The 72089-nt window shown below is 35.2% G+C and overlaps 2 protein-coding genes across 2 annotated transcripts; both read right to left on the reverse strand.

Annotated features, from left to right (window-relative positions):
- Window positions 1-20795: 20795 nt before the first annotated feature.
- LOC123661333 lies at window positions 20796-22057 on the reverse strand. The gene has a single exon (XM_045596295.1). The coding sequence runs from the start codon at window positions 22022-22024 to the stop codon at window positions 21035-21037; it is 990 nt and encodes a 329-aa protein (XP_045452251.1). The 5' UTR covers window positions 22025-22057; the 3' UTR covers window positions 20796-21034.
- A 311-nt stretch (window positions 22058-22368) lies between these two features.
- On the reverse strand, window positions 22369-25015 carry LOC123661764. The gene is made up of 2 exons (XM_045596704.1): window positions 22589-25015; window positions 22369-22392 (listed from the first exon to the last, which is right to left on the reverse strand). Exons 1-2 carry the CDS (start codon window positions 25013-25015, stop codon window positions 22369-22371), a joined length of 2451 nt encoding a protein of 816 aa, XP_045452660.1.
- Window positions 25016-72089: the final 47074 nt, after the last annotated feature.

Genomic DNA, 72089 nt, shown 5'->3' on the forward strand with positions numbered 1-72089 from the left:
ATGACCTAGAAAGGACGTAGACGACAAAACGTTGTGTAGCTTATTATAAAATGTTCAGCTTGAAACCTCTTGTATAAATTTGGGATACTATCCGATAGATATCTTTTCTGTTTTTAATCCCTTTTCTGGTTAGGCATTCTCGTTTTCCTGCGCCAAGTCTGCTGTTGTCATCATTTTCATAGAAGGTTCGTACAGTGTTTATGCAATCAGATGAAATTTTGTCTTTACGAGTCCGAAGCTTGGGTACTAAAACTGATTGACGCGCTGATTTCTGAATTGTTTTATAAGATATACAACTATCTTTGCTTCGCCATAACTTGTACACAAGACCTCGGAAGAAGAAGAACCCTCGGATTCAGGCGTATTTAATCGTACAAAATTGTTTGTAATTTCTTTCAAAGCTTTCTTTTGCACGATAGATAGCACAGTGCTTTCTCCGTTCTTTAGTCACAGCTTTGTGTTCACGTCGACTCATATCCTTAATTGGTTTTCTTGTACCTTTTCCCTTCTTTCTTTGGTACTTTCGTCGTTCTTTTTCTTTCAATTGCTCTCTTTTTACAGGGTAATTTTTTAGCCGTTGATATCTTAATCTTTCTGCAATTTTGTTGTGCCCTTTTATTTCTTCTAGTTTTAGGTTTCTTCTTTGGGGGCATTGCGGCAATACTAAAACAATCAAACATACTTTCAATATTAAAAAAAAAGTAAGGGTTTAAAAACAGGTAGTTACTAGGTACGTATTATTATTCCAAAATCCATAATAATAGAAAACAAAATACCTGAATTACCGTAACAGGCTACTGTAAGAAAGAAAGAGGCTATCGGCAAGCAGTAGGTTAGTTTAGACTATAAAGAATATTCATAAAATACACGGACATCAAATAAAACAGTCCTCTGTCACATTGAACATTCCTCTGTGTTATAAATTTCCAGAGGACTGTTGCACAGAGGACTGTTATTTTTACGTAAAAAATGTCATACCACGTATCAGTTTAAATATTACTTCATAATACAGAGACAGCTATAAATTATCACACTCAGCAATTTTTTAGTTAAATAAATATAATTATAGCACATAAAACACCGTAAAATAGACTTACCAGAGGAATGTTTACTCAACATTGCAGAGACGTGGCTCTCACATAGACGCGGAGTTGTCACTGCGCAAAATGGCGGCGACTTCTTTAGCATGTCGACCGAGCAAACTTCACACTGTTATCGTTCTGTTTCACGCGAAATGTAACCACAATAGTGTTTAATATTTTTGTGGCGCGATATTCAAATTGTGACAGAGGACTGTTCAAAAATGTTTGGGACAAAATTCGAACACTAGTTTTTAGTACTAAAAAATTCTCTAAAATTATAATTGTTTTTTGTTCACATGCATTTAATATTCTTTATGTTTATAGAGTTATAAGATTTTACATTTTTAAATACAACTAATAAAAACCGAACCGAATCATACTCGATCCGGAATTAGGACATAACAGAGGACTGTTTTTAGTGGCATTTAGAGCGAATTTATGAAATAATTATGATTATAAACTAAAGATTAAGCTTGGCTCCATAAATAACAGGTTGTATATTATGTGTTTTCATAAATAAAGCTATGCATTAATATAGTCAAAGAAAAAAGAAGTGCTTGGACAATGATTTTCCTGTTAGTAGAGAAAGGCCCATTTATTGGTTTTATTACGATATATATTATAATATAACATTTTAGCAGAATTATTTTCATCTTTTCGCCACACATTATACAATTGGTCCCGCTTATAACACATATATTTTAATCGCTGGTTAACCCACTTGCACGAGTTCCGCCTATTATTTAAACTAATATTTTTTGATGTTGTACACATGTTATATGCACTTTTAAATTTATTTTCTATTGAAGAAATGATTTCATTTGGATTCTGAGTATTTAAACATTCACGCCAATCAATATTACGAAGTTCATTTTTCAATTTATTGTTGTCTAATACATTTATAAATGCGCGAGCGCTCGATCGGCTGCGGCCGTGCTCGGGCGCGTCGACGGATGACGTCATCGGCCACGCACAGGCGGTAATGCAGTGATCAGCTGGTGCGATATTTACTACCGCGCTATACACATTTATGTTACTGCAATAACTACGGATGAATAGATGGTCAATACACGATCTGCATAATATATTGCCGTGTTTTTCTATACGCGTATATTGATTTATAGCACACTCAAAGCCCAAATTACTCAAAGAATTAAGATATAAGGTCGTCACAGGGTTACTCTGCTTCAAGTCAATGTTCATATCACCAATTACAAGGTAATTATTTTTATGTGTGTAGTTCTTAATTATATTTGTTAATTCTCCTATAAATCGAGATTTACATGTGTGAGGTGGTCTATACACGGCGCATATGCCCATACAACTCATTTTATTTATAGTTAATTCACCCGTTATGTATTCCATTTCTTTCGAAGGATTATTATTGAACCTTGTAAAAGTAAGGGATTGATGTACATACAAAATCACTCCACCACCCCTTTTATTAGATCGTAACTCGGAGTATAAGTAATAGTTAGGTAATTGAAATAATTGGGTCAACTGAGTTTTAATATTCGCTTCGGTGAAAATAACCAAATGTATTATCGACTTAGAATTATTTATAACATATTCTACTTGATCAAAATTTTTAATCATAGACCTAATATTGACATGAAGTATTAATAAAGGGTTTTGGTGCATAGGCACATTGTAAACGAAATCATTCCATGTATCAAAGTTACATTCAATTAAGGTATTATTTACATCATCCATAATAAAAAACGGATTTTTATGTATACTTAATTTTTGTTATACATAGTAATAAAGCGTAACTTAGAACATATGAAAAATTATAAACAGCCAATAAAGGTGTTGAAAAGTTCAATTAAGAAGGGAAAATAATAAAAAGGATATTAGTGAGTACCTGATATAAGCTGGTTTTTCATCTTTTCTATGTCCTGTTGATTTTTAACCGTTATTATTTTACCTGTATCATTTTTACGCACTAGGATAGAACCATTTTTGCACCAAATATATTTGAAGGAATCCCTTAGCTCTTCTTTAGTCTTCCATAATAAGAATGCGGTTGAGGGGGTTAATGATTCCCGTAAGTAAATTTTTCTACTGCCTGCCATTCCGATGTCTGCAGGAGTTATATTTATTTTTCTTGCGGCTTCTATCCACAGATTTCGGGTTCCGTCCTTCAGAATAACATTAATCACTGGTGTATCCCTCTTCTTTGTGCCACTATTGCCAGTATTACGTGACTTCTTTCTATATGCTTGTATGACATCATCTGGATTCCGATGTATATTTGTTGCGATTAATTGTATTATATTTTTTATATTTTCATCATCTTTTTCTTCTATTCCACACAGATCCAGTTGATTTGCTAATTGATTTTGTTGGATTTGATTTAATTTATTTTCCATAACTTCATATTTTAGGTTAATATTTTTTAAATTATTGCGTAGTTCCGTACAATGATTCTCTAATGTTTTCATATTCTTTTCGTATGCAATCATCTTACATTCGTATTCATCGATCTTATCAGAATAGAACTCCAAGGTTCGTTGAAGCTCATCTTTGATCACTTCTTTAACTTCCATCCTAATGATTCGTAAGGCTTCCTGTGTTTGGTTAAATGCCGAGTTTTCCCCCACGTAATCATTGTCGTCATCAGGAATGATTCCAGATATCCGCCTAGGCTTGGTACCGCTACAAACCTTACACTTCCAATCAACTGATTCCGTCATGATCAGAACGTTTAGCTGTTCATTTGAGAGATCGGCACATGAACCGTGTATCCATTTACTACACGCCCCACATTGAATGCCAGGCACTTTTTTGTTAATAATTTTGTTGCATTTATAACATTTAACCATTTGCTCTTGTATATATTATAATGTCCAGCCAGTACTGCGGTCACCAACCCGCCTGCCCAGCGTGGTGACTATGGGCAAAACACATGAGTTCACGTTATTTTTAGCGTAAACTTGTGGAGGCCTATGTCCAGCAGTGGACTGTATAGGCTGTAATGATGATATTATAATAACTGACACTAACGTTACCTTATTATTCCTCCCTTTTTTTCTTCTTAATGTGAATTTTACTAATACTCAATTTCGCACTTCTTCTTGCACGTCTTAAGGTTGGTAGAGAATGCTTTTAGCATTAAGCCCGCCTTTTGTACAATTCTTTAATGTATTGTCCAATAAAGTATTAATAAATAAATAAATAAATAAATAACTTAAAGTTTGAGGAACTTCTCCATCGTTATTTACCGATTTCAAAAAAAGGAGAAGGATCTCACTTCATCTGTATTCTTATGTGTGTGTAACACCCAAAAATAACCGACTTTTTACTGGGTGTACCGATTTTGATGATTCGTTTTTTTAATCGAAAGCTGATGCTTATCAAATGGCCCCATTTAAATTAAGCGAAATGTGGGCGAGTTGTGACTTACCCCTAATAATGCATGTTTAATTTGCTTTGATTACGTCGCAAATGTTCTCATTTTGTTTCAAGTCTATGTTAATTGAAGTCAGTTCTTTTTGAAAAACACAACTATAAACATAACAATTGCAATACACTTTAATGTACCGCACACGAGATGATGACAAAATGAAGAGAGGCCTCACGTCGAGGAACAAAGCGCAGTCGTCACTTGAGCGGCAGCCGGCGGAGAGCGGCGCTCGACAGCACTTGTTGAGGATACACGATTAACTCTTTGATTTTATTTTCAATTTATGAATTTCATTTGTTATTTCGTTAAGCATTACAGTATTTTATACTGATGCGTTCTTTTTTTTATGTCACTAGGTCGGCAAACAAGCGCACGGCTCACCTGATGGTAAGCGATTACCAGAGCTTATAGACACCTGCAAAACCAGAAGCATCGCAAGCGCGTTGCCGACCCAATCCCCGATCCCCCTAGGAGCTCTGGTCACCTTACTCACCAACAGGAACACAATACTGCTTGAAAACATTATTATTTTGCTGTGATCTTCTGTAAGATCGAGGTACTACCCCAGTCGGGCTGCTCCATATTTTGAGCAGGAAATTCCTGCTGTGCCCTACCTCAGTTAGTTCTAGTCGGATGTTGGTCCCAGTTTTAATCTAAATATCGTTACGCTTATGTACCATCTTTACAACTTTACCGATTTTTTTACTAAATAAATTTCATAAACTCTATCTGGGTTGTGATGTCATTATAGTAATTTAAAACTTGTATCTACGGAACCTACTATATAGGTATTTAGTATTATAAATTAAATTTAAATCTGTAAAATGACGATTCGATGGTGCCTTTGAAACCTATTTGAATAAATATATTTTTGATTTTGATTTTGATTTCTAGTTAATGTAGTGTGCCTAATATTAGGAAAGTAAAGCTGCAACTCCACATACTTTCTAAAAATGATACTTCATACAATATGTGACGTGTGAGATATTTACTGCAGCATCAGAAATCAAGACCGTACTGAGTAATTGATTAGACGAATGGAGAGGAGAGCGCTGTGATAGCGCGCCGCTATCGCTCAGACAAATCCAATGAAACGGAACGAACGGCCGCGGCCGTGTTAAAATATGCTACGGGTCGCTCCGGCGGTAATGGCCGCCATTAATTGTGTTATTAAAGAAAGGGTCAGCGATGTGACTCAGTGCGGTGGCGATGAGAGATAACGGGGGGACGCTAAGGCCGAGCTATGACTTACTGCACTTTTAATTTAATTTTGGGACAAAAGATGAGGCTCTAAGTCATGCGTGTGTATACAAGCGAGGCATAATTTTTTAGTATATTCTAAACACACCTTGAATGGGAAGTATGTAAAAGAAAGTAGCTGATGAAACCCTCAATTATGTCATCTTTGACAACCATGACCGTTGTGCCAAGAGTGTTCGGCTAAGACGAAGAACCGCGCATATTTTACAGTCTACGGTTATTTTGGTAACTTTGAAAATCATGCAAGAATAAGTTAATTCCACTCACTACTTACAGACATTTAAAAAATTTATTATCGGAATCTCCAATTTCAAAGTCAGAGCTAAATAGAATCACATTATGATATTTGTAAAATTTATAATAATAAAGAACGTTGTAAAATAAAAATTTATCAGTAAAGTAATGTAAATTGTTTCTTTATATTGTGGGAGTATTTTTCCTCATTACCGCGTGGCACCTCCCCCCGGCATTGCACGGAAATAGTCCGAAAGGAATCGGCAATACAAATTGCGGGCATTTCCTGCCCTGCCCTGCGAGGTAATGTTCTGTCGTAATGAACTATGAAATCAGGGAAACCGCGGTAAATTGAGATTAGCTCATCGCATTAAGGCAAATGTACATTAATTTATATTATTTCTATGTTGATACGGGCTATTTTTTGTTACAAGCATTCACGGTTCAGCCTGTAAGATCGCACTGCTGATCGTAGGCCACTTTCTCGGTGTAGGAGAAGGATCCGAGCTCAATCTACCTCGCTGCTCCAATACGAAATGGCGAATATATTCACTAATATGAGTAACGATTGAGTGATGAGTGATCAATAGCCTAACGTGCTGTCCGAAGCACCGAGACCCAAAAATACAAACATCAAACCTGAAAAAATGCTTGTACAGATACAAATATCCATTACGAGTATATCAGGTTCTATCTTTAACACTGGCCCAGTGTTCCACTGAGCTGCTTTCGAAATGCAAAAATTTATCTTGAAATGAGAAAAACAATCGTTTCAAATAAAAATCTAGTTCGAAATTAAAACTTCATCCTTTACATTGATTGAAATGAAAGACTGCAAGTTGCCGTTCAATCTCCGTCTCGATGTTAATATACGTATTAAAATACAAAGAAATAATATCCACGTCGATACACAAACAACTGCCTCATCTTTCCTTCGGGGTTGATAAGTGGAGCGCGCTCGTGATGGAGGTGTTAGTGCCCTCGATAGCGCTGAAGTAGGTGAACGAACACTGGGAGCGGACTTGTATAAACTACTCCGAGATACATTTTATACAATTTATTGTTTTATGGAAGAGCATTACGTGTAGCTGATCTGTATTGTTTTTAGTGAGCATTCATTGAATTCGCTGAAAGAAAAAATATATTTTCAATGATTAGAAAGATATTCCATGATTCGGTTCGCTTGTTATTTATAACTAGGATTTCTAATATCGAAGAACATTTAGGAATAATTTTGTAATATATGTATTTAGAACCTGTTTTTTTGACTGAGAATAAACGGTCAAACAAGTGCGTATATGTGTTTCCTTTGCCCCAGTTAATTAATATAATACGGCTAAATATGTCTCAAATTTTATAAATAAATATATTAGAATTGAACTAAAAATACATTATTGTATCAGTTTACGAAACGTAGAATAATTATAATTATTACGATATTGGTGAACGTCAAAATCAAAACAACATTGTTTTGATTTAAAGTTACGCCTGTAGACGTAAGACTTGTTTAAGTAATTTATTTGGAATTAATTTACGAAAATTAATTGCGAGAACTGTCAAAGTACTCTAAATTGTCTTTGTCGTCGCTTATAACATTATTTGTAAATTATTTTAGTCCTCGTTGTTGATGATATTTTTGATTTGTTAATAAAATTAATTATATAAAAGTAATAAATTACTTTTAAAATACACAAACTTTATAAGTATTAACCAATTGTGAAATAATAAACAAAAAATAAATGCTACAAAAACTGTGTGCTTTAGATTGAAATCCTAATTCAATATAGAAACAAGCCCTACATAGATTCAAAAGCACATAGCGTGGTATAAACACCTCTTAATCTCCTCCCCAGGAGCTCTGGCCACCTTACTAACCACAGAACACAGAACTAACATAATTATATGTAGTTGAGAACAATATTGATCAACTGTGATCTTCTTTAAGGTCGAGATACTTCCCTATACAGGATACTTCAAATTTTGAGTTGGATATATGCTGTGCCCTATTTTAAAGAGATTTATATATATCAGTCGATATTTTAGATGCGCATCAAGATAGTGTATACTTTGTATATCAACTATTCATGCCTTTCTGATGAGTAGATGTTGGCTAATCTCTTAAATTGGTATTAGTGATATATCTCTAGTGATTCCAATCTAAAGTCTTTGAATTTTTTTTTTTGCATGTAATGTCAAGCTACTGAGGATAATTTGCAGAGAATGGAGGAATAGTTGATGATGGTAATGCGAGTGTTTGATTCGCAGCAGCTCGCACCACCGAGGCAATACGATCAAATAATTCCACCGCTAATGATCTTTCGTAAATGCGTGATATAATCCCCATCGTCTAATTTGTGGCTGCATAAAACATGGAATATTTTGCGTAACGGTGACAACTCGGTTCTCCGGAACAAATGACAACCGCAAAACATAACAACCATTAATGTGAAACGGGACCGCTCACACATGTCTAATGAATTATTTATTTGAATTTACATTTGATAAACATGTCGAAAATTGCGACGCATTTGGATATTTTCCGCGGACAGCTGGTATTAAGCGTGCGTTTACTGTATCGACGTGGCCGATACGCTGTCTCTGTTTAGTTATGAAAATTGAAATCTGCATGTTCCAATATCTCTGTGTATTTTTTAGAAGCTTCGATTTAACTTGCAATGTAGGGATACATGTGTGTATGTATGTATATACGTATGTTTGTTAGGGTAGGATCTTGCAATTTAATTTTGAAGCCTTTTGAATCTTTAACCGATTAAGCTGAAATTTTGTACACTTGTCAATGCATGTGTCATTCTAAATCCAACATGACGTCTACACCCAAAATGAAGGATTAGTTGTTTTCAATGTACTCCTACAATATGACAAGAAACGTCACTCTAAATCCAATATGGAGCATTTTTAAAGATAGCAGGCTTTTTTAATTAAGTTAATTTATTGAGAGCTGGATTCGAGTCCTTCGCTCTATACTGTACACAAAGATGGCAGGCTAGTCATGGTTAATGTACTCCTACATTATGGCTACTATATGAAAGATCTGATCTTATTTTCTCGAAATAAACACATATTGTTAAGATTTTCACAGCTTTTTAATACACAAACGTTCGGTACAAATGTCAAAAATAGACAAAATAATCACATTGTTACATTCCTTTTTAAAAATCAGAAACATTCATTTGTTCGTTCCTGTGTTGCTGTATGTAAATAATTCATTTAATGTGTTACTAACAAACTGAAATTTACTAAATCTAATATTAATGTAAGTTGTGATAATAAATGTATATTACATAGTGTTTAATATCTAATAATTACATCTTAATATAGTATCTTGTCTAATTAACCTTACATATATAAAAGGACTTACTGAGAGTAACTCGAAAAAAAAAAGTTAGAAAATAAATAAAAAATAAATAACATTTTAATAAACAAGCTTTTATTTAAATGCGCTAAAAATAATAAAATAAACCTTTATATCATATAAATTGTGTAATGACGTTATACATATGTTGATGGTAACATTTTTAAAGGAAAATTATATTTTATTCTCTTCTGCGCATTTAAATAAAACGCCTTTTTAAGTGTTTTATTTTTAATTTATTTTTTGTGACGGTCTGAATATTTTTTTTCAAGCGTGAATATGAACGGAAAAAAATCGCAGAGGAATGTTTCTATTACAAAACTCGAATAGATCCAATTCTTCGAGTGATAGTATATTGTACAGTCGTACTGCGATAACATTTTGAGAGCAGAAGGTCAGACACAGTTGAGCATATTAAGCAGAGAGTTAATAAAACAGGTTTCTTCAAACAAGAAGAGCGATTAATCTTCAAAATTACACACTCGTGCAAAATTAATTTTTGTCGCCGGCGTGTGTTCGTAATACGAGGATAAGACAAATTAACGATAATGAATATAAGTTGTGAGTGGTTTTGTCCGGAGGTGATATTACACGCGGGGATCGCGCGACACGTTGCAATCCGTGCGCAATGGCACCGTACCGAGCAGTAGCGCGCCGCAGTCTTAGGAGTGACGGCACACTGGGTGCGGTGTTGTGTTACTCAGAGGAATGCGGAACAGCGTAGTGTTGAGACGTACAGTAGGGTGATCGCAGTAATAACTCTCCTGATTAGTCGTGGATAAATAAATGGCTATAGCTAAAAGATGCTTTGCGTTTCCTAAAGTGCCTTGTGTGCTTTTTGGTCCCAAGAATATTGTAAATGACAGCAAAACAGGGTTCTATAACAAACTCATATGCTATGAAAGTCTAAAATATCAATCTCTATGTAACTAATGATTTAAGTACATATAGCTAATTGGTTAGAAAACAGTACAAATTCTTCTACTAAACAGTCATTGGAAACGTGTTAAGTAGTTGTTCCAAACCGCAGCTTATCATGACGTGCCTCGCTTTCAGCCTTCAGTGTGAAGAGCGCCGCATGGCAGCAGTAAATCTCGTTAAGAGCCGCCGCCGGTCATGCATACGCGATGAGTCTCTCCAAGCAGCCGATACCTGCCTGCCCGCACTTGGCCGGGTATCCGGGTAGCGGTCGATATATCAAAATTGCCTTGTTGGGAATTTACATTTTGATAGTGTTTGTGGAGATATTAGCTCGAGTCTTTGTCGAGAGCTGTTTGATCATTCATTGGTTATTCCAGAACAATATTTCTTTTGTTCAATCGTGGTTTTAAAATTAGTTCAAGCGTCTCGTGATAATCTCCAAAACGTTTATAAACATCTCTCATAATACAGTAATTTTTGTTTGCACTGCCTTTTATTGTTTTACACAAGTAAATATTTTTTATTAATAAATAAAGGACCGGTGAGAGTTTTGCTATTAAAAGTAATATTATGTGATTTTATGGATTTTCAGCAATTAAGTTTAATTACAATCGGCTCGCGGTAGTTCTAGCGTGAAAGGATAACCGCCGGCTATTAATCGCAAACTTTCGAATTTATAATATTTGTAGGATTCAAATGACTTCACTGTAATAAAATAAGTGGGATTTTATATAAATGTTAGTGAGGTGTTGTCATTTATGTCATGAGTCTTTGTTTTTTATCTTTACCTTAGTTGTTTTATTGTGATAATTTTTTGTCATAATATTCACCAACCCGCCTGCTCAGCATGGTGACTATGTGTAACACACATGAGTTCACGCCATTTTGGCGCGAACTAGTGGAGGCCTATGTCCAGCAGTGGACTGTATTAGGCTGAAGTGATGATGATGAATGTTTATATGACGCTTGTGAGGCGGATGCAGTAGCTGCGAATCAAACGTTGTTTTATTTTATACAGATAATAACAAATACCTAAATAATATTACAATATCATAACTGGATCATTATTTGTTTCCATAAATACGCATTCTGTCTGCAACATCCTACTGATGGGCATAGGCCTCTTTCTCCGTGTAGGACAAGGATTGTAGCTTAGAATTATATATTAGACCTTGAAGCTCCACTGCGGGTCGGCGGATATGTTCACTCCTATGGGTAACGATCGCTATCAGATATTTATGATAACAACTGGGACCGACGGCTTGACGTGCTCTCCGAGGCACGGTGGGGAGACACATAAGGACAAACTTCCAAACCGGACAGAAATATTTGTACAAATATCCATCCCGAGCGGGAATCGAACCCACGAACCGTCGGTGTTGTAGGCGACTAATCGCACCACTGCACCAGAGCGGTTGTTCATAACTAATATAACATAAAATTAACGCACTGTGCCCATTTCGGGGGACAAAGAGCTGTAAAAAAAATAATTATTTCGGAAACGTCAAGAGCAATTAATTTTTCACTTTGCTTAGAAAAATGAAAAATCAAACGTTCGTAACAAAATGACGGCCATTTGTAATTACAAAGTGGAATGAAATCTCTACAAAGGAGCGATTGTCTTTGTTTTAAGGATAATCCACTGGAAGACGGTCTCTTATAATTAATATCACTCGGACGGTGAAATTTTTAGATTATTTTTCAATCTTTATAAATTTATAACACATTTATACTGCACTTCAGCCTATCGCAGTCCACTGCTGGACATAGGCCTCCCCAAGTTCGCGCCACACATTCCGGTCTTCCGCAATCCTCATCCAGCCTACAGCGGCAATCTTACGTAGATCGTCGGTCCAACGGGCCGGTCTTCCGGTTCGGGTCCCACACTGCGTTTGCCAAGACGCGGTCTCCACTCTAGGACCCGTCTACTCCAACGGCCATCGGTCCTGCGACACAGATGACCAGCCCACTGCCACTTCAACTTGCTAATTTTGTGGGCTATGTCGGTTACTTTTGTTCTCTCGCGGATAGTCTCATTTCTAATCCTGTCTTTGAGAGAGACCCCAAGCATAGCCCGTTCCATTGCACGTTGAGCGAAACTTGTGGACCAGTCCCTTCATCAGTGTCCACGTCTCGGCTCCGTATGTTAACACAGGCAGGACGCATTGTTCGAAAACTTTTGTCTGCAAGCATTGTGGAATATAACACATTTATAAATAAATACAAACATCAGACTCAGACGGGGATCGAACCCACAACCTCCGGAGTCTAACCTTAGGAACAGATGACCATGTGTATGTTATAACAGAACTATTTTTATTATATAAAAACGCATTACGTAAAGCCAGTTCAACACAATATTAAATTATACTCGCAGACAATTGTTTTGTTGGAACTGTCGTTTAAATAAGTTATATTATTTTGTGTGCTGCTGTGTTTTATGTACTAATGTTTATTTTACGTTTTTACGTATTAAACCTCCTGTATAGTTACCGAAGTGAAGAAAAATGAATTTTTATAATGATAATTCGCTTGATACTTGCATACATTCAACTTTGTAATTTTTTGTTGATAACATTAAATATTGTCAACGTTAAAGGTTTCTGCATATCTAGTGCTTTAGTAGAATCGAAAGCATTCCGCCTTGTAAATACATCGTATGAAACGACTACAGCGCCATCTATTGGCTCCAATAGTGAATCTAAAGTAACCAAAAACTTACATAAATACATTTAAAAAATATTCAAAATCATATCATGGGGAGTTTAATAGCATAATCAAAATAAAAATTAATTTTATTGAAATAAGCTTGAAAAGCACCTTTGAATCGCCGGTTTACAAATTAAATTATTAATTATAGTTAAAAGTGAAGCAACAGTCGACTCGGAATGTAGTTTCTGCAGAGAAGCATCAGGAAGAAACTCCGTAGTTAATCTCTTAAAAAATGTAATCTTTATTAAAATAAAGTTTCTTTTTATAATTTATTTTATAACAATTTGATACCATATATTTTACAGAGAGCAGCTAAACGAGAATAATTTAATATGAAATCAAATAGTGTCACATGGCCGGGCCGATAACGAAGTTTCAGCTCGCTAACAAAGCGCGAATTAAAACTGTTTAACATATCAATGCGAACCGTGATCCGCGAACGATTTATATGAGAATCTACAACGTAACGTATTGGCGACGTAAATCACCCGTCTGGTGAACGTAGAGCTCGACCGGCGAGTCTCAATATCAGAACAATGTTATTAAATGTTCAAAGCAGGGCTAATCTTTTATTCAAGAGGCGAGCGAGTAGACATTGCACCGTTTCTGTTTCATTAAGTGAGAATTTTAATTATTTTCCATTTATTGAAAATGCATCAGCTTGTAAGCGCTCCACAGCTGGGCGATTGCAACGCCAAATATTGTTACTTGTGTACTGTTTTTATTCTTATTAAGGAGATACATGACTTAGAGTTTTTATTATTTTGTTACGGGAGGATTAATTTCTTCCCATAGAAACCCTAAAACCTACCAACTGACGCCGTTATGTCCCAGGATTTACAAGCATGTGCAAATGCAGTTGAAATAAAGCGTCGTGTTTCAAAAACTCATTTCCTATTTACATATGAAACTGCGCCAGACACATTTCCGTCCGCTAAGATTTCCGCGCTCCATATTTCGGACACAAGCTCGTGTTTGTGAAGTTTTAACGCCTTTCAGAACCATCCACAGCGCAATTGTTGGGCCGAGGAAACGCTCGGCTGAGGCGCGGCAGCGGCGTAGTTATGCTAATGCAAGCAATAAGGTGACAAGGATGCTCTGATATAAGGGAATGCAATGAAATAATGGACTATAAAATAATTCCATCATTTAAAAATTTGTTTATAAGAAAGCTGTTTTATATATTAATATTTCAAAATATTATACATTTAGATGATATATAGTAAGTTATAAAGCTTACTTATTCATTATTAAATGAAATTAAATTTTATATGCTTATAGCAAGTAAGTTCGAAGTAAATTATTCTGTAAAAAGTTTTAATTATAGACATTTATGAGCGGACTTAGAAGGTACACGTTGAATTTTAAGTGGTTTCTTAATTACACGTGTACGTGTTATTTGTTTTCAAAAGCTTAATTATTACGTTTTGAGCTGTTGTTTATTAGGAGAGTTTATATTTAAAATCGGCGGTCAGTTTTCTCGACAAAACATCTTTTAAAGGGTTACTTGGCTGAAGTACATTTGGATTTTTAATTGCAAAGCTCTCGAAGCATATATTCAACGTATATACGTGAAAACTAGCGGAACTCGTAAGTTCTTGATGTTTGCCAGCTAAGATGAGCTGTGCGTTCAAAGATATCTGCACGTTTCAGGAATCAAGTTATTTCGGAACTAATGCCAAGAGTTATGACATCAGTAATTTCTAAATTCACGAAGACTCAGCCTGTAACATCCCACTGTTGGGCATATGCCTCCACAACTCAAGACTCACAAGGACAGACATCCAAACCGGAAAGGAATATTTAGTGATACAAATATCCTAAATATTGATATAAATCCTTAATATTATAACAACTCTAAAATGGAAATACTTATAGACGAAAAATAAATGTCATGAATCAAATTGGTGTGAAAAAAAATCAACGTCTCTGCACAAAGTATAACAAATAATAAGAATTTTTCTGTGTAATAATTTCAAAAAATACAACGATTCACTCAAATTGAACGCTTGCAGTAGTTTGAATCGTCCAGACATTCAATTTGAGCGCTAGGTGAAGTTTGTTTCACCCGGGAGGGTTGCGAGTCTTACCTGAGTCGACTCAGATAAGTAAGTCGTAAGGCGGACCGCGGGGACTGTCTGAGTGGTATCTTATCTTCTATCTATTCAGTCACTTGAAATGCTTATCAAACTGAGTAACTTTTTAAAAGGCACAATTTAGTATAATTTAATGGTTATTTTTATAAAACCTGTCTATACATCATATTTTTAGTTTTGTTTTCAGGCTGTATATGTTTCATACAAACTATCAACCCCAATTAAACCCCCTTAGCGGTGGAATATCGTAAAATCCGTTCTTAGCGGACGTCTGCTAACTATAATCTACCTTCCCGCCAAATTTTGTCTTTGTCCAACCTGGATGGATAGACCATCTAGCGGTTTTTGAGTTCTCGTTATGAGTGAGTTAGTGACCTTTCTCTTTTATATATATAGATTACGATGCATTATTTGGACACCTCCTCACGATCTATAGAGCATATATTTTAAATTTCAAGTCTCTTACTTCAAAAAGATAAGACTTTCATACAAACTTCCGACCCCGTTTTATCCCCTAAGGGGTCGAGTTTCGTAAAATCAGTTCTTAGCGGATGTCTACGCCCTATAAGGAACCTACCTGCCAAATTTCAAGTTTGTAGCTGTTATAGTTTCGGAGGTTTCGTGATGAGTGTGTCAACCTACCATCCCCCGTTTTAACTCCAAAAGAGAGTTGGTTTCTAAAGATACATTATTTGGTCACCTTTTTACCATCTATAGAGTATACATTTTAAATTTCAAGTCTCATACTTCAAAAACATAGGACTTTCATACAAACTTCCAACCCCCGTTATCCCTTTAACGGTCGAGTTTCATAAAATCAGCTCTTAGCGGATGTTTACGCCCTATAAGGAACCTACTTGCCAAATTTCAAGTTTGTAGCTGTTATAGTTTCGGAGATTTCGTAATGAGGGAGTCAACCTACCATTCCCCGTTTTGACCCCAAAAAGGAGTTGATTTCTAAAGATACATTATTTGGACACCTTCTCACTATCTAAAGAGCGTACATTTCAAATTTCAAGTCTCTTACTTCAAAAACATAGGACTTTCACACAAACTTCCAACCCCCGTTTTACCCACTAAGGGGTCGAATTTCATAAAACCCATTCTTAGCGAATGTTTACGCCCTAAAAGGAGCCTATCTGCCAAATTTCAAGTTTGTAGCTGTTATAGTTTCGGAGATTTCGTAATGAGGGAGTCAACCTACCATCCCCGTTTTAATCCCAAAAGGGATTTGATTTCTAAAGTCACATTATTTGGACACCTTCTCACCATCTATAGAGCATACATTTTAAATTTCAAGTCTCTTACTTCAAAAATATAGGACTTTCATACAAAATTCCAACCCCCGTTTTACCCCCTTAGGGGTCGAGTTTCGTAAAATCCGTTCTTACCGAATGTTTATGTTCTATAAAGAGCCTACCTGCCAAATTTCAAGTTTGTAGCTATTATAGTTTCGGAGATTTCGCGATGAGTGAGTCAGCCTACCATCCCCCGTTTTAACCCCAAAAGGGAGTTAATTTTTAAAGATACATTATTTGAACACCTTTTCACCATCTATAGAGCTTACATTTTAAATTTCAAGTCTCTTACTTCAAAAACATAGGACTTTCATACAAACTTCCAACCCCCGTTTTACCCCCTTAGGGGTCGAGTTTCGTAAAATCCGTTCTTAGCGGATGCCTACGTCTTATAAGGAACCTACCTGCCAAATTTCAAGTTTGTAGGTGTTATAGTTTCGGAGATTTCGTGATGAGTGAGTGACCTTTCGCTTTTATATAGATTATTATATAGATAATTACATACCTATTTTGTGTTTACATATTTTTGTACGTAATATGGCTGCATGTTAAGCAAATAACATTCAAATATTTTCAACAATCATATACACTAATATGCTAAGGTTAAGATGTTTGCCTCCCTTTTTAGAAAAAACCTCACAATTACTCCACATAAATTATATATCATTTTATAGATAATTACTTGCTCTACTGGCATCAACAACTTAAAAAAGTTATCATTGCTTTTGTTTTGTAAATTAATTAATTATTAAATTTATATACCTACATAGATACACATTGAAACACAATACAGCAATGCTGCCATCTAACGGCTTTAATTTTGAATCAAAGACAACATGATTGACGGTCGATAAGCTTTTTGTTCAATTTCAAATCAATTTTTATAATTTTGTAAAGGGATAATTATCATACATAATTAGTGCGAATATTCACACGGTTAGCTAGTCAAATCCTAATCATATATTCAATATCAAATTTAATGTCACTAAATCCTAATCCTGTGCTGTGTGGCTACGGCACTAAAGAATTTAGCCACCCCCTCTTTTCCCGTGGGTGTCGTAAGAGGCGACTAAGGGATAACAAGTTCCCACAACCACCTTGGAACTTAAGAAGCCGACCGATGGCGGGATAACCATCAAACTGCTGGCTTTGAAATACACAGGCCGAAGACGGGCAGCAGCGTCTTCGGTGCGACAAAGCCAGTACTGCGTTCACCAACCCGCTTGCCCAGCGTGGTGACTATGGGCAAAACACATGAGTTCCCGTTATTTTTGGCGTAAACTTGTGGAGGCCTATGTCCAGCAGTAGACTGTATAGGCTGTAATGATGAAATCCTAATCCTTACCAACGTCAGTTTATTCAATATTAGACCGCGAGTAAACGTGTGCGTGTCAGAATTAAAACATAATTAAATTCTTGCGTGTTATAAATTAATAATTGCAATTAAATTATAAATTAATTTGTGTGGTAAATAAAATAATAATCACTTCATTTTATAATGTAAATGTGTCTGGAATAGAAATCTATCTATTTCTATATATGCATAGTCTTGCCTTGTATCGAAACTCGTGTCAATCTCATCTTACAAGATTTTAAATGGACAAAAGCAAAACACATAGTCTCTCTCTCTCTTTCTCTCTCTTCCTCTCTCTTCAGTCCATCGCAGTCCACTCCTGGACATAGGCCACCACAAGTTTGCGCCAAAAATGACGAGAACTCGTGTGTATTGCTCATACTCACCACGCTTGAAACACAAAGTATAAATTGACATTTAATTTCATGAACTTCGTTGACTGTTTTGTAAACCGGTTTCCATTTTATGTTTTTTGTCTGAAATAACGTTTATTTTTACTATTATTACAAGCAAGCAGAAATCGCGGTTTTCAGCTAGTCTTAAATAACATGTAATGACTCGTATATGAGAATATACTTTCGCGATCTCCGCGTAGAAGTGACTTTCATTGGATGTCAGTCACCTGTCGCCGACATGTTGAGTTACGTTCATATTCCGATGGAGTTTGGATATCAGATTGAGATATTACCTATCGATTATCTAGATTGACTGTCTAGCTAAGTTTGCATCGAACTCAATTTAAAAGAATACCCTCTCGGAATTTAAATATTGATTGCACTTAAAACGCTGAAAAATATGTTTTTTGTTTCAATTTCCTGCTCCGATTTGTAACAATTTAAGCTTTAGTTTCTCACTTTAAGCGGCTACAGTTATAAATCATATGTAATAGAATTGAAGTGTCTACTTATTGCAGTTCAAGTTACAGCTCTCTAACAAACAAACTGTGTTTCTAATATTAATTATACACAATTTTCTTTTTAAAACGTTTTTTTAGTACCTTAATACGGACAAGTGAATTATTATCAACGCATAGAAGAAAAAGATGGAGAGGTAAGGACTAAGAGAGATAGAGAAAAACAGACAGAAAGTGAAACCAAGCGTGAGAGACACACGCCGTTAAATGAAATAAAGATCAGTCAATGAATTAAAACTCGGTGCATTATAATTCTTAATTCTACGTATCATTGTCGAAATCATCGGGCTACTTTGGCACTAACAAAATATATTAATTAAAATAAAAACGCAGTAGTTTCGCTTATAATTTGCTTCGCTTCGACATCTAATTTGTACGATTTTATTTTTGTGTTACCCACACATTAGGAAATTCTAAACATTTTTTAATAACATATCAAAAATCGACCGTTCCAGTGGGGATCGAACCTGCATCTCCGATTGACCGTGTCGGTGCTCTAGCCAATTAAGCTATGGAACGATGTACCCGCTAGATCAAAATTTTTGATATGATGATTTTATATTCGGTTCTAAGCGACCGTGGCGCCGTCTATAGTGAGTTCTTTAGAAACGCGTAAATATTCAAAGTTTCATACTCGTACAATGAAAATCTTTGACAGGAGACGACAGCATGCTATTATTAATTTGTACGATTTTCGCTTTCGCTTCGCCATTTCAATAAACCTGAAGCCTTTACTAAACAGAATTAAAATATTAATTACGTTAGCATTAACGCAAATACAATTTCATTAAAATTAATATATCGTTCTATTTGTTGATGAAAATCGAGTGGAGTGTATTCAAATTTACATTATCAGGGGATTTGGTGCAGAGGTCGCAGCATCTGTTGCGGGCCGCGAGTTCTGTTCCCGTTAATGATAAATGTTGTTGTGGTTTTGATGTTTGTGTCGTATGTAAATTTTATCACAGGCTTTTGAATGTGTGACGTGTATTTTACTTTTTTTAATATTAATTAAATTTTGATTAAGAACAGATTATAAGTTTATATATTTGTTTTGTCTGAGGTAATAAATGTAAAAACTTTTTATTTAGCCAGTAAGAGATGCATACACCAAATGTACTTTTTATATTTATATATATACTAGCTGTGCCCGCGGCTTCGCCCGCGTTTAAATCAGTTAGTCACAAAGTTTTCCCGGCAAACTTCCAGTGAAACTATCATCAAAATCGGCTTAGCCGTTCCGTAAACCTTCCTCTTGAAGCCCTCTCTCCATTGGTAAAACCGCATGAAAAGCCGTTCAGTAAATTTTGAGGGAATCGATCACATACACTTTTGGGGACTTATTGTTATAATACACTAACTGTTGCCCGCGACTACGTTCGCGTGTTTATGAAGATATGCATTACTATCAAGATGTTTAAGCAAATTATTTTTTTATTTCAGTCACTTGAAATGCTTATTACATTGAGTAACTTTTTAAAAGGTGCAATTTAGTATAATTTAATAGTTCTGTTTTATAACACCTCTCTATACACCACATTTTTAGTTTTATTTTCAGGCTGCAGTATAAATAACCTATCAGGCTGCTTTATATGTTTCATACAAACTATCAACCCCAATCAAACGCCCTTAGCAGTGGAATATCAAAAAATCCATTCTTAGCGGACGTTTACTAACTATTATCTACCTCCCTGCTAGATTTCATCTTTGTCCATCCTGGATGGATGGACCATCCAGCGGTTTTTGAGTTCTCGTGATGAGTGAGTCAGTGACCTTTCTCTTTTATATATATAGATTACGATGCATTATTTGGACTCCTTTTCACCATCTATAGAGCATACATTTTAAATTTCGTCTCTTACTTTAAAAACATAGGCCTTTCATACAAACTTCCGTTTTATCTTTTACGTCCTATACAAAACCTACTTGCCAAATTTCAAGTTTGTAGGTGTTATAGTTTTGGAGATTTCGTGATGAGTGAGTGACCTTTCGCTTTTATATATATTATAGATATATATATATATATATTTCAATTAGATCTTCGTATATTTATAAATCATTGTTTCTTGCATTGCTTTGCTGCTTGTATTTACTAGTTTATTGTTCGTTGAAATGGTTGAAAAATGAAAGATATGAGAAGTTAATTATTCTGTATTGCAAATTACAAGATTACGCAAACACTTCGCACGACGAGAAGAAGTAAGGGAAAGAGGGTTTACATGTCAAATCACTGTCTTATATACCCAACGTTCTGTCACATCACTGATTGTCTATTGCACTCACAGTTTATATAGATACTTCACACCGATAACCGATAAATTAAGCATGGATCACACGATGTGAATCGTTATAGAGTTGCACCGCAATGAAAATGTGAGACGTTCCTTAACATACTCCCCCCGTTGAAGAATCCAGATTCTTCAACTCTGTGTCTTCATCGTCGAGTAACGGGCAGAGGCGAACCAGAGGACGGCGATAACAACCCACCGTGGTCTGAACATCAGCAACACGAGGAATCCCATCTGGCCCTGGATATAGCCTGGTTACTCGTCCGGTGCTCCAGCATAACGGCGGCAGGGAATCTTCACTTATGAGCACCAAGTCTCCAACCTTTAGTTTAGCCTTGTTTGTTTTCCATTTTGTACGTATTTGTAGTTCGCAGATGTACTCCTTTTGCCACCTCAGCCAGAAATGTTGCCTGATTTGCTCGAGTCGTGCGTAGCGTTTCAATTGCGGTTCCTTTTCATTCTCCAAGGCGCGAGCCGGCAGAGCATTTAGTGGTCTTCCGATCAAGAAGTGCCCTGGGGAAAGGAAAAGGAAATCGTCAGGGGAAGTGGATAATGGGCACAAGGGACGACTATTCAAAATAGCCTCCACTTGTGCAAACAAAGTTAGAATTTCTTCAAAAGTTAAATGAGAATTCCCCATGACTCGTTTGATATGATACTTTGCCGATTTCACACCGGCCTCCCATATGCCGCCGAAGTGAGGAGAGTAAGATGGAGTGAAGTTAAATTTGATGTTTTGCTGAGCTGTAAATTCAGTTAACGCGATGTTTTGTATATCGGTGAATTTACTGAGCTCCCTTGCCGCTCCTACAAAATTGCGTCCGTTATCAGAATAGATCTCAGCTGGTTTACCGCGGCGCGAAACAAATCTATGCAAAGTCATGATGAAGGCATCTTTAGAGAGGTCACTAACGGCCTCTAAGTGTAAACATTTAAAACGAAGGCAAATAAATAAACAAAGATAGCATTTCATCAACCTGGCCCCGCGGCCTTTACGATTTACAATATAGAATGGTCCGGCCATGTCAGTTCCAACGGACTTGAAAGGGAAGTCAGGAGTAATGCGTTGTGAAGGCAATTTCCCCATTTTTGGCAACAATGTATTACCCTGCACTCGTCGACAACGCACACAATTACGAACGGTAAAACGTGCTAATAATCTACCCCTAATTGGCCAAACTGTTTGCCTAATTGTAGCCAGCAGCAGTTGAGGACCGGCATGCATATTACGAATATGTTCATATCTAAATAATAATTTACACAAATGATGTGATGAATCTAAAAGTATTGGATGAATTTTATCATAGGAATAGTTAGAAGTATCTAGACGTCCGCCAACTCGCAATAACTTATCCTCGTCAATATAAGGTGATAAATTTAAAATTTTAGATTTAGAATTTAATTGTTTATTATTACGTAAGATTTTGTATTCTACAGAAAAACTTTGTTGCTGAGCTATTAAACATAATGATTTAAAAGCTTCATTTAGTTCATCGACAGTTAATATACCAGAGAGCCTATTCTTGCGATTTTTTAAATTGTTTATAAACCGAATGACGTATGCCATTGTTCTTTGTAATCTGTTGAAGTTAGAAAACCGCTCAAAATCAATAATAGGCTCTGAGATCACTACTGTGGCTGTGAATTTTACATCGGGTAAATTGATGTTGTCACAAGATTTTAATACGGGCCACTCATTCTGATCTTCTGTCAAGAATGCTGGTCCGTGCCACCACAAATCTGAATTCTGCAACTGAATCAAAGTAGTAGCTCGTGAGATTAAATCAGCAGGATTCTGATCGGTTGGTACATAGCGCCATGAAGATAATTTGGTATTTTCCTGAATTTCCCCTACTCTATTAGCCACAAAGGTTTTTAGCCTAGTTGAGTCACTACTGAGCCATCCCAGAACAACACTAGAATCAGACCAATAAGTGACAGAATTAGGAGTGAATCTAACAGAATTTAGAACAGCCTTGCCTAAACGACTTGAAAGTAAAGCGGCGCATAGTTCCAATCGAGGAATTGAAACAGGCTTTAAGGGGGCTACCTTTGATTTTGAACACAGAAGCTTCACTTCAATGCGATTATTTGAAGACGTAACCCTAGTATAGACACAAGCACCATAGCCAACCAATGAAGCATCACTAAAACAATGAATATCAATAATTTGTGGTGACTCAATAAGAACAAATCTAGGAATTTGAAAATTAGAAATTGATAGCAAATCTTTAGAAAAATCTCTCCAAGCGTTTTCAATGTCTATTGGTACTGGTTGATCCCAATCGGATTTAAGCTTCCATAATTTTTGTAACATAAGTTTTGGCTGCATGATGTATGGGCTTAATAAACCAAGTGGGTCAAAAATTTTAAATGCATCCGACATGATGCTTCTCTTTGTAATGGTATTTCTTGAAGGAGGAATATTGATTGGAAAATTTAACATGTCATTATTTGGATTCCAACCTAAGCCTAGAGTACTTGAAGCCTCACTTAACATAAAATTTTCTTGCAAATTTAGATTACAATTCTCAAAAATAGAACACAGATTACTTTTGTATTTACGTAATTTAAAACAACCCTTATTTAATTCTTGTGCAATTGAATTTTGAATATAATTTAGCTCTTCGATATCATTAGAACCAGTTATGAGGTCATCGACATAAAAATCCTTTTGTATAATGTTTTTGATAAGACTATCGTCGCATTCATCTCCTATCTGCCATAGACATCGCGTGCTTAAATAGCTGGCACTTGCGGTACCGTAAGTGACAGTATTTAGCTGCATTGTTTTGATTGGTAAAGACTCGTCCTCTCTCCATAAAATCAGCTGTAAATTTCTGTCGTCTGGATTGACCTCTATTTGGCGATACATCTTCTCGATATCTCCGGTCAACAGGTATTTGTATGTTCTAGCTCGAATTAGTATAGAGAAAAGAGAATCCTGTATGTTAGGTCCAATCATTAGCAAATCATTAATTGAGAAACCAGAAGAAGAAGAAGCGGAACCATCAAATACGACCCTAAGTTTAGTAGATTCGCTGGATGTTTTAAAGACAGCATGATGGCATAAAAAATAAGAGGGATCTGGTAAAGCAACTGTAGCTTCCGACAGATGGCCTAAACTTTGGTATTCTTTCATGAATTGTATGTATTGAGTTTTCAATGAAATATTTTTTCTAAAACGTTTTTCTAGATTAAACAATCGGCTTTTTGCCAAATTATATGTGTCACCTAGACAATCAGGTGAATCGCGTAGTGGAAGCCTGACACTAAACCTGCCAGAAGGAAGCCGTGAAGTGTGAGACCGAAAATGGTTCTCACAGGCTAATTCTGCTTCACTTAAAATTGTTTTTTGGGGAAGCTCCTCTAGCTCCCAAAATTTTGTTAGTAAATTGTCGACCTTGCTTTCGTTTGAGAGGTTGTCATTGATAACTGAATGATTGCACATTACTTGTTTAGCTTGATAAGAAATAGGACCACCAATCAACCAACCGAAACTGGAATATTGTAGTATAGGCTTGTTTGCACCTAAAGAAATACGGTCGTTTTTCATGAGTCGCCAGAAGAGATCGGCTCCTATGAGAATATCAATAGGAGCTGGCTGATTGAAATCGGGGTCAGCTAAACGCAAATGCGATGGTATGTTTAATTGTTGTATGTTTATAGGTGCCTTAGGCAGATTCCCAGTCAGCCTACTAAGCACAAGACAATTTAATTTAGTCTTATAATTATTGTAAATGGATTTTAATTGGATCACACAGCTTTCTTTGATTTGGTTATCTGAGTGACCGATACCAATGACGTTAATAGAAATTGGATTTGAATTGATTGAAAGTTTTTGTTGAAGAGATTTTGTAATGAAGGACGACTGACTGCCTGAATCCAACAAGGCCCGTACTTTAAGAGGCTCTTTAGTGATTGGATTCAAAATGTATACTTGGGCAGTAGACAATAAAACTTGATTTGAATTTTTGTTTGAAAAGTTTACTACAGTTTCAGAGACCTCGCCAGAGGCACTGTTGACCTTTGGTGCGTCAACTGGATGCAATAGAGTATTGTGTCGTTTCTTACACATTTTGCATGGCCCTAATCGACATTCGACTAAAGAGTGACCCTGCCTTAAACAATTAATACATAATTTGTACTTCGAAACATCGTTTAGTTTGTCCTTTCTGGACTTTGATTTGAATAATTGGCAATCATAAATCCTATGATTTTGATTGCAGACAACACACTTAGACAAAGTGCTATTGTCGTTTTGATTAGTAGTAATAAGTGAATTTGAAATTGGTCGATCACGCTTAATATGATGATTATAATGATAATTGACAGGCCTTGAATGTTGCATTTTACTATTATTATTTGTTGAAATGTTATTATGAAAACTAGAACCTTGATCATTCCTATTGTGACGCGTACATTCAAGAACATAAGCCCTATCAATCAAAAACTTATTGAATTCGGATAAACTAGGGATTTCACCTAAACTATTGCGTAGCTCTTCCCATTTGACAAGTGTTTGCGTATCGAGTTTAGATGAAACCAAATATATAATTAACGTGTCCCAGTGATCAGTAGGCTGACCTAGGTTAGCTAGAGCACGTAAATTTTTTGAAACATGATCGACTAAAGAGCGTAATGAAGTGTCCGATTCGCGGTTTATTTTTTCAATATTGAATAATGATTTAATATGATAATTTACAAGTAATCTTTTATTATTGTAACGTTCATAAAGTAACTGATAAGCGCTATTATAGTTGGCTGCGGAAACCTCAATGTTTGAAATTACCCGAGCCGCATCGCCTTCCAAATAAGAAATTAAATAATGAAATTTTTGAATCAATGAAATGCGACTATTGTTGTGAACTAAATTATTAAAAGTATCTCGAAATTCTAACCAACGGAAGAACGAACCATCAAACTTTGCAATTTGTATTTGCGGCAAGGTTATACAATTTTCATTATTATGATCGCGACCACATTGAGCATCTTGGAATAAGGACTCACGGCGTCTCTTATCCTGTTCTAAATTCTTTAATTCATTTTGTTCTTCAATGATATTTTTTGCCATCGCGGTACATAATATGAAATCTTGCTCAATGCGTTCACGCTCATCGAGCTCTTCGTCTAAATTGTCAGCATTTATTAGTTCAATTTGAGTTTGCAGCTCATCATATTTAGCGGACAGATTCTCAAAGCGACTGAGCTTCAGTGAAAGCTCAGCGACTTCGATACCCGTCAGTTGAGATTGCCTTGTAATCTTGTCTAAATAGTTTTTGAATTTAGTAATTTGTCCCTTTATGGAACTGCGCTTTACAATTAAAACCTTTATCCCGGATTCTTTGTTCATAGTTGATACTGAAGGTTCGGACATTGTGAAAAATATAGATAGAAAATATTTTAGAAAAAATGTAATTATTGAAAATAGAAAACTGTATGAACTAGAATAATACTAAAATTATTTGTATATGAATAATATTAAAATTATTTGTATTTGTATATGAATATGAACTGGATTAATACTAAAGTTGTTTGAATATGAACTGGATTAATACTAAAGTTATTTGAATTTGAATATGACTATGAACTAGAATAATATAAACTACTATTGAATTTAAGTTAATTAATTACAAGACACCTCAAAAAGAAAGAAAATAAAATGAAATGATGCAAATGTCTTAGCTGAAGCTCCTCAATCGACGACACATAGAAGACCGGCGCGGAGCGGCAAGACAAGATGGCCGAAGCCCCAACCACGTGGTGCGCCTCACGTACCGCAACGCTGAAATAGTCGGCCGAATCGTCTAAGCATCGCACAATAAATAGGATTGAGGCTCAATATTGCCTTTAGAATTGAATTAATTTTGAAATGAATTGAATTATGTTGTTAAGTTAATGTTATTAAAAAAAATAAAAAATTTGATGCTGTTGACTCGAAATCTAATATAATAAAATATTAAGTTTAATTTGTACTAAGTAATGGAATTTAGAAAAGTTAAATGTAATTGAATTGAATGAAGTATTGAATAAACATTTGTAATAATGTATGGAAAACATTTGTATTAGGTGTGACACACCTTGAAATAAAAATAAAAATCTGAAGCGGTTAAACTAGTAATATAAAACATTAAATTTAATTTAAAGTAAATTTGGAAAATAATATGCAAGTAAATTAAAAACTACTGTTATAAAATATTAAATTTAATGTCTTAATGAAAGAAATTTGGAATAAAAAGTTATTGTGAAATATTAATTTTAATGCATTGATGAAAGAAATTTAGAGGTTAAGTTGAAAAATATTATTGTAAATTTGTATTAAATGAAGAAATTCGAACAAGAAAATTGAATATAAGAACACATGTTTGTTGAATGTAGTACGGCAATTAAGAAATTAAACCAAAAATAATTGTAAATTTGCAATAGCAGAATGCTAATTTTGAAATATAAATGGAAATATGAAAAAAGGAAATATAAATTTAGGAGATTAGGATGGATTAGGATTTAGGATCGGTAATCATGATTGTTAAAAATAAGGAAAAATAATTTGGAAAAAGGTTAGGATCGATTAGGATTGATTAGGATTGGGGATCATGGTTTGGGCACTTATCTTATCATGGTTGCGAGGTGAGGCTTGAACCGCGTCACTGCTCGGCACAAGATGTCGGCCATGTGTTCCGGTGATCCTGGGTTGATTTTGAAGTCTTTTGTTCGGGCGCCAAATGTTTCTTGCATTGCTTTGCTGCTTGTATTTACTAGTTTATTGTTCGTTGAAATGGTTGAAAAATGAAAGATATGAGAAGTTAATTATTCTGTATTGCAAATTACAAGATTACGCAAACACTTCGCACGACGAGAAGAAGTAAGGGAAAGAGGGTTTACATGTCAAATCACTGTCTTATATACCCAACGTTCTGTCACATCACTGATTGTCTATTGCACTCACAGTTTATATAGATACTTCACACCGATAACCGATAAATTAAGCATGGATCACACGATGTGAATCGTTATAGAGTTGCACCGCAATGAAAATGTGAGACGTTCCTTAACAATCATATTTTCATATAAATGTACGACTTTTGTAGTAAATTTTCACCTTTCACAAATGACAATCAAAATTCTGCTTCAATGAATCAGCGAGAAAAAGTAATATATAATGAATGTAGTATTAATGATTCTTTTGGTTACTTAATTACTCTTAGTCTTTTGGGCCCTGTTTTATCTGTTGATACCTATATCTTTATTGTATTGCAATAGATTTTCAGCCTAAAATTATTCATTTCCATTTAATCAATAAAGTAGTTCTACTCTAAACGTATTCATGCAAAATATTCTCTACCAGTAGCGAGGAAACAGACCAAGGATCTGACTCCTTCTGCTGAGATAACTCGTGTGTGAGATATGCCTTACCAGTGGAGAAACAGTCTTCAATAGACGAAACTTGTCACTTTTGGTTTATTCAACGCAATTTATACATATAATAAAATGTTGAGGTTGAATTTCTGTACAATGAAAAAAAAATTGCTAAAAACCGAATCAGGTGGGTGTAAGAAGTGAAATAGAACTAATTTAGATTTTTTTTAAATTTTTTGTTTTTCTTTTTGTTTGTACGGGCTAATCTCCGAAAAGACTACACCGATTGAAATGAAATTTTGTATGGTGGTAGCTTATATCCCTGATCAACATACAGGATACTTTTGATCACGAAAAATTAAATAGTTCCCGTGGGGTAGTTAACCTGAAGGAATAATAAATACCACGTGGACTAAGTCGCGGGCATCAGCTAGTCTTACAATATTTGAAACAAATTTTCAAGTAACTTTTTTTAAAAACGACGATATCGGCAATAAGCTTGCAGTTCACTTGATGATAAGCAGTTACTGTAGTCACCTGCAACACCAGGAGCTTAGCAAGCGCGTTGCTGACCCTAACCCCAATACCTCCGAGAAGCTCTGCTCACCTTACTCACCACAGAACACATAACCACTCCAGAGCAATGTTATTAAGATTTGATCATCTGCAACGTCAAGGTACTTCTCCAGTCGGGGTGCTCCTCATTGAATGTTTAACACACATCTTATAATGTATACAATAAGCTTTGTGGTGACTGCACACACCACTAAAGCAGAACGAAAGGAAAGACTTACTATTAAAATATATTTAAGTGGACATTAGAGCGACATCGCGTCGTACGAGAGATGGTTGTGGCGATAGTGCGAACGAGGACGAATTATCTAGATGACATAAATCAATCATTTTAACAAGGTCGCGCATCCATCAAACCTTAGCGTCGACCGAGACGTAAATATAAAGGTGAGTGAGTAAAGTTTCTTTTGATGTTTTTATTCGAAATATTAGGTGATCAAGATGCTTTATATACTTTTTTATAAATAGTAGAAAAAAATAATTGTGTTTGCTCGCAAACGAAAAAAAAAACCGACTTCAATTACATCGAAGAGTAATACAACGTAGATCGACGAAAAAATAGTAATACTTTGTTCGTATTCCATATAACGCGACATTATAAAATTGTAGAATTATATAATGTTCTACTGTTATTTCTAACATTTTGTTAGCGATTGTAGGCAGAAATTTCATAAAAGGCCCGTCGTCGATTCGCGCGAAGCGCTGACATCGCTTATTACGGCGGGTTTTTTAGTTGAAGCGGATTTATATTGAATTACGGTTTATGTCTTTTTTATTAAAAATATGTAATGTTCATGTTTTCACACAGCTCCGATGCACGACTGGAGTTTACCCCTTCAGATCAACTGTCTAAATACTAAATAGGCACAAAAAGGCTTACTAGTCTAAGAAATATATTATTACTATATCAAATTGTAAATAAATGAATCAATAACGCCATCTATCGGAACCTAATTGCGTTATTAGAAAACGTCTGAACGCCATCTCTAACAAGGTCATTCGTTCAGTAGATTTTACTGTTCAATTTTTTCATTCCGGGGCCTTAAATGAAAATCGATTCTTAAGAAGAAAACTCCAAAAACAGTCAAGTAAATACGCCATATCAGATATAGCTCAAAAAATTCGAGTCAAATCTCAATTATATTTAAATGGGACCACATGAGAAGCACCACCTATCGATTAAAAAAAGAATCATCGATATCGGTCCACCCAGTAAAATAGTAATGAGATTAATATAACGTTGGTCGACGTAAAATAGCCAAGTAAATACCCAGTATTAGCGAAAACTCAAAAATTAAAAGCTCAAATATATTTATAACGAATAAACTGCTACTCTCTACTCTAGTGGAATATTGTAATTTGATCGATAGTGAACGAAGTAATTTCATTAAATTTTGATAGATGGCGTTGTGGCAAAGTATTGAACATGACCACAGTCGTCTTAACATCGTCATGTAAATACGTGTCATCAAAGATTACTCAAAAATTGCTCATTATATCTCAATCATATTTAAAACGGACGACATGACAAGTATTAGCTTTTGATTTATACAAAAAAGATCAAAATCAGTGCACCCAGTAAAAAGATATAACGTATAATACAACGTAGGGTGACGAAAAAACCGTCAAGTAAATACGCAATATTAGATATAACTTACAAATTACGAATCAAATCTCAATTAAATTTAAATGGGACCACGTGACGAATAGTAGCTTTTAATTTATATAAGAAACGTCAAAATCGGTGCACCCAGTAAAAAGTTATGAGGTATAATACAACGTAAGGTGACGAAAATAATGTCAAGTAAATACGCGTTATCAAAGATTAATCAAAAAGTTGTTATCAGATCTCGATAAAATTTATATGTGACCACATGATAAACATCAGCTTTCGATTAAAGTAAGAATTATCAAAATCGATACACCCAGTAAAAAGTTATTGCGGATTTTCAAGAGTTTCCCTCGATTTCTCTGGGATCCCATCATCAGATCCTGGTTTCCTTATCATGGTACCAAACTAGGGATATCTTCTTTCCAACAAAAAAAGAATTATCAAAATCGGTACACCCAGTAGAAAGTTATGTGGTATAATACATCGTAGGTCGACGAAAAAGCGTCAAGTAAAAACGCATTATTAGACATAATTCGAAAAGTAGTTGTTAGATCTCAAATAAATTTAAATGGGACCAATCGGCACAAACCACCTTTCGATTAAAACAAAATTTGTCGAAATCGGTCTACCTGGTCAAAAGTTCTGATGTAACATACATAAAAAAAAAAATACAGTCGAATTGAGAACCTCCTCCTTTTTTGGAAGTCGGTTAAAAACGATTTCAATTACATCGACGAGTAATAGAACGTAAGTAAATTAAAAAACAGTCAAGTAAATACGCGTTATCAAATATTACTCTAAAAGTTCTCATCAGATCTCTATTAAATTTAAATGGGGCTTACTCGAATCTGCTTTCGATAAAAAAAAAACCAAAACCGGTCCTCCACCCAGTCAAAAAATCTAAAGTAACATACATAAAAAAACAATCGATTTGAAAAACTCCTCCATTTTGGTCGTCGCGACGACTAACCGACGCATCGGCTAAAATTTTTAAATACAAGGAATAAATTCCACATAATCATAGATGTAACAATTGAGTAATATAACATAATAAATATGACAGTTAAATATTACAATATTTTGAGCTGCCGAGACTGCGGAGATTCTTGCTTGTTCTTCTCTGGAGAATATTCACTCTGAATCTGTCGTAGCTTCACCTTTAACTGTAATTTTAACAAACGAATTATGAAAAGTATTGCTATAATTTTCAGAATGGCGATTCAAAATGGTTTTGAAGCCTACTAGAACGAAGTAATTTTTAGATTTGGATTGTGATTCGTACGAATTACGGCCCTCCTGATGTTAGCGGTCGTCGTAGCCAATGGATATAAAATATTTACTGCAATGCAAGATCTCATTAAGCAATTCTAAAGAATGTTATAATTTTTTTTTATGAAAGTTACTCAAATAACTTAAATACGAGTATAATTGACGCCGCATTGGCGCAACGGTTACAGCCATGGACGACACTGGCGGCTGCGGGTTCGATCCCCACACAACAAACATTTGTATTGGCCATACAGGTGTTTGCCGTGGTCTGGGTGTTTGTGCAGTCCTTATGGGTCTCCCCACCGTGCCTCGGAGTGCACGTGAAGCCATCGGTCCCGGTTGTTATTATGTACATCTCATCATCATATCTGATCTCATTATCATACCTAATAGCGATCGTTACTCATAGTAGGGAATATATCCGCCAACCCGCATTGGAGCAGCGTGGTGGATTAAGCTTTGATCCTTCTCCTACATGGGGGAAGAGGCCTATGCCCAGTAGTGGGATATTACAGGCTGAAGCGTTCGAGTATAATGTATGACTGTAAATCCGATGTAGGTTTCCTACATAATTGTTAAGCTTGATAAAGGTAGAAGTACAAGTATTAATAAATTTACTGTGTTTTTGTTTTTTCTTTTATACAAATGGTCGGCAAACAAGCGTGCGGCTCACCTGACGGTAAGCGATTACCGTAGCTTATGGACGCTTGCAATACTGCAATTATCACAACACGTTGCCGACCCTATTCTCAATTCCCCCCAGTAGCTCTGGTCCCTTACCCACAGGAACACAACACTGCTTGAAAGCAGTATTATTTAGCTGTGATCTTCTGTAACGTCGAGGTACTTCCCCAGTAGGACTGCTCCAGATTTTGGTTATATCCTGCTGTGCCCTACCGTTACAGTTCAAACATTTATTTCCAAAGTGTAAGTGCCTATTATTGCCTATATATTGTACTGTGTGGCTACGGTACTAAAGAATTTAGCCACCCCCTCTCTTCCCGTGGGTGTCGTAAGAGGCGACTAAGGGATAACACAGTTCCGCTACCACCTTGGAACTTATAAAGCCGACCGATGGCGGGATAACCATCCAACTGCTGGCTTTGCAATACACAGGTCGAAGATGGGCAGCAGCGTCTTCGGTGCGACAAAGCCAGCCCTGCGGTCACCAACCCGCCTGCCCAGCGTGGTGACTATGGGCAAAACACATGAGTTCACGCTATTTTTGGCGTAAACTTGTGGAGGCCTATGTCCAGCTGTGGACTGTGATAGGCTGTAATGAAGTGCCTATTGCCTTGAAAATTGTTTTTATTGCTTTTCGTATTTAAACTACCGATAACAGAAATTTAAATACGAAAGGGCTTTTGAACCTTAAGAACATTGTACACTTCCTATCCGTCACTACTATATCATGTCCTGTGCCCAAAGGTTATCTGGAAGAAATCGCTCTTCAGCGATAAGATCGCCTTTGTACATCTTTTTCTTGTAATAACTGCTGTTTGTTTATATTTTGGTGTACAATAAAGGATATATTATTATTATTATTAACCTTGAAATGTCTAAATCTGTTTAATAAAGTATTACTTTTTAAATTTCTACCTGTTTTTGCTTTATTACTAAACACAAAAAAGGTTGCGAAATTAACGTGTCAAACTTTGTAGTCATATGATAGGATAAGTAATTGTCCAGCAGTGGACTGCGGTAGGCTGAGCTGACTGACTGTCTCACTGGTAGAAATAAATAGTTTATTTGTCTATCTGTTTGCCTGTTCTATCGTTAAAAGTATAACAACTAACAACACATACCCGCTTATTGACGTATATTATGATTAAAAAAATCCGTTATAAAGTCGAAAAATCATCACGAGTGTAAGTGGAACAGCGTGGATTTTATAGTCTTAACCGGTTTACAATAAATGCTTATCGTATCTAGAAGTTTCTTAACAGATAAGGCAAACCTATAATAATGGACACAAAATTCGTGTTAAAGTTTTTGTTTGCACGAATTTACTTTGTTTTTTCGAAAATTAAGTTTAAACGGATAGGCAATCACCAGACGTTAATCACCGCGCCCGTGACGGAGATATTCTGTTGTTGAACGACGATAATTGCTATCAGCTTATTGTTATAAATAAATGAGTTCTCTTCAATGTGCTCCGATTTAATCCTTACTAGTTTGAATCCCTTTTTGTTATCCATTTGTATTTATTGAACAAAATTTCGAAAATTTACAATTCAATTATATAGGGATAGAACTTTGTTTAGTAAATCAGAATAAAACAATACAATATGTAACAGTTTTTAACCGACTTCCAAAAAAGGAGGAGGTTCTCAATTCGACTGTTTTTTTTTTTATGTATGTTACATCAGAACTTTTGACCGGTTAGACCGATTTCGACAAATTTTGTTTTAATTGAAAGGTGGTGTGTGCCAATTGGTCCCATTTAAATTTATTTGAGATCTAACAACTACTTTTCGAGTTATATCTAATAATGCGTTTTTACTTGACGCTTTTTTCGTCGACTTACGTTGTATTATACCGCATAACTTTCTACTGGATGTACCGATTTTAATAATTCTTTTTTTGTTAGAAAGGGGATATTCCTCGTTCTGTACCATGATAAGGAAACCAGGATCTGATGATGGGATCCCAGATAAATCGAGGGAAACTCTCAAAAATCCGTAATAACTTTTTACTGGGTGTACCGATTTTGATAATTTTTAATTTAATCAAAAGCTGATGTTTATCATGTGGTAACAAATAAATTTCATCGAGATCTGATTACTACTTTTTGAGTAATCTTTGATAACGCGTAGTTGCTTGACTATTTTTTCGTCGATCTACGTTGTATTACTCGTCGATGTAATTGAAGTCAGTTTTTTTTTCGTTTGCGAGCAAACACAATTATTAGATTTTTTATTATATTAAGAATGAGGTTTTGCAATTATAATTAAAAAATAATATCTGATAAGGTGTCGGCTACGACGGATACTGTTACAGATGTCAATTCTTTATGAAAGTTTTAAATCATTTTTAACCGACTTAATAAAAGGAGGAGGTTACTCAATTCGACCGAAACCGGGATCTGATTATGGGATCCCAGAGAAGTCGAGGGAAAATCGTAGTGACGATTAGTGCGTTTGTCAATTTTTTTTCGTCTACTTACGTTGTATTACTTGTCGATGTAATTGAAGTTGTTTTTTTTTCGTTTGCTAGCAAACATAATTATTGAAAAAATGGTGGATCTATTTTTTTAATCGATTTCTTTTGCTATTTGTATAATTTTTGGTTTAATGCCTTAATGTTATCCACTTTACTTAAGCCGCAAAACGGTTGTCGATTATACAAAAAAAAATTGAATACGGTTTTTTAAGTCTTAAAGTTCTTGTTTCTTGCATTTAAGATGATTGATGTTATCTGACATCTTAATTGTTGTGAGTAATATTTAACCGCGATGTCTGGCGCGAACTTGGAAGGCCGCCGCCGTTGTCCAGCCGTGGACTGCAATAAGCTGAAGCGAAGTGTGAGTAATATTTGTCATTTTAATATACTAGTAATGTTTTATAGTTATGAATCTCTTAAAGTATATAATTATGGTTTTATTATGGTATAGTTAAAGTATTTCGTAGCATGTTCCTGGTACTTTACCTTTATGAATATGAAACCGTATAATTATAATACTGTACTGTGTGGCTACGGCACTAAAGAATATAGCCACCCCCTCTCTTCCCGTGGGTGTCGTAAGAGACGACTAAGGGATAACATAGTTCCGCTACCACCTTGGAACTTGAAAAGCCGACCGGTGGCGGGATAACCATCCAACTGCTGGCTTTGAAATATACAGGCCGAAGACGGGCAGCAGTGTCTTCGGTGCGACAAAGACAGCCCCGCGGTCACCAACCCGCCTGCCCAGCGTGGTGACTATGGGCAAAACACATGAGTTCACGCTATTATTGGCGTAAGCTTGTGGAGGCCTATGTCCAGTAGTGGACTGTAAAGGCTGTAATGATAATTATAATATATTTAAACCTCAGTTTGAAATAAGAGTTCCTTCGAGCTCTTTCTTTTCTGGGCATTATTCACAGAAATTATACTGAAATAAAATTAACATAACATATTCATAAATTTAAGATTTACAGCAATAAAAGACATGTTCTTACATTGAAACATATTTTTAAGAAAAACTAAAATCCATTATGTCAAAAGCTTCAACAAAAGCTCGTTCCAACACACGAACATTTAATTACACGTTCGCTAACATTCTCTAAAACTTCGCTCGCGTTAGTGTTACATTTACAAGAATATAAAGAACTCATACAAGCAACTCCGCAGCTCATTAAAATATATACTCCCTCGAAGTTTTTTGAGAAGCGTGGCAAATTAGGCTTCGACCGTTAAATAATATTGGAGTAAAGACCTTTGCCCAATAATGAAACTTGCTATATTTTATTCTAATTAATAATAATTGAGCAAGATCAGTACTGTGTGGCTACGGTGCTAAAGAATATAGCCACCCTCTCTCTTCCCGTGGGTGTCGTAAGAGGCGACAAAGGGATAACACAGTTCCGCTACCACCTTGGAACTTAAAAAGCCGACCGGTGGCGGGATAACCATCCAACTGCTGGCTTTGAAATACACAGGCCGAAGACGGGCAGCAGCGTCTTCGGTGCGACAAAGACAGCCCTGCGGTCACCAACCCGCCTGCCCAGCGTGGTGACTATGGGAAAACACATGACTTCACGTTATTTTTGGCGTAAACTTTTGGAGGTCTATGTCCAGCAGTGGACTGTATAGGCTGTAATGATGATGATGATGATGAGATTGATCTTGCTCATTATCATCATCATCATCATCATGAGCATGAAGATAACTATAATTTAACTGACGTAGGGCACAGGAACAGCACAACAGGAAATATCCTGCACAAAGTTTGGTGGAGCCCGACTGAGGAAGTACCTCGACCTTACAGAAGATCACAACTATTTAGTTATTATTTATTTATTTATTGGCGATGATTCTCGTATTGGAGGCGTCTATAGCCTACAGTAATCGCTTACCACTAGGAGAGCCGTACGCTTGTTTACCGAAATAGTTGTATAAAAAATATTATAAGTCAAAACCCCAAATTGTTTGTCACATAAAACATAGTTCAGAGCGCCAGTAATTTCACAGTCGGTCATGTATAACTGCCATCCCGCTATAAATCGCTGCGGGACAACATTAGTCATAACTAAGCGATGTGTAATCTCAGTTACAAGTTCCGGGTGTTGTTGCAAGTCACATGTAAGCGTTATTTGGTTCAGCTACATAAGATAATAGGATTGTATAGATATCAATACACGCTTAATGAGTTTGCTTCTTTATTGGACTTTAGAAATAAAAAGTGAAATAATCTACGTAAAGAAGACACAAGCCATGGGTGGATGGTATGAAATACAAGCAAGATGAAGTCTTTTGTAAATATCATATTTCACAGGGAAACATTTTTTTATGCAGTACAAGTATTAGGAAGTTTTATGTCAAAAATGGCCAAGAATGTTGTCTGCGTAGTCTAAATATTTTGTCTTTATTTTGAAACCATTTGTTTACATTCAGGAGAGTATCGATTTCAATGTATTTGTTTTAACTTGATATTTAAGTGAGAATGTAGGTCGTAGAGCATACGTTATGTATTTCTAAAATATAAAGAGAAAACAAGTCATCAAGTTATTAACATTATTTCGGTTATGAGTAGATTGCCACCATTTAACAGCAATTATTTCGAAATCACTGATATTATAATACGATATTTAATCGTCACGTAAATAGCCCATTCACATCAGAAGGGTCAAAGCGAACCAAATTATTATGGTGTACGTCACGCGACAGGAACATGCACAAAGTGTTTTGTATACAAGTTTCGTATTCGATGTACGAGTCAGCAAATCTTAGCATCCCCATCCGTAATTTAGGGGGTTTCAAGGGTCGAGTGTACAGACATCTTTTCTCTAAAGTCTCGTATGGCACGCATCACGCCACTCCTCTGATGTTGCAGATGTCCATGGGTGACGGTAGCCATTTAACGTCAGATGGCTTCGGTCACATTATGCCTGCTTATTTTAAAAAATATCCCAATGCTGTAAAAAGGTATATCATATAGGAATAGGGTTGCAGCTTATAGTAATTAATAATAGTATAATTTCACCATCATGACTAATTATCGCTATCAAGTGTCTGTGATAACAAACGGGAGTGAAGGTTTTATGATTAATAAACAAGTCACACTGAGACCAGTGCCAGTCGTTGATACCATTCTCGAAGCTGTACAGGATTATGTTTACCACCGCCATACAAACCAAGTGGACCAAAACAGCTTCGAGAAGCCGATAAGAGGATTCGATTGTGTTTGGTGGCATTTGCCATATTGCAGATCCACAATGACATGTATCTAGATTAAAAAGAGAACTTCGTTTAAATTATAAATGTGTGCTCTAAGCGGGAATTGAAACGTTAGTTAAGGCAACTTGTCGCACAACTACACCGGATCAAATGTCCCGACACAGTGGTATGTGGTATGACACAGCCCTATACATTCAATGTCCGAAAATTTGATTACAAGATTGGCACTCGATCTCAAAGGATTGAATAATTAATTAGTGAAACAGTTCCCCAGCGGTTGAATTTCAAACGTTTTGAGGTACTCTATGTAGAATCCTTTACAAGTGATACATAACACTATCAGGTAATTTCTAGTGTTCATTCTCAGTATTCAACACATTTTATACATGTGTGGTAAATAGATTTTTAAATTGCTCTTTTTCGGTAGCAGGCTAAATATCAGGAAGCCGGTAGTTAGGACCCTAAATTGAAGAATTTTATTAAAGTGGAGTTCATCAGGATAATTTATCATTCTCAAAACCTGTGAAGTAGCCAGAGCTCCTGGGGAAGGTCAGGAGTTTGTGTCGCATTTGCGATGCTTATGGTATGACAGACGTTCACAGGTACAATAACCGCTTGCCATTAAGTGGATCATATGCTTGTCTGCCACTCTAGTCGTACAGAAAATGGAATTTCTACAAAATGTACGCTATATCACGCAACACTGCCATTTGATCCCGTATTATTTGTATCTAATTATCCGATCGAAAATTTTTGCTACTAACACATGCTAGACGTAACACTATAAATAACTATCGTATGTATTTATTCAATTTTGTAGTTTAAGATGATCTAAACGGATAAAACGAATAATAAACGAAGCATTTTTTTTAGATGCGATTAATGATTTATCTTCAACGGTTTATTTGTCGATAGCAGACATTTGGAACCAAAACGAGTTATAAAAATGACTGAGCTTATTAATCTCTGTACTCCTTGTGTATATCTGCTAAATTATTTGCTACATTACTGAAAGGTAGATTTTCAATTTAGAAGTTTTAATTTCAAGACCAAATATAAATCATTACATAAAGGATGCCTAACCGCTTTTCTATGCCCTGTCCTATACCCAAAGGTTATAATAATAAGATAATAATAATAAGATTCGTTTATTTTCTCACCACAATATTGCTAACATACACAATATTGTATGAGATAGTAACTTTATATATCTAAGGTTAGTATATTTTGTTATTCGTGGTACTAACTTTATGTTATTGGTGGTTGTCTGGAAGAAATCGCTCTTTTAGCGATAAGACCACCTTTGTACATCTCCCGCTAAGTGTACTATTTTTGTTTGTATCTTTTATTGGTGAGCAATAATGAATATTATTATTATTAAAGGAAACGTAGGCTTTTATAATTAACGTTTAGTGTGTCTAAAACTAGACTGTTTGTCAGAATGTCTTAATGGACTGTATTATTATAATATTATAAGCTTATAGAAGTCAGTTTTAGCGATACTATGCGATATGTATCATGTACACTAATAAATCATATAAAGAAATTCGAATATAAGCGAGTAAAGTGAGGTCTCGTAATGGCCGGAGGCTGCGTCAGACGTTATGATTTATGTCACTTCGGTGAGGCTTGGCATTACACGTACATGTCGTGCTGCTCGACGATGACAAATGTAAAGCGGGCTTATAAAATGTAGCATAGTTTGGTCAACGTTTTACACTCTAATGCTTTGAGTTTAAAGACCTCCAATATGATTGAAGCCTTGAGTCGAGGGTCACAAAACGCCGAAGGAAGAAACCATGCAGCAGGTATCAAGTCTGCGAGTCAACATCAATTTTCTTGTTGGGGTAATATATCGCTCGAAATGTTGGAGTTGCTCGATTGAGGAAAAATCTTACAGAACATCACAGCTTTATAAAATTGTTGTGCTCCACTGGTGAGTAAACAGAGATCCTGGAGAGGGTCAAACAAGTAATACAATTATGCTTATGAGCATCATAATTGTTGTATTTCTGTAGCAAGTAGTGAGGTCAGAGTTCCTGGGGAAGGTTGGAGGAAAGTGTACAGCGTTCATGCAATTCTCCTGGGTTTACAGGTGTTCATAGGTCACGGCATTCGCTTACAATCAAGCTGTTGTTATCACCGTGATCCTGTTAAGCGACCGTAAAAGCAAGGAAAGCGTCGATTTCCGATACATTTATAACTCGAAATGGAAATAATCTTATTTCTATGGAACATATTGATTGGGTCACAAATTACCACAAAATTATACCACAGTGCGCATTATAATAGGTCATAAATACACACTTGCAAAATCGTACTCTGAACGCCTTTTGACACAAGATTTCAATTTAGATTCGGAAGGTATTTTATTTACATTGAACTTTATAGCGTGAAGCGTAATATTACCATTCTTGGTACTTTAGAGCACGAATTTGGATTAAAACCGGCCATTAAAGTAACGACGCTAGTTCGGACTGCGGTCGGCTGGCGACAGATTCCTCTCATTGTTAATTCATGGTTCGTAAAAGGGTTGCGTTCTGTTTTACCCATTTGTACTCGTGATGTATCTTCTTCCATACGGCCATCATGACGTCATCGACTATAATTATTTTTTTAAATGTATCTTAATTTTAGTATTTAAAATTTGTTAACTGACCCGTCTCTCTTATGATATAATTTGTAATATTAAATTTAAGTTGCAGCTGTATTATAGGGTAAAGATGGCGTGTTCGAACAAATACTTCCATGTTTCCAATCTGCGGAGTGCACGTTAAGCCATCGGTCCCGGTTGTTATCATAAATACATTATAGCGATCGTTGCTGGCGATTATGCTCTGATCCTTTTTCTACACGAGGAAAGAGGCCTATGCCCAGCAGTGGGATATTACAGGCTGAGGCGTAGCGCGTACATTTGCTTAAATTCTGCACAGTAAAATAGGAGATTATTTCGTATTACTAAAACTATCTAAAATGGCTTGACTGTTTTATGAGCTCTGTAAGCAGTCTGGTAGGTCTAGCGCACGAAAGGTGAACCATAACTGTAGCATTAAACAGGGCCTAAGTCCAATGCAGGTCCACAAACATTTATGGCATATTAAATTTAAAAAATCATGACTTGAGTTGTATTTTGCCATATTTTTTGTAGTAAAACTTTAAAATGCACGAATTTCTTCGTTGGCTTCACCCATTTTGGCAGAATAACAAATGAAAAGTGGCGGGAAACTGTTTTTTTTTTACTTTTTATTTAAAACCAGCCAGTTACAAACAGTACAACAAAAAAGATTTTATTGCAACTTTTTACTAGAAAATACGAAAAGGCTTTTTCCATGACCTATTATTAACCGGAATGCTTTTTCTAACAATAAGAGTGAATGATATGAGGCTGAGTATTAATGAATTACAACAATGTAGCAAATAATTTCGACGTCTTTGTTTTTCCGAAGGAATAAACAGTGCTAATTTTTGGGAAAAAAGGTTTCCAGTGTTGCCAGTGTATATTTATTTATTTAAATTATTTATTGTACAATAAATACACCAATACAAGTGTGTAACAAAAGGCGGGTTTATATAATAAAATAATGCAATATAACGTAACATAATAATGATAATTAATTATTATACAATATAATAAAGCAAAATATAACATAGTATAATATAATATAATGTAATCAAATATAAAAAGTGATAAAATAATATGACGTTACTGGAGTAAGTGAGCTGGAGCTCAACCATTTAAATTATTATTACCTAATAAAATACTGGTCCACTTAGATAAATTACGGAAAGTGGTAGGAATAGAGCCCTTGTTTTATAAAAAATAGGTGCAATCAGTTTACTCTGCAGTAGTCATTATTACAGGTGCGTTCATAAAAACGCTGCATATTTAAATAAAAAGATACGAATATAAATTGTTGTTAAAGTTATTATAGTATTTTGATGTAACTATTAGCTCCGCGATCAGTATTTTTGATTAGAATGGGAATCTGTTTCTAATACAAAATGAATATTTTTGGTCTGCAGTCACATACTACTGTTTATCAAAATATAGGTTCTCACTTGAAGTGTAAGTATTATTATGTACATAGTATTACGTTCTAAGAGTTCTGTCACGTTCAAGGTCAAACTGCGACGGCCAAAGGAGTGCCAATTTATTGACCAATACCGAGGCTATAAATAGACGGTCGGGCTCTGTGACAGATACACAGTGTTATAAAAAATATTATGTGGGTTTAGTATTGAATAGTGATTGCTTTCATGCTGGATATATGATTGAAGCTTAAAACGGATGAATATTATATTGAAGGATTTTTTTTATAAAAGAGCAATTGTTGATTTTAATGCTGATTCTTTTTAGCAAATTATACGCTCCGAATTAATGGTACATCTATGCAAATAAATAAAATTGGAGTGTTTGTTTGGAATATTGAAATAACAGCTTTTTACTCAATACATATGGATAACATACAATACATACGGTACATATACCAAAATAGCATTTTTTACAATTTTTTTCTGTCTGTCTGTTTGTTCCAGCTAATCTCTGAAACGGCTGGACCAATTTTGACGGAACTTTCACTGGCAGATAGCTGATATAACAAGGAGTAACTTAAGCTACTTTTATTTTAAGAATTTATTTATTTTATAACTCTGCGAAATGAATAATAACTTTTTTGTTAAATTCCACGCGGACAAAGTCGCGGGAATAGCTACTTACACCTTTTTGAATAAATAATATTTTTATTTTGAATTTCCACATACAAAGTGTTGTTTGTATAAACACGTAAAGCGTGACTTTTTTGTGATTTCTGGTTGCGGTGTTGCTTTTCGTTCTCGGGGCGCAGTAATATATTACGTGTACATGTATATACATTTATTGTAATTAAAGTGGATATGAACGAAACTCCGGAACGGTTGAACCGATTTTTGTAAGACTATCACTGCAGGATAACCTACACTAGGTTGTAAAATAACTTATAACTTAGATTTTATGCTGTTTTCCCGTATTTTCCCTCGGATATCCCGATAACCCGTTACCACGCGAGAGTACCTACCAGATACCAGATAGATAATAAATAACAAAACATTTTTCGATTCAATTCCCAAATAATCCCAAGAATCCCAAAATAGGACAAAGGTGACATAGCAACACGACACACGCCGTTAAAAAATTTAACGTGCATCTAGATACAATCTCCCACGCGAATGAAGCCGCGGGTACAGCTAGTGTAAAATTGATAAAGAACAGTATAAAATAATGTGTATTAATTTCTTTATCCATTAGCCTCTTAATGATATCGTTTACCGTTCATTAACGGGTATAAAATGTCTCACATTGCCATGAGCACGCTTTGATACAAGGTGATCAGGTGTGACGGAAGTGTTCCTTCACACATCATATAAAAAAATATTTAAAAATAACGTAGGGTATAAATAAAGTTAATTAATATTTAAGAAGGATATATTTATACATCAAATCTATTGCCTGTTTTAATATAACGAAGTTTGATACGATTTATTCTACATCTGTTTGACATGCTCGCAAAGTTGATTTGCTTTTTTTTTTTGTTCTGGGGTTTTTTGATTTTCGTCTAAGAATTGGGTGTAACTATTAATAAATTTTCGTGGCCGTTCATCTATTAGATCCGTCAGATCTGCCTCAGTACAATTAAAAATAAAATTATTCTGTTTATTTAAAAAATAATAATTTACAGTATCAAGCCTTTAATAATGCTTTATTCATAAAAATATTTACATGTAAAATAATGAGTTCCCTGGTTCTTGTGATAGGCAAGGCCTGTGCCACAATGAACCAGTGTGCTCTTCCATTATTGATTTCTAAAGCAAAGTTTAAATTAACTAATATACCTTTAAGCAAACTAGACATAATCAAAAAGTAAAAAGTAAAAGTAAAAAGCCAATTTCTTTTCACCTATGAATATTTGTTACATATTTAACTCTGTTCCATTTCTGCTAACCCTACTTTCAAACAAATCTCGACCCACAATGAAGTTATTTCTAAATATCAAAGAGCTGTAATTCATAAACGAATCAGCCTGTATCATCACATTACTGGGTATATACCTATTTCTCCATGTAGCGGAAGCATCAGAAGATTGACGAATATAGGGAATATACTGTGATTAACGATCACTATCGATCGACGAAATTGGAGGCAGGCAGTACATGTAAGTAGTTTGTATTCAAGAGCGAAGGCAAGATGTTCAGGTGTAAATCAGGTTTTGCTGTTCGGTGGACGCGTGCTTGGATATGATGCGAGAAGGGCTATCTTGTATGTGTTAGTAAAGATTAGGTTTGGCAGTGGGTGGATTCAGGTCGTTGGTTGTGGGCATGATCTCAGCTCGGAAAGGTGTCTTGTTCGATAATAAATAAGCCATAAACAAATAAATACATATTTAAAACACATAAATGGTATTCTTTTTCTAACTCGACTAGAGATTAGAATGTGCGACCAACAGGATTCTCCCTAAGCTGCCATGTTGGACTCGATATGGGAATGAAACGCAAAGGCCTATCTGGTTCTGGTTGAGTTTAGTGTAAGACCAATTGGGTTCTCATTGGGCTAGCTCGTTGGACGTTGAGGGCGGCGAATCGGAACCATTTACGATGCGAATGAGAAGAATACAATATTTTTTCTTAGGATTTTTTTACATATGCTCAACTCATAATCAGAGCCCAAATGGTATATCGGTTATAATTTTCTATATTAACATTGTGATTCCCCACAGCGGTTCCACTCAATACCTATTACTTTTACCGTTTTGTAATGTTTTTCCAGTCTGGGTTCTAATTGGGCTATTGTAGGGATTTTCTACTGATAAAAATCCTCTTATTATCCAACGAGGGCCAGATGTATACACTGAGCGATCCCCAGAAATTACTAGTCGTCTAGAAAGATAGACGAGTTAATCTCTCTTAGATAACAACTGACTGATTCGGATACATATTTGTTTTTGTAATAAATATACATGTCCTGGGCGTTTGCATTTGTTTTGCTTGTTTCCAGACCTCCGACACAGGAGTTATTCTTACTGATGGCAATTCACAGTCGAGCGCTAAAGATTTTATTTGAGTATCGATTTCATGACATGATATTCGATTCGCTTAACACCACAACACGAAAAGGATTATCAGAACGCGATACGACTACTTATTTGAAAAATATAGTAAGTAACATGAAAATATCAATCGCTCCTAATGACACGTTTTATCTGGTATCGAACGACGGCCGTAAAGCCTCACGAGGGCGTTAAGGAGTGCTAACGTCCTCCGAGCAGGTGCTCGCAACCAAACGAGCTCTCAGCCTCCGTTTTCGGAGCTCGATAGCGATCGTTGAGAACGTGTAATAAAAATGAAGTTCCTATCTTTTATCGGAAGGGTCCGCGGAGTGCGGAGTGTGGGTACTTTAAGATATCGCCATTTTAAGTGTTAGTGCTCTACGATTTTCTGTTTTAAGATGTAATGTAGAGCCTGAATGTCTTTATTTTCTATAATAAAAAATGCGTTTATTTGTTAATTCTATATTTTGAAAAAGGGCGGTAGCTTAACATCAACTATTTGAAATATTTTGTAAAAGCTTCAATAATTTCCAGCCATTACAACGAATAATTGTAAAATTATTTTAAGTATTTTACAATTATACAAAAGTATTTTTTAAAATAAATTAGGAATTGTATTAATAAGTTCTACTCCCCGGTGACACAATTTATAGTGACCTTGCTTTCTACTTCAGGGTTTGTGTGTTGGGTTCCTGCCTTTATCCTCAGTTTGATATAAATATGTAAATACATCCGAACCCGAATCGGTGGTAGTTATACTTTTAAAAATTAATAATCACTTTAAAATTTTAATTTATAAAATGACGATTCAAATGTGCTGATTTTACATTAAGTTGTATCCCTCAGGAACAGATGACGCAGTGTGTATGTTAAAAATATATTTATTTATTTATTTATTTATTTATTTTATTTATTTATTTTGTTTCAGACATAAGTAGTCCATATCTTAATGTTATATATTGAATTGTAAGTATAAAATTATTAATCACATAAGCCTCATTTGTACTCGCCTCACAAGTTTGATCCGCCGTCGCTGATTCACTCGTACAATATATTCCAGCCGTTGTCAGTAATTGGCTCATATCCACCTGAAAGAGCGCGGTCTGGAGGGATTACTTTGATGTGCTTACGAAAGGATTATATATCTATATCTTTGTATGTATTGTGATTAATGATACGGTAATTATTAATAACAAGCCGTAAGTAACCGCCATTACAGTATTTGACTTTCATCCCATGTCCCTTGGGAATAGTACGGAATTTCAGGATAAAAATTATTCATCTTCTAGCTTCAAATGTCAAGTTTCATTAAAATCTATTTGATATAATAATTTAGGTTGTATGGAAGAAATGGTTAAAGAGCATTGTACATACAAATATGGAAAAAGTAAGTGATATAAATTTTTTTATCTTAATTTATGTAAAAAGATCAAGAAAGATATGTAAAAGTTTAAAAATCTTCATAAAGTAGACAATACTACATTTTATTTTATGTTATTTATGTAACACCCTCTAGAAATATCACAAACTACATACTCTACGACAATAAGTACCAATCTACGTATTAAGTATAAAAGCTGCTATCACAAATGAAACGGGTCACGTCGCTGTGAAAACACGCAAAATTGTATTTCCGTGAACCCGAGTGCTCTTGACCTAATGTCACGACTCTCACGACTCGGGCCGCTCGAATGCGAGACACGGATGAAGGATCGTTTAAGAATGTACGTTTACTCAACCGTTTACAAAAGCGTCTTTACTTCACTTTCCAAGACTTATTGTAAATCTAGCTGAACAAGCTTTCTCTGTATCGCGACTTTGTCTGTATTAATGCGTTACGTGCAACATTTAATGCGACTCAGGTCTGTCTTTCTCACGTCCATCGTAACTATATCATCGTCTTTTTTTCTATATTGCCAAAGTACAAATGGGAAATGGAAAATTTTGAATGTGTAAAAAAAGTTTGTGCACAATTTTTGCATGGCTGTCGGTGAGAGGTTTGAGCATGGCTTAGCTACAGTCAAAAAAGCATATGTGACTCCTTGGTGCGTTAAAATGTTTCAGGATTCATCTCTGGATGTCTAGGTAGAAATTACGCCTAAATAATACTGCTTTAAAGCAGGGCTGTGTTCCTATGGTCGTAAGGTTGACCAGAGTTCCTGGAGGGGATTAGGGGAATGGTCGGTTTCGAGGTTGCAATGCTTCTGGTTTTGCAAGAGTCTATGAGCTGCAAAAAGGAATAGGATTTTTCGGAAATTCTGAGAGGAATCTCCACTATTTTCCTGGAAAATTATTTCAGGCAAAATCTTAGTGTTGGTGATCTGGACCAGGTAACAGAGTACCAGTATGTGTTTCTATACTGCTGATACTGCAAAAGCCTTCATTAAGTTAATAAATTTATTTGAACAATAAATTGGGTCAGTATTTAGCTTGTATGTGCCATTTTTATGAAATTGTCTCATCCATGCACCAAAATAACAAGCGACTTCGCTAATACGTCGCGTGGCGCGGAACATTTGACACAATCGCTACGACATTGACATGATGAAATTGCTTATTATATTCCGTTCCGATAACAATCTTCTGAGAATTCGTTCGATTTGTATCGAGACAACGTTTACTTTTCGAAACAAATAAATGTAACTGGTGAATTGAACAAATTAGATGTAATGATGTGAATCCTGAATTTTGGCTTAAAAATTCATTGTAAACTTTTATTTATTTATTTCGATCAAAAGTATCAAATAATGAAGTATGAAAATAGCTCAATATTATGGAAGTTATAGTGTATAATATGATTTAGACTTATTTTGAACGGTATTAAAATTTACATTAATATGTTTTTTGAAAATTTGACGATTAGTAATATCTAAATATGTTGTAGGCAGAATTATTTTAACTATCGTCAGAGTTCGTGTAGGATAGCAGTGCGATGATCGAGCAAAGAAAGTACATCGCTCCTTTCTTCTCAATCGTGCAACCTCCCATCCTCGTCTCCCACCTTGACTGAATACGCTCGACGGTAGTGCCAACATCGAAAATCCACCACGCGCATCGTTTTTCGACTATATTAATGACTGTCTCCGAAAATCTAATAATAATGTTGTTACTGTATCATTTATTCGAAAGTGAACAAAAATATATAAGTACAAACATCTACATTACTATAAACATGGACTACCGTTTATTAGGCTACATTATATTACATTAAAATAATGAAATTAAAAATAAGGACAGAAAATGTTCTTTATCCAGCGGTGGGACGTCTACATGCTAATATACCTTTATTATTTTGGTATATATATATTTTATTTTATTGAGCTCTTGCCCTCGTAGTTTTTTCTATCAGAAACAGATTCTGTGATCCGCTCTGGAACGTTTACACTGGACCAATCAAAGGACCCTTACAGGGCGTCGTTTACATTAAATGCGATTCAATGTATCTTCATTTTTTAACCGCCTTCCAAAAAAGGAGGAGGTTCTCAATTCGACTGTATTTTTTTTAATGTATGTTACATCAGAACTTTTGACCGTGTGGATCGATTTCGACAATTTTTTTTTTAATCGAAAGGTGGTATGTGTCAATTGGCCCTATTTAAATTTATTTGAGATCTAACAACTACTATTCGAGTTATATCTAATAATGCGTTTTTACTTGACGCTTTTTTTGTCGACATAACTTTTTACTGGATGTACCAATTTTGATAATTCTTTTTTTGTTGGAAAGTAGATATCCCAGGTGTGGTACCGTGATAAGGAAACCAGGATCTGATGATGGGATCCCAGAGAAATCGAGGGAATCTCTTGAAAATCCGCATAACTTATTACTGGGTGTACCGATTTTGATAATTTTTAATTTAATCAAAAGTTGATGTTTATCACGTGGTCACATTTAAATTTTATCGCGATCTGATAACTACTTTTTGAGTAATCTTTGATAACGCGTTGTTACTTGACTATTTTTTCGTCGATCTACGTTGTATTACTCGTCGATGTAATTGAAGTCGGTTTTTTTTTCGGTTGCCTGCAAACACAATTATTTACTGTACATATAGCGAATTTTATGATACCTATTTTTTTTCGACATTGATGAAAAAAAAAATATATCGAGCAGTCGCTTGGAAGCACGAACAACAAGCGCGAAGCGCGTTGGAAACACGCGTAGATGTGTAATTGCATGTCGGCGATTTATTTTTATTTATAAAGATTATATATTGAATTTTTTTTGGTCTACAACTGGGTCAACAATAAGTGTACGGTTCACCTGACGGTAAGCGATTACCGTAGCGTATGGACGCCAGCAACACCAGAGGCATCGCAAGCACGTGACTAATCCTAACCCTAATCATACCTAGGAGCTCTGGTCACATCACTCGCCACAAGAACATAACACTGTTTGAAAGCAGGATTATTTAGCTATGATCTTCTGTAAGGTCGCGGTACGTCGAAGTCACATTACTTCAGATTTTGAGCAGGACATTTTCTGCTGTGCCTTACCTCTGTAAGCTCTGTAAGTAATGTTGCTTCCTGTGGTGAGTAGGTAACCAGAGAGGAGAGGGTCTCTGGAGAGGGACGGCAACGCGTTTGCGATGGTTGTGGTGTTGCAGTCGTCTTTAAGCTACTCTAATCGCTTACTTAGAATGTTCTGCATTTAATAATTAATATATAAGTCTTATCATAATAGCGTGTGTAAAGAACAATGCCCCAACATATTATATCTATAACGCTCAAAACTCTTGGATTAAGCTTTAGCGTAGAACTCCTTATATTTCACAGCTTCCTATAATTATATTATAAATATTTGTATGGAAATCGAAAACGTGTCTTCTATAATATAGAAGATATAAAATATAAATTTTACTTATTATTTGAAGATCACGTGATGGCGATATCAAAACAGTTCCGTGAGTCCCACTATATAATAATTACATTTGCATTAACTTTTTAAAATTTCCTTATATTCTCTATTCGAATCCTCCGTCCTCCTCCTTCATTCGAGCCCTTTTGAGTTATTTATTATTGTTATTGAGTTATTTATTATTACAATACAAGTGTTTCTCTCCCTTATTGCCATTACAAATATTATTGTACTCACAATAATAAGCACTCTGCCCACCTCTTGTTCGGGTTTATTTGTAGTAAAAACATTATTTTGATCCGAATTGAAGTAACACAATTGTTTGCAGAGCAGTTTGTTGAATATGCTATAATAATATTTTCTGCTGTAATTCATATGAAAAAAATAACATTGCTTTCGTATGAAAAAATATGTAATTGTAATAAATATGTATATGTAAATAATGTATATTGTCAAATGTATATGCTAAAGTTTGTATTCATAAACGAGAGAGTATAATAATAATTATACTCTCTCGTTTATAATATGTTTTTGTTAAGTTTATAATATGCAAACGAAACAACCGATTTCAGGTACATCAACAAGTAATACAACGTAAGTAGATGAAAAAAATTAACAAAAGCACTAGTCACCACTACAAATTTTGAATGTTCCCTTCGATTTCTCTAGGATGCCATCATGAGATCCTGGTTTCTTTATCATGGTACCATGGTAAAAAAGAATCATCAAAATTGGTTCATAAACAACGAAGTTATCCGCGAACACACATAAAAAATATATACGGTCGAATAGAGTAACCTCTTCCTTTTCTGAAGTCGGTTATAAAGTAATAAACTTTAATTTAAGTCAAGCTGAGGCATCTCCTAGTGGAAGGGTTTTTGTCTAAGCCAAGTCCAATTACTCAACTATAGGCTAATAATTTCCATTCAATAAATAACTATCGCTACCAGATATCATATATCTGCACAATACCAAAAAGATTATTAAAAAAAATCTGAAATATTAATAGTCTAAAAAAATGTAACTGTTGCTACTTATGTTACTACCGTGCTTATACGATACTTTCAATTTTTTTGGCATTGTCTCGTTTCGTCTGGATACTAATATCGATTATAGATGGCTGTGCCAAACAAGTGAATCTAAATTGTATTTTTTGATTTTAAATTTTAGGTATATGTATGTATGTGTTTTTATTCTGGCCGTATATGAAATCAAAACAACAAAGCACTCTATTCAACCAATTGTACCTAATTCAACAGTACGTTTTCTCTGAGAAATCGAATGAAAATTAAAATGTCATCAAGGTTAAAGCTTCTGAAAAAAGAAAAAAAAGAAAAATACATAATAATAAAAGTAATAAATGTAAAATCGAATCTAAAACTCAATTATTTTATTAGAAATTATTTAATATTTTATATAAACACGAGTTACGGTAAGTCTGCCGAGAGTTTTACACGGAGAATAACAAGCAGACCTGGAGCGACGAGCTCGGAGTAACAACAATTTAAACCAAAGATAACATTAAGAGAGCGCTGTTAAAACATTTCGACCGATGGAAAATTGTTTTATATTATAATTTTTAACGTGATTTATTTTTATATTTCATCATTTTACGATACGCTTTAGCCTGTCACATCCCACTGTTACGCATGGCCTTTTTCTCCATGTAGGAGAATGATCAGAGCTTAATTCACCACGCTAATCCAATGTGGATTGGCGAATATTTTACTATGAGTAACGATTGCTATCAGGTATACATGATAATAGACCGGAAATAAATATTTGTATAAACACAAATATACACTCCGAGCGGGAATCGAATCCGCGACCGTCTGTGTTTAGGCGCCGCCGACACAGCACACGCACCATTACACTAGAGTCATTTTACGATAAAATTATAGCTTATCTAAAGTTCTCATCGAAATTTAGAACGAGCGATACGATATTTTTCATTAAGACAGAGCAGAGTATAGCTGGACATATGTAGCTCAAAATCTGGAGCAGCCCACTGGGGAAATACCTTATTATATATTAATATAGATTATAGAAGACTGTGCCTAACAAGTGAAGTAATTTGTCGTTAGGACGTATTGAACTTACTGTTAATATTGTTATGAAATATCTCAGGCAGTTGAATGTTGATAAGGGTTCAGGACCGGATGGCTTGCCACCTATTTTTTTGCAATTGTGCCACAAATCTTTGGCTTATCCGCTTCTGCTTTTGTTTTCTTTATCTTTACGATCGGGTATCATGCCTGATATTTGGAAACGATCTTACGTTGTTCCTGTGTACAAGTCTGCTGATAGGCATAATGTTGAAAATTACAGACCGATTTCAAAATTGTCTACTGTTGCTAAATTGATAGAGAAAATTGTGTATGACAATATTTATCCGAGTCTTAGGCCTTTCTTAATGAGTCAACAGCATGGGTTTGTGGACGGGAGATCAACGGAGAGTAATTTGTGTGAGTTTGTCCATCGCGTTTCTATTGCCATGGATCAGGGTTACCAGGTGGATGTCGTGTATACCGACTATTCTAAGGCATTTGATAAGATACCACATGCAATATTGATAAATAAACTAGAAAGAGTCGGTATACATGGCGATCTACTTCGATGGCTTTCTTCTTACCTATATAACCGTAGCCAAGCAGTGACAGTGAAAGGGCATGTTTCCTCTTTTGTGCCCGTTTCTTCTGGTGTACCCCAGGGCTCGCACCTTGGTCCTCTACTTTTCAATATTTTTATAAACGATATACATAAATTTTTCGTGAATTCAGATATACTTCTTTATGCTGATGACATGAAAATTTTTAGGTGTGTATCTAATAATTCTGACTGCATACTACTTCAGAATGACTTAAACAAATTGTGTGATTACTGCTCAGTGAATTCTATGTATCTGAACATAAAAAAATGCTACGTGATATCCTTTTCTCGTAAGACTAACACAAATAATTTTAATTATCAACTTAATCAAGAGACAATAACACGAGTTACCGAGGTGCGAGACTTGGGTGTTTACATCGATAGCAAATTGACTTTTAAGTCACATATTAATTTTGTTACTGCTAAAGCATTCCGAATGCTTGGCTTTGTGTTGAGAGTGGGACGAGATTTTAAAAATGTCAGCACAATTATTCTCCTTTATAACTCTTTTGTAAGATCTATCTTGGAATACTGCTCAACTGTATGGAATCCATTTTACAAATGTCATGTTGCTCAATTGGAAAAAATTAATTATAAATTTATAAAATTTTTAAGTTACAAAGCTTCGCCGCATATTCAAGATATCCCGTATATTCCTTCTTTAGAAAATCGTCGATTGGAGAGAGACCAAATATTTTTATTTAAGTTACTTCGTAATTTTATTGATTCCCCTTATCTACTAAGTAATATATTATTTAGGTGTCCTAAAATAAATACACGTAATCAGTCCCTATTTTACGTGCCTAGAACTAGGACCAAATATACGCAGAATAATTTTACTTTTAGAGCATGTAAAATGTACAACAAATGTTTTCATCACATTGATTTTGCTACTTGTTCAGTGCAATCTTTAAGGAGTGAATTACGATATGCAATAAATTTTTAATTTTTAATTTATCATTAATTATTTACATAATTCATGAATTTTAGTTTGATTTTGTTATAAATTAATTTAATTATAATTTTATTATAGTATGATTATGGTATGATTAATTTTTAATGTTGTATATATCTGAATTTGTTATCTTTTAATTATTTATTATTTAATTGATGATTGTATGAAATCTTTCTATTCGTACATGTTTACCTAATTATTCATTTTACTACTGTTCAATTATTTATATTTCTGTGTGTATCGATTATTTCTTATTAATGTGTGCTTTTTAGCTTATTAATGAATTGTTTACTATTGGAAACTTTATTGGTTTATGTATTAGTTTTATAAGATTTTTTTTCTTTGTATTTTTGTACTGTTTGTTTCCAAAAAAAAAAATAAAAAAATAAAAAAATAAAAAATAAATAAAAATACCTTAACCTCACAGGAATTCGAGGTAGACAGAGCTCCTGGGAAGGTGTAAGGTCGGCAATGTTCTTGCAGTGCTTCTGATGTTTCAATAAACTAAACGCTTAGCATCTGGGTTGTACGCTTGTTTGCCTGGATTATCTTATAAAAAACATATGCTGTGAAGAATCGGCACGTAACTTTTTAATTTTTTCTTATGACATAATAATTGAAACCTTTTGACTAGCCCGTTGGCGCAGTTTGTAATGACCCTGCTTTTTGCTCCAAGGCTTGTGGGTTTGATTCCCACCCCGAGGCTGGATTAATATATATATATATATATATTTATTTATCTCATTATATGTATATTTATCGAAAAAAATGTAGCTATACCAGTCAGCTTTTCCCTAGAACACAAGCGTTACATTGCTTACTTTAGGAACAGATGACCATTTTTTTAAATACAATGATAGGCTTGTGTTTGACCACTATTTTACCTGATGATAAGAGAAAATGCGATCTACGATGGAGTACGCTTACCTAGAAGTAACCTGTTCACTTGCGACTTCAATATCCCCCGGTTATATTTTTCCAGAAACAGACGCTGATAGAAAGCTCCATTCTTTGCCGTACGAATTAAGAATGTACTAGCGAATCGCTTAGTGCATATAGGGGGAATGTCAACCATATAAGGGTGGCGTAACGCAGAGCGTCTGGTTGTACGATGATGGAAGGGGGGGATGACCATGTGTCTGTGTTGTAAATATTTATATTATTATGTATTTAAAACCATATACAGTTGTAATCAGATACTGATCTGATTGCAAGGTTTAATTGATTTCTAAGTAAATAGAGTTACAGTTGGCAACGAGCTTGTAAATACTTAAAAATGCCACCAGTTACCAGTGATTGTGTTTGGCAATTGTTCCGAGTATTATAAATAGAAAAACTGTGGTAACCAGTTGATTAACTCCAAAAAATAATACAAGAAAACTGAAAAAGTTCGTTTGTTTCTTCTGTAATTTTGTGAAATTTTCTCAGCCGTTAATTTTTAAAAACTCTCAAACTTTTGGGTCGAAGTTACGTTTCGTCGTCGTGAGGTGTCGAACTACCTTACAAGACGTTAGTAAGTACTGATGGATCTTACAAAATTTTCTTTCGTTGTTCACACCTATTCTTTTTTTGTACAAATTTTACTTACCTCATTCAAGTTTTTTTTTTATACCACTAGGTCGGCAAACAAGCGTACAGCTCACCTGATGGTAAGCGATTACCGTAGCTTATATACCTGCAACACCAGAAGCATCGCAAGCGCGTTGCCGACCCAATCCCCAATCCCCCCAGGAGCTCTTGTCACCTTACTCACCAACAGGAACACAATACTGCTTGAAAACAGCATTATTTAGCTGTGATCTTCTGTAAGGTCGAGGTACTACCCCAGTCGGGCTGCTCCATATTTTGAGCAGGAAATTTCTGCTGTGCCCTACCTCAGTTGCAAATATTACACAAAATTGAAATTTTATCAATAATACTACAGTTTTTTCATAATGATGTTAATGCTGTCCCTTTTGAACTCTTTATTTAGTATTTTTTTTACATCTGCTTGTTTTATTTACGATTATCTAGAAATGGTCAATTAGTTATCCACTAAAACTATTTATTATTGATCATTGATACAATTTGAACCCAGCAGACTGAATATCTTAGACTGAATGAGCTTTTGTCTCTTTACTTTGTGGCTTTTTTCTTTTTGGAACTAAGTTGCTCTCTTCTTTTGTTTTCTCATTATATTCTTATCGTATCGGAAAGTGTGTCTGTTTAACACAAAATAAATGACTTTATTTATACAAAAAATTATACATATTTACAATTCACAACTTAAGAACTAAATATTTACAGATAGTTTTGGTATAAATCATGTCCGCGTGGAATTGTGCCAAGAATGCTGGCAGCATTTCCCCGTTGAATCGCTATGCCGATTCTCTGGGCAAAAAATGCACCAGCCCTCTTGTCACCAGTGGAGGCAATAAGGCGAGGTGTTATCTCATTTAAAAAAATTTTAGCACTGCTACTCCAAGGTCCAAGTGTTTCGACTGCAAACGGCACAAAGATGTAATTTGGAATTAGTGACGAATATTTGTGCCGTTTAGTCGTTTCAGCTTTTTCCGCTGCTGCTCCCGCTTTTAAGGCTGTTTCCCTGACATGAGACGGAGCAAGTGTGTCAACGCAGGTTGCGTCCCACAAAAGCGCCCGTCCCCTTTCCCAGGGAACCAACGTCAATCCATCAGGTCTCTTGCCATCATTGCGACTAATTCCAGTTGGCTCGATAAGAGCAGGAACGTCGATGGTGGCATGAGCTCTTTTTATTTTTATGGTATCGTTTAGGGAACCGTGGCGGGAAAACCTACCTGAACTCTTGTTACAGGAAAGGCCGTGTAGTCCGAAAGAATCGACCTCTTTTCCGCACGGACATCTGTGTTCAAAGCACAGTGGAGCTCCCAACCGGAGACCGAGAGCAATTCTAAAACTTTCATAGTCTAAAAGTGTCCCAAGATTTTTTGACGGCATTGCGTGTAACCAGTGACCTGACTCTTTATTTGACACAGCTAGAAGCCTGGCACGGTTTTTGTCACTTGTAAGATTTTGCGTCAAACTTATATGAGTATTGTGAACTATTGGTATATCCCAAAGTTTTTGTTTTGTAACGTCCTTCGGGATATCGCCATTAGGACACATTAACTTCCAGTTTTCTATTGCATCTGTAGCATCTGTAATTTGGACTGAATTAGATTTTAAGATGTCAGAACATAAACCCTTGGTACTATGCACAGAAGCAAGAAACGCAGGAAGAGCGACACTAGAAATTTTTCTCACGCCGATGCCACCATCTCTAATTGGTAAAGTAGCTTGGGTCCATGAATTTTCATCAAAAGATAAATTTAGAATTTTTTCTAATGAATTTTTTAAAGTGGCATCAAGTTTTTCGGTCATTCCAGGAAATTTCCAAATTGGGCTTGCGCGTAAAATATACATTAATTTTGGGACAAATAGACAATATTTTAATATAGTGTAGGCAATATGAGAATTTAGAGTGCCCAATTTGTCAGTGTTTTCAACAAATATTTTAATTTTATTATCCAAAATTGGCTGTATGCCTTCATCAAAAAGTGGTGCACCTAGAAGACAAAGTGTACTACTTCTTTGAAGTATTTTTAAATTAGGAGAAATTTTATTAAATAATTTTATTAAATAATTTTGGAAAGTGATAGAAGTTCTGTGAAAAAAATTTCACATTTTGAAAAATTTAATTTGAGACCAATTTTATCAAACTCGTTTTTAATTTTAATTAAGTCTTCAACGACATCGTCCACTTTACCTCCTATGGTTCCATCATCTAGGTACCATATGTTCAATTTTGATTTTAAATTTGAGATACATTTGTGGATACCTAGACTAAAAAGAGCCGGACCTAGTGGGTCTCCTTGCTGAACGCCGACATTATAAAAAATTGTATTTTCGCCAAAAAGTAGTTTAGATGGTAAACTGTAACATTGCCAAACATAAGGATAAATTTCAGGAAGATGTAATGAAACTTCGTTAAACAAGTTGCTCTGTCTAAAGAATTAAAAGCATTCTTTACATCAACTTTCAGCAGAACTTCAGCCTCATTACTTTTTAAAAAAGTACGAGCCACGTGAACTGCTGCTTCACAGCCTCCTTTGCTTCCAAAGTCCAATTGTATTGGTTGAAATTTTGTTTTTAGGCTGGAGACTATGTGTCTACATGCCAATTTAGACGCCAGACGGCGAAATGTGGTCCAAATAGCAATCGGACGGATACTACCGTCTTTTTTGTTAAAGGCACATAGTCTTGCACCGTAAATATGAGACAAAAAAGATGAAGATACCTTGCCAGATAACATGAAATTACAAAGATTGGTTATGTCATTCAAGAGAGCCCTGCCAGCGTCACCGGCTAAGACACTCACAAGATCTTTAAGATGTTGTGGTGTGATGCCGTCTATACCGCTAGCAGAGCCACTTGTGAACGACATAATTGCAGCATAGGTGTCTTCATCTTTAACCTGTAAAACATTATTGAAAATAGGTGGACTTGGGAGCAAGGACGCCGGATTTGGTAAAGGATGCATTTCACGTAAGGATTCTAGCGTTTTATTATCAAAAGGTGCGAGGGTATCACTAGAGAAAAGAATGCGAGCTGCATTCTTAAGATCTCCATCCATTGCTTTATTTTCAATAATTTTACTAGAATCAGAATATAAAGGTCGTGGGTTTTTAGGAATGATAATCGGAATGTCTAACAAGCTATTCTGTTTTAATTTAGTTGATAAAGAACCATTTTTGGTTTTATCAACATGTAAAAATTTGTAGGAAAACAAAAAAAGATTTTGCCAGGCCGAATCAGTGTCCGAAATACATTTTTTAATTACAGATGATAGTGATCTAGCTAGAGACATCCTCGCTCCTCTAGGAACTTGTTTGACAAGCGGGATATTTCGATGACATTTTAAAATAAATTTTTCAAATGGAACCGAATTATTATCACTGGTTACGGTTGATGAAGTATCAGTTAAAATAGGTAATGAATGCACTAATGGATCGCTGTGGCAACGGGTGGTGTGAATTTTTAAGCCTTTGCGGGCCCTAAACAACTTTCCGTTAGTGCATTCTGGACAAGTGAAAAGTTCCGGTTGAGATACATTGGTTGTTTTAAAACTATTTGACATATTATCGCACTAAACAATGTACACTTAAATACACACACATAAAGTCACTATAATGGCGTTGCTGCGGCGTCGGTAGCACGACGACCCGCTGCAGGGGCACCCGGCTGCTTGCCTCAGGCCGCCGTCATTGCTCGGCAACGCCACGCTCAGGAAATCTGAAAAAGAAAAAACGTTAGAGCAGAATCTTGTAATTTATATATAATTCCGATATTGTCGGAATTATTTTATGCAATTTGATGTCAATTTAATCAAGAAATATGATCGAAATAATTAAAAATAAAAATAAAATTTAGAGAGAATATTTTTGAAGTTGATTTAATAATAAATATGCAATTACGCTTCTAATACATTTAACATAATGTGTTTAAGAATACGTAGACAAAAATGACAGCCATAGAAAAAAGGGCAAAACAAACAGAAATATAGGGTTTTATGGAATTTAAAATTTAAATATAAAGTTTCAACATGAAACACACAAACACTATAAAAGAGTAAGCATTATCTTCCGTACGTGAAAGTAACAACAAAATCGCAAATGCAGTTGTAACAACAAAGCGCTGATATTTACCGCAAACTAATGTTAAAACTAATGTTAAACGCTAACCGAGATGCGAGTTCCGTTGTGTTCAAACTCCTAACGGGAACTGCACGACGTGTTTGCAAATAACCGTCTTAGTTAATCGTGTTAGCGTTAAACCCGATGCAGCGAGTGCATAATAACTTTACCCGCAGTGGTGGCGGATTCGAAGGACAACTTGTGTAGCAACTGACAAAATGTGTTGAGGTGAGATTTAAATAAGGAAGTTGTTCTTTGAACTAAATGAACTTAGCTGATGTAACTTGTGCAAGTTTTTGAACTAACTCGTTTTTTGGTGTTTACTACTTAAGAATTGATTTCCACATAAGGCCTTCGGTATGAAAAAAATATGAGAAGTAAAATCTACTGAATGAACGACCTACGTTTCTCGTAACGCCATCTATCGGAACTCAATAGGGTTTCGATATATGGCGTTATAGATTCGTTTTTTACCACTTGAGATGGTATTAATCTTTTTCTTAGACCAGTAAGCCCTTTTTTAACCGACTTCCAAAAAAGGAGGAGGTTCTCAATTCGACTGTATTTTTTTTTTTTTTTTTTTATGTATGTTACATCAGAACTTTCGACCGGGTAGACCGATTTCCACAAATTTTGTTTTAATCGATAGGTGGTGTGTGCCAATTGGTCCCATTTAAATTTATTTGAGATCTAACAACTACTTTTCGAGTTATATCTAATAATGCGTTTTTACTTGACGCTTTTTTCGTCGACCTACGTTGTATTATACCGCATAACTTTCTACTGGATGTACCGATTTTGATAATTCTTTTTTTGTTGGAAAGGGGATATCCCTAGTTTAGTACCGTGATAAGGAAACCAGGATTTGATGATGGGATCCCAGAGAAATCGAGGGAAACTCTCGAAAATCCGTAATAACTTTTTACTGGGTGTACCGATTTTGATAATTTTTAATTTAATCGAAAGCTGATGTTTATCATGTGGTCACATATAAATTTTATCGAGATCTGATAACTACTTTTTAAGTAATCTTTGATAACGCGTAGTTGCTTGACTATTTTTTCGTCGATCTACGTTGTATTACTTGTCGATGTAATTGAAGTCGGTTTTTTTTCGTTTTTGTGCCTATATAGACAGTCGATCTGAAGGAGTATACTCCAATCGTGCCGCGAAGCTGACACACACTTTTTTTATAGAAGAAAAATGAAGCGTTATATGGGATGATATTCTTTTGGGAGTTATACGCTCATTATTTGAGGCAAAATTTCATATCGCTTCATTCTCTCGAGAATTCTTTATTTGGAGTAAAGTTTATTTTCGGATTTTAACGTTAACTGCTGTGTATGAAAAATTGTCGTAACCGTAGCAGTATGGCGGAGAGAACCCCAGGGGCTGATCTGATTTGAAATACTATTAATTTTTGTGGACTGTCTGTGAAAAGAAGGGTAGAGAGTAATCAGCACTATGTTGCTACTCAAGTCTCGTAACTCTACTTTTTAGGTTAATCCGAAATATTTGGCTAGTTTTCGAAACGTCAAGTATCTTTCAAGTTTAACATCATCATCATCACAGCAGCCTTTCGCAGTCCACTACTGGACATAGGCCTCCACAAACTTATATGCTTTGCCTATAGTCACCACGCTGGGCAGGTGGATTGGTGACCGCGGGGCTGGCTTTGTCGCACCGAAGACGCTACTGCCCGTCTTCGGCCTGTGTATTTCAAAGTCAACACTTGGATTATTATCCCGCCATCGGTCAGCTTTTTAAGTTCCAAGGTAGTAATGGAACTGTGTCATCCCTTAGTCGCCTCTTACGACACCCACGCGAAGAGAGGTCGTGTATTCTTTGATGCCGTAACCACACAGCTTTCAAGTTTGGCTGTGTAATATTGAGAAATATAATATTCCTCAAATAATCCAATAACCAATAAATTAATTACATTCGATCATAACCTCGGAAACAACGCCTGTTTGAGGATCCAATCAATTATCTGTTGAAGAGTTCACAACAATCTGATAAATAACATCGATAACAATATTTCAAACAACGCTTACCGTCCTATTCCGAATTCGGGAATATTGCCCAAAATACAATAATTAATTAACATTAATTTGTTGTTATGAAAACATTTCCAAATAAAACATATTAATTATCATGTAATGTGTATCATGTACGTTTTCATTATTTTATAGAGGACTAGCTGTGTCCCGCAATGTCACACGGGTTGATTTGAAGCAAAAATAGCTTTTTTCGGAGAATGATCTATCCAACACAAAAATAAATCTTCTATTCGAACCAGATGCTCCTGAGATCAGCGCGTTTAAAAAATCAAACAACTTTTTCAGCTTTATAATATTAGTATAGACAAAAGCTTGAGCGGCTGTATCCGCTATATGTAAGCATTCACATCTACCGTCTAGTTTCTGTATGTTATACATGTTACATAATTATTTGACGTAAAGACAATTTAACTTCTAATATATTTAATGTTTATTAGAGTTAAACCAACATTTATCTATACTTTATATTATAAGACATTGTTTGTTTGATAGGCTATATATAATATATATAACAACAAGTTATTAATTAATAATAATAATGTTAATATAATATATATAACAAGTTACGACCAATAAGAGCAGATGTAGTCATTAGAAGTGTTACGAAAACGGGGAAAAATATTGTTTTTTAAAAGCTTCTGCTGCGTACACCCAAAAACTGTGTATGACGGGTTTTTTTTTTTTATTCATTTAACGAAACAATAGTACAATAAATGTATAACAATAAAAGTCAAACATTTAAATCACTGTTACATACACTTTATGAGGCTAACAATCACCTATCAAAGTTTACAAAATGTTTACTATTACTCGTAACAACATAAAATACTAAATATGACAAGATAAATACACATGTTTTACTGTGATCTATTAATAGTAGTATCACTTTTGACAAGAAGGTAGATTTAAAATTAAAAGAAGATATCAAACAGACAACTGCATATATTAAGCGAACTTATCGACCAGTATGATTTACGCGATGCGAGCTACCTCGCCGCCCGCTCCCTCTTACTGTACAGACACTTGCGGGGATGTCGATACGGCGTTTGAGGCTCGCTCAATTGGTCATGCGCGTGCTCATAGCAACTACTGCTATTGGATGGCGGAAACAATAGGTAGTGATGAAGCAAACGATACGTGCCGTATTTGTCGATATAAGGCAAATCTGATATTTTTGTTTTACATATATTTGAAATTAATGGATTCTTATGATTCTGAATTTTATTGTAAAATTTGTGAGTAATTTTGAGAATGAAGTTTAGGAGTAACGGAAAATTGATTTTGGAATGTAACTTTATTAGATTTGTTTTGTAAGGGGTATTAAATGAAATTTTTAAACATTTATTTTGAATGACTTGAAGTATTTGGTGGTTACTTATACATGTACTACTCCAAACGGGACAAGCATAGGTTAAGCAAGGCCTAATTAGGGTGCTGTAAATTCTAAGTTTGGTTAGTGGAGAAAGAATACTATTTCTATTGAAAATCGGGCTTAAGCACTTAACTGCCTGAGCTCCTTTAATACGTAAAGTTGAAATATGTTTAGACCAATTAAGTTTACTGTCCATAGTAATCCCTAGATAACGAACCGAACTACTCCATGGTATATTATGCCCTGCAATTGACAGTGTCCTTTTAGGGACCTTTCGTTGCCGAGTAAATAAAATGGCTTCGGTTTTCGCCTCGTTTAACTTTAGCCTCCATTTGGAGAAATAGCTATGAAGCCGATCAATTGATAATTGCAAACGCCCAATAATTAAATCAATATCATTTGAAGATGTGTATGAAGCTGTATCGTCGGCAAAGCACGCCAGACTGGTTTTAGGTTGAATAGGTATATCGTTTAGGTAAAGGAGAAACAGGAAAGGTCCTAGGATAGATCCTTGAGGAACTCCGGCCGGAATAATTTGAGGAGATGAAGCGCAATTACCAATACAGACAAAGAATGAACGATCGCTTAGGTACGACTCAATAATTTTTACTAAATTTAAAGAAATATTTAAGTTTATTAATTTATGTACCAATCCCTCATGCCAAACGCTGTCGAAAGCTTTTTCAATATCGAGGAGAAACATACCCGTTGACTGTCCTAAGTTAAGATGATGGGATATGTGCTCGGAAACTCTGGCAAGTTGCTGTACAGTAGAATAAGCGGCACGGAAGCCAAATTGTTCATTTATAATTAATTTATTGGATTCTCCTAAGAGTCTGTTGTAAATTATTTTCTCAAATAGCTTACCAAGAGATGGTAGCAAACTAATGGGACGGTAACTTGTCGGTAGTTTATGGTTTTTTCCTGATTTCTTTGTAGGGATCACTTTAGCCGATTTCCACATCTTAGGGAAATAACCCAGAAAAAGGCAGCCGTTAAATATTCTATTTAAAAACACGATCAACTTTTGAGACAGATTTTTAAGCAATATATTATGTATACCATCATTACCTGGTGATTTACGATTTTTAAAAGTTTTTAAGATTTTCTTTATTTCCAATGGCTTAACAGGTTTGCTAATATCGTTGATACGGTGTTTACTGAGTACTGATAAAGACTTTTGGACTTCTTCATCAGTATCAGATGTATCCCAATTCAAAGTAAGGCATAGGTTGTCGAGAAATGCCCGTGCAAGTGTATCGCACTGATCAGCAGTCGTTGAAGTAATTGTACTATCCGGGCGGGTGAGAGGAGGCAGGACAACAGTGCCACTCCGCTTAAGGGAATTCGACAGACGCCAAATATCGGTACTAGGGTTGTCTATCTTTGAAAGTTTGTCGTTCCATACCTTATCTGAATGTTGTTTAATGAAGGATCGAACAATATTTTGTATGCTGTGAATACTACGGCGAACAGATTTTTTGAGGGGTCCTTGTGATAAGAGATTATCCAAACGACGGAGAGAATTTTTGAACCTTATTAACCTCTTATTACGACTAGGTAATTTGAAAACACCTTCCTGTATCTTTTTTGTTGGAACAGATAAATTTCTTGCCTTGATTATAATAGAATGTAGATTTTCAACAGCTATATCAATCTCTTCTTGAGATTTAAAAGAGAGAGCAGTAAGGTTGATATTATCGTCAAGAATAGAGTGAAAAGTAGTCCAGTCAGCATTTCTATAGCGAAATGTCTGTATATGTTTCTTCCAATCCTTTGTACCCCTAACACTAAAGAATATAGGGTAGTGGTTGGAAGAAAGAGCAACCAAGGTTTCAACGTCGCTAATTTTGTACACATTTTGAGCTAAAACAAGATCAGGTGTAGTTGATCTAAGACTAGAAGAGTAGTTAATTTGGGTTGGTAAATTAGGTGCATGAATTATGAAGTCTTTTTGGAACATACTGCGAAAGAGCACACGTCCACGCGTGTTAGTATAGCTACTATTCCAATGTCCATGGTTGGCATTGAAATCGCCAGCTAATACAACTCGCGAGCCAATATTCAGCAGCAAGTCCAGATCATGTTGGAGCAAAGGCAAGTTAGGCGACTGGTAAACTGATACTATGGTATGTTCCACTCCTGATAGTTTTATGTTAATAGCGATAGCTTCAATGTTAACAGTTGCGGGCATAACGACAATAGAGTGTTCTAAATTATTTCGGACTAGAATAGCGACACCTTGACCACGACCATTCGGTAGTTTATCTTGTCTGTAACAAGTAAATCCCGGCGTGGCTAATGGTATCGATTGAGTGAGACGAGTCTCACATAATAATATTATATCGACAGAAACGTCATGTTGAGAAAAATCAAGTAATTCAGAGATCTTACCACGCACACCATCAGCGTTCCAGGAGAGGATACGTAGTTCATTTCTTTTAGACATATTGACTAAGGTGATTGAGCACGAGCATGACCTTTTCAATAGGTGATGAGCATGCTACATGTTCTGACTTTAAACTACGGATTTTTAATAAAATTTGGTACATCTCGATGATAGTGGGATCTTCAGATGGCGACGTGAGACTATCCAGGGTCAAAGGTTGCGAGTTGACTCTTGATGAACGACAGGTATTATTTAATGTATCTCCGGAGGAAGTAATTTGGTTAGCTGCTACTTGCGCCCAAGACTTGCTATTGTCTACCTTTTTAGCAATATGTCTAACTCTTAAGGTTAACTCATTATAACCTTTTTTATGGTAATCAAGTTTGTTCAAGTTCAATGTCTTAGAAGATATCAATAGTATTAATATAACTTCGCAACGAATTCATGATCACAAAAAATGCAAAGGAATGGCCAGGCAAAGGAATCCTTGCAAATGAAAAAAAAAAACTATCTACAAGACAATTTAATTTATAATTAAATGAAACGACGTCGCGTCGCGGTGCGCGTGTAAGTCGCCCGAGTTGCACAGTTGTGATTTAAAATATTGTAGTACGTTTTTTCCTCAAATTAACGCAGGTAAAACCGCGGTGCTAGTACTATAACAGCAAAAAGAACATGAGCTTATTAACGCCCGGTTGCTATACGCAGAAAATGTATTTTAATTGCAAACACTTAAATTTCGAATGAGACATTTTCTAAATTTAACGGAAGAGGAAAAGGAACCGTTCGAGTTTACGGAACTTTACATAAGTGAACAATTATGAAAGCCTTTGCTCTTTTGAATCGCGAAATTATTTCCGTTACACGCATCGAAATTTCTTTTTTAACCTAATACTACGAAAAATTATATGTGAATCGGTGTGAGAATAATAAAATAAATTATTACAGATAGTTTAAAGATATGCAATAAGCCTAAGGTTTAAGGTGATTCAGAGAGATGTGGGTCTTATCTGTAAGGTCCGAAAACTTATATATTTTCACCTTTATTATCCTTGATATCTCATTGGCCAGGGACGCCCCAACTCATCTTATGGAACGGTTATGTGCGTAATCTTTCTACACTAATATTATAAAGAGGTAAAGTTTCTAACTTTGTTTGTTTGTAGGGGGTAATCTTCGCAAATACTGATCTGATCATGAAAATTCTTTCACTAACAGAAAGCTACACTATTCAGGAGCGATTTTATTGTTATTGAACAAAAAGTTTAGTGAAAAAAAATAGTGTATGTAAATCAAGTCGGGGAAATGCGAAGGAGATGAAAACTTTACTATATATTTACATCAAAAAATAATAATTAACACCCAACGAAGTGGCTAGCTGTGTGTCTATACGGCATTAAAGAATATAGCCACCCCCTCTCTTCCTGTGCGTGTCATAAGAGACGACTAAGGGATAACACAGTTCCTCTACCACCTTGGAACTTATAAAGCTGACCGACGGCGAGATAACCATCCAACTGCTGCTGCAAAAAATACAACGGTGATGAAAGACTCAGTCATAGTTATAATGTGATATTCATTTATTTATTAAAGTACAGACCCATTCTTATTTCATATCGCCTTGCTTTTTTGCGTTTTGTTTTTTTTCTGATTTTTTTGACAAACCTTGTCGTGACAGTAACAAACACAAAAAAATAATAACCTTATTTGGCGCTGTCGTTCAGAGGTTAAATTATTTTATAGGTAAACATTTTTGAATATCATATCAAAAATTGACCGCTCCAGCGGGGTTCGAACCCGCGTCTCCGACGTACCGTGTCGGATTATAGGTATTCGGTTACCTTTTCGGTTACCTTTAAATTAATGTAATTGAGAACAATATCTTTCACTTTACCAAATAAATAGAAAAATATATTGTTTCAAGTAAAATAATAAGTTTGTCTGACGAAGTTTTTTGTAACTATTTAAAAAATTTAATGAATAACTTTCTGGTTCTCAGCTCGAGAGATAATTATGAAGTCTCAGCTTTTGCTTTTTTTAATCCTGTAATTATTAGTTTTATATTACAAAATTTATTCAAAATTTTAAGGAAACAATAATTTGTTTTAAAGCGTACGATTAAAGAAGCGTATTTAATATGAAATTGATGGAATATAAAATTATAATTATTGGTCTTTTTATATAAACATGATTCTTATGAAATAGACTTAATGTAACTTATTGCAACAAAAGCCTTTTACTCTGTCCATGTATACAATGGGTTGGAGTTATGTTTACCACACCATTGTGATGTGTCCGTTGGTTTCCATTCCTAGTTTTATTCAGTGCAGTTGCCTGTGGGGGCAACGGGGAAGCAATGTCTGTTGTGTGTGTATTTCGGATTTTCTTGTTTGAGAGTTCAGTAATTACATCGTAACCCTGAAATGTGTAGAAGTCTTCGAGCTTTCGTCGTAAGCTAGTGTTTCTTTCTTATCTCATAGACTTTATGAAAAAGATGGCTATTAGGGACGAATATTGCGTATACAACATACAAGCCTAAAAATTTCAGCAAACAAGCGTACGGCTTACCTGATGGTAAGCGATTACCGTAACTTATAGACGCTTGCAACACCAAAAGCATCGCCAGAGTGTTGCCAAGTCTACCTCTAATCTCCCCTGGGATCTACATATACGCTCTTCATCAGACGGGCCGTACGCTTTTTGCCACCTTTATGAATAAAAAAATAAGGCGGATAAGTAGAAACAACGTAGAAAGTAGTGTATGCAATAAACAAGCGCACACAGATATACAAAAGAGTGTCTGACTTTGTGTTAATTGGTTTCATTAAGTTCCCCTAAACGCTCCAGCGAGTGACGCGCTCTTGACCCACTCCCGCTAACATCTGTCAGCTGCTGAGTGTGATGCGCTTGACCTTATTGTTAACTAGTTACTTGTTGGAGAGTCACTTTTGTCTCACTCGTGGGCGCAGTGTTGAACGGAATTGACTTAAAGTATACTGCGCCCTGTAATTTTTTTTGCAGCGGTGGAAAATGCAGTTACTGTGTTTTTAAATGCGTTTTTGTAAGACGTAATCCAAAAAACTTGTTGGTGACTAATAGTCTTACGAAATATATTTTTTAATAATAATAATAATTATTATTATAATTTATTTCAGACGTATGTCCATATTTTTGTTAGTTTTTTCAGACGTCTATAAGCTACGGTAATCGCTTACCATCAAGTAACCCGTACGCTTGTTTGCTAATCTACTATATAAAAAAGATATATTAGGATACATAAGAGGACAATTAAGTTAACAATTAAAACGAAGTGCTATAGAAATTGAAACCCAAATAATACATATAGTCCTGGTGTTGTACGTTGTAAACGTTCAGAGGCTAAGGTACGGCTTTTCATCCCGTAGTGAGTAAGGAAGCCAGAACTCTTACAAATTGCACTATCTTGATATCGGGGGTAGGATCCTTGTATTAGAGGCTACCATGGGCTACAGTAACTGCTCACCATCAGTAGGACCGTAAACTTGTTTGCCACCCCGTTGTATAGAGAGCTGGCCAAGAAGATAAGCTTAAACCATATAAAAATAACGATCAATTTATGTTACGATCTTCGCTATATCCTAAATCTTTAATAGCAGTTCGGTCTAAGTTAAGTCAATCACGCGTTAACGTAAGGAGGGAAGAGCTAGGGCTGCCGTCTGTCCTGGTTTATACGGATTTTATCTTATTTAGGGGGCGTCCTTAAGCGATTTTAGAGCTATTATGCCGCGTAGTTTTGTCTTGATCAAATTTTACTTTAAATTAAGTATTTTATTATAGTTACTGTTTACAATGTATTTTTGTCGGGTGTAAAAAAGTTGATTTCAACCAAATTTTTGGGCATTTTAATTTGTCCGAGTATTTAAATAATGGCAACCCTAGGTGCGAGGCTCAATCGAGAGAGAAGATCCGTTTTAAGATAACATTAACAAACGACGGTCAACGAACCTAGAAACATGGAAATATAATTTTACACACAGATTAAAAAAAGAGCTAAGTCAGAGGACACCTTTATAGTGATAAACGTTCAGTAGCACTTTAAAATTAACGCTTAAAACGGTCTATTGGCTTTTGGTAATTTTTTATTTTAATATATCATTAAAAAAACTGGGCGATATTTTGAAAAATATTTGTACGGATAATAGTAAAATAACGTGAAAACCACTTGATGAAATAATCTGTTATTTTAATTATGTCAGGGAACTAATTTAGAATCCTATTAAATATGAAGGTAGAAATTTTTTTACATTTTTTACAATAATAATTTTTTACATTTCTCTTACAATAAATCAATTTTTAAAGCAGCGAGGGAGGGCGCTACTGTTCACATCGACTCCGTATTTAATTGAATTTTTAAAATACAGTGAGTGTTTTCTAATCGATGTAAACGAAAAAGTGAAGAGTCAAGTAGTCTGTTTTCAACATAATGTGGGAATAGTGAAATACTACGTCTAAAAACTGTAATATGTGATATGTGTACCTTTTTGTTCAGTTTTTTTTTTCACTTTATCACAATTGCGCTTATGAGTCCCGCGGTAGCATCTCACCACCATGGGTATACTGGTAGAGATCTCTTACAGAGATAAGTTCGCCCTTGTCAACATGCTTTGTGAAAATGACTTGTAATTGTTTTTTTTTTTTTTAATTGCTCTAAACGTGTGTTATAAACGATCGACTGCAACTTATCGAGGTATTTCCTTTGAAAAAAAGCAATAATGTCTACGAGCTATTACACTGAAGCGGGAGAACACAATTGGAAGAGTATCAGAAATCAAAATGAGTGATGACGAACACCTACGCGAGTATAGCAGCTTGAAAAGCTAACTTTATAATTTGTTTCAAAGCCTTCACATGAACATAAGAACACAAAACAATTTTCAATATATTCTCTGCGGTATTTCAGCGCACGTCCGCGCTTAATTAAAAACAATTGCAACACACGCGAACGGAAACCTTTGTTTTTGTACAACAATATTGAACACCTACGATACAGCTGATAATTAAAAATTGTTTCGCAAAAAAAGCGACAGCAATGAAACGCGTTTTGTTTTGAGATATTTGTTTTACAGATTTTTTTGGGTTCTCTTAAATTTAACTATACTAATTACTCTTTTTTTTTAATAGCTAATGTTATTTTGTTGTTGGGTTACATATAGGCCAAAGATTTTGGCGTTTATTGTTGCACGGTTCAATGGTGTAGGATTTGTAAGTTTTAATGATTATTTATTTTATACCGAAGATTTTTTTAGGGTAACTCATGGGTTTCTTTTTAATTCTTCTGAACTAGAACTCCATTTAAAATCCGCGGTAGTTTTACAATAACAAAACTAATAAATTTATTTAATTACAACGATAAATTGTTTTTGGAAATATAAATTTTTCGTCAATTTTTTTTTAAATTGTGGTTGTTAACATCCTGCTTTATTCATCAAATATAGTTTTGAAAATTACTAGATGCAAGATTAATGATATATTTTGTTTGGTACTTTTAAAGCTAAAACTACTGCAAATTTTACAATGACTGTTGGCGAGTAGACAGCTGGAGACCTGTAATAATAAGCCAATGGTTGTTCCGTTTATCCTTGCTTTGTAAGCTAATACAGCATTGTTTAATTAACAAAGCATAATGCTGAAGTTTTCGTATTTTCGTAGACTAGTACTCGCCAAGTGGTCGAAATTTTACCATAATTTAACCACAGACTTTAACAATAAACAAAATAGTATAAAATAATTAAGCGTAGTTATGCATGTGTGTTAAATACATAGGAATATATATTATGTTTTTTTTTTATTGAATTAATGTATTTTTTTTTGCATAATTAAAAAATATTAGCATTCTGCACTCCTTCTCTATACAAACTATAAGTGTGCGAAATTTCATACTCCTCCGTCCGCGCAATATTCGTACAAAGTTTTTGCTTCCCGTATTAATAATTATATTGATAATTGCGTTTAGTTTTTCAGTTAAAATAGTCTGAATATCACAAGCTTTACGTTTACATGAAAATTTAATATATTAAGAACGTTACATCAACTACGTGTATTCAAGAGAAAAACTTTGTAATGAGATTATCGTATCGGCGGAATGAGATCTAATATCAATTTAAAAACCCATTCACGACACAACACGACATTCGCACAAATTACCTTACGGATTGATACAGTATTTCATAAAAATCTAGATATCCAAACATATCAAATATTGTAGCGGCTCCAAGTTCAAACTCAAGCGAGGTCCAATGAATTTTCGAGTAGTAAAAATTTCTTCCGAATTTATTTCATTATCTACAGTGTATCATGTAAAATCTGCATCTTTCGCATCATTCTGGAATACTATCAACCGGTAGCAAAGCAGCGTGAATGGGCTCTTTAGCGAATAAGTTCACTTATGTACGTCAACGGCTGTAAATCGTGAAGGCGATATTGCGATAGTTTGATTAATTATACCATAACGCGAAAAGTGTTCATTGACAGTTTTTATTAGTTGTTTGAGTATAGATTCACGATTCAGCCTGCGGCATTCCACTGCTGGGCATAGGCCTTTTTATTACCCGACTGCCAAGGAAGGGTTATGTTTTTCGCGCGTATCTTGTATGTATGTATGTATGTTTGTATGTAATATTCTTTACTACCTCATATTTCCAGAACCACTGAACGGATTTGCATAATTGAGGTATCATTAGGTTCGTCTTAGCTGCCCAAGTGTTCTTAGATAGGTGACATTAAAAAACATCAAACATGGCGGCTGCGCGAAGCCATTGTAGTCAATGAAAAAAAAATTTTTTTTCTCGAATACTAAAATATGGGTATCAAATTGAAGGGCACAATACAAGGATTTTAAAAAGGTATATCATGATTATTATTACCGTAATACTA

This window comes from Melitaea cinxia, chromosome 17, assembly GCF_905220565.1.
Source record: "Melitaea cinxia chromosome 17, ilMelCinx1.1, whole genome shotgun sequence".
NCBI lineage: Eukaryota > Metazoa > Arthropoda > Insecta > Lepidoptera > Nymphalidae > Melitaea > Melitaea cinxia.

Bases quoted from the DNA above. Each gene is read 5' to 3' on its own strand.
- LOC123661333 (XM_045596295.1), bottom strand. From the start codon at position 22,024: ATGGGGAAATTGCCTTCACAACGCATTACTCCTGACTTCCCTTTCAAG.
- LOC123661764 (XM_045596704.1), bottom strand. From the start codon at position 25,015: ATGTGTAAGAAACGACACAATACTCTATTGCATCCAGTTGACGCACCA. The intron at 22,393-22,588 runs GTAAAATTCACA...TATGTTTAATAG, and splicing joins ACAACATCAATTTACCCGAT to CTCAGCAACAAAGTTTTTCT.